Consider the following 72,089-nt stretch of genomic DNA (forward strand, 5'->3'; position numbering starts at 1 on the left):
ATTTAAGAAATAGTCTCTTTTCACTTTTCCATTACACTGTGTCTCCTTACTGACGTAACTCCTGGTTGTGCTTACTCCAAAATCTTTTGTCTTGAGACATTAAGTTCCTTGTGTAGGTTTTCTAATCTTTAATTGATCAGATTGAATCTGTAACCAAGTCATGAGTGCTTAAAGTCCTTCCGGAAAGGAAAACTTGGCAATGACCACAGATAAACTTTTGAAAAAGTAATTAACATCTGTTTAGTACTTTACAGTTTCTCATTTGAAAGGCATAGCAAGCTTTAGAGAAGGTCAGGCAATTAGTATTATCTTATTTTACCAATGATAAAATTGAAGCCTAGAATGCTTTTGTGGCCAAATGTCATAGTACTGACATGGCAGAGCCAGCACTAAATCCAGTTCTTCAGATGCTTGGGCCAGGGTTCATTCTAATATTTATTGCTCTTCATTTACTATTTTTCCCAATGATTAGACCTGCTTGCAAGTAACTGCAACATAAAACATTGTTAAGTATCAGGTACTTATCACCTCTACTGCAATATACCATGTTCTCAAGTAGACTGCTGGTCTATGCTTTTCTTTCTGAGAAGTTTCCATTTGGATCTGCATAGAAAATGCTCCCATTCCTTAACTTGAACTCACTTGGAAGCAATAATCTTTTAAATAAAATATTTGTTCAACATTATTTATTCAAAATTGTAATTTTTTTCATTATTTAATTTTTGTCTGACTTTTGTTCAGTTTCCATTGCGGATTCCCAAGCAGTTTATATACAGCTCAGAGCTTCTATTAAAAAATTCTTGTGTTTTAGGGCTCTAAGAACACTTGCTCTGGGTTTGGTTATAGCTTCAATTCAATCAATTAAAAGTAAGAAATCCACACTTCTGAGACTTGCTGCCTAAAGGCAGATGATTCTGGAATAAATAAAACTTTGGAATTCTTATCTCAATGAGGAGACTCACAGATTTTGTTCCTGTTATTGTTGCAGATTTTCAGCTTTCTATTTTATAACATAAGGAGCAGCTAAGTAAAACATGTTTTTATTTTCATTTTCAACTTGCATATATTAACAAATTAAAAGCAGACAGAGCTGCAAGAGTAGTTCAAGCTCTCTCTCCCTTCCCCCAACTGCGTTTTAGGAATTTACAGTAGGGCTACCAGATTTTTTTCCCTAGCAAATCTAGGGACACATATTTGCATATCTGTTTGCATGCATTTGAATTTTAATTTACATAAATTTGCATACTAAATGTAAAAGCTTCAACTACAAGTATATAAAGTAAAATAAAATTGATTAATTAGTGCAACCTACTATAGTTGTACCCAATCCCATTAATCTGGTTGTGCTGGAAGACTTGTAGTCAATAGTGGCCTGAAGGCTAGGGAGCCAGCTTTCCAGCTGTTCCTTAAAGTGGGGCCAGCTCCATAAACAACGCATAGCAGGAAATGGGAGGATCAGTGTCAAAACTGTTCCTGGAAGGAGACATGCACACACAGACACACACACATACACATAAAGGAAAAGTTTTATCTTTAGCTAACGATCAAATTGGAGTATGGTATTGAGCTGTGCATGGCCATAGATTTTGTCTTACCTGCCAGTTAACAGTGAACAAGTTAAAGCTTCTTCCAAGCCCACAGAAATCACTCACTCCACAGCCAGTCCATTCCCACCAAGGACACATGGGGAGAGCACCCACCACTAGCATCAACACCTTTGATCCACTGATCTCAGCCTTGTAAAACCTAACAATATGAAATTGCCTCTGGTAAGCCCCCTAAATACTTTCTGTAATTTTTTCCCCAAGTTCATTTCTGGTTTATTCCTTTTCTCATGCTACTCAATCTGCCATTCCTGTCCTCCTCATTCATCAACTTCAAGGCTTACCTTAAGTCTATCCACGTCCTAAAAAATCAATAAGAACAACAATAAAAATAACTATGACAAAAACCACTCTTCCCTATTTCAGTCCACAGGTCTCCTTTTTTTGAACCTCGATATCTACTCTCAATTTGATTCACCTGAGGCTTCAATGTGCTTGATGATAGCATCTGTCTCTTATGTGTATGGCTTATCTTCACACAGAGTTCCAAGGTTTTGTGGAATAAATACTAGACATCTGAAATCTTTTAAGTTTCCTTCATAATTATGTGGTTATACCAGAGGATCATTGTATTTGTTGGTTGAATATTTGCTATTCAAATAAGGAATGCTTTCTGACATAGTAGGCAGAATGAGATGGAGGCGAGACTGAAACATAGAGTCAGTAAATGTGGGTTCCTTATTGTAGGTGGGTTCTATTTTAAGTTTGCCTTTGGCTTGAATGACTATAACAGTTGGTTAAAGAGGCTGAAGTGTACTGAGCACTTATTCTGTGCTGTGCACTGAAATGAGTGGATTATAGGCAGTGTTTTATTTAATCCCCACACAACCTGATGGCAGTGACCATTGTAATCAACATTTTACAGATTGGAAAACTGAGACATTAGACAATTTGCCACCATTCAGTCCTACTTTGGGACCCACACCTAACAGGTCTGACACCAAACATTGTTTCAAATCACCAGATGGAAGTAGTCACTAAAATGTTTCTTGCTTAGGTTCTTCATCTGAAAATGCATGTAGCCGCTTCTACCTCACATACTATAGGACTCAAATGCAGTTATACAGAGGAAAAAAAATTGTAAACTATAAAAAGATACTAGTTATGTTTATAGTTATTATAGACAAAAAATATTTGTCTCCTAGTCCACTCTTTCATTTTCAGTTAAGATTTAATATCTTGAGAAAACTTGAAAATGATGACATCACCTTTACTTTGTTTTAAAAGAACTCTCCAAACTGGCCACTTGCCAGACAGATGAGAATACATTTGGATACCAGCAGAACACACAGCTGGGGTCACTCCCCCAGTTTCTCCAATTACAGAGCTTGCTGCAAGGAGCTGAATCAACCACGGAAAGCATCCCATCCCACAGTAGCGAGTAGATGCTAACTCTTCGGCCCTTGGCATTTAACCTTGTTGAATTATGAATGTGCTTCCAATCACACTGTTTGCCTTGGAGCTGATTAAGATGAATGTGGTACCTTTGGGGGAGTTAGATTTTTAAAGTGGACTAGGCAATTTTTAAAGCAAAGTTTATTGGGAAAGCCCGGGTTATCTCAAGATTTGCCAGATTATGGGGAATGGCACTGACTCTTGGAGGAGCCCATGGAGTGGTTCTCTGCAAACACTGTGGCTTTAATAGTCAATAAAAAGGGTTGGGCCAGGCTCAAGGTGGGTCCTGTAAAATCAAACAGCTGATAGGTTGGTTTTTCTGTCTCTTCATAGAAAGTGCTCCAGGGAAACTTGGGTCTCAGTTTTGTGTGAGATGAGACCTCTCCTTGAATGAGTATGAACATTATCTTCTTATCAGGGAGGATTATATTCTGTTCTGCCCAACAGGCAAGGATAATAAGGTGGTAAATTCAGAGATGGGTACTTAGTCATTCTCACTCTAGTGTACATATCAATCTGTGGGTGCTTCATGGAGAAAGAATGATGACACATGGAATTCCAGGTTAGGCCTTTTATCCACCTTGGTCCTCTCCACAGCTTGCTGAAGAAGCCAGAAACAGGCTATGAAATGGAGGTATTCCATGCACACTCAGACAGGAATTTACAGCTTTTTATGTCTTCTCAGGGCAGGTCACAGATTCTTTCTTACCTTTAAGATAAAAGAGAGATAATTTTAGGTTAAAAAAGGAACACTTTGTGTCTCTACTCTAACAGATCAGCAGCTGCTCTCACCTGTTTTTTATGGCTCAACAGGTAGATAAGAAACTGAGGTTACATAACTTCCTTAAGAATAATGACTTTCTTAAATCAGATAGTATGTTTGTATTATGAAAAATAATTTATAGAAAGTGATGAGGATTTCAGAGAACCTTCTATCACATTACCAAGGGAGATATATGAATGCAAATATGCAAATGAAAAGATGCTTAACATTATTAGTCATTAGGGAAATGCAAATTAAAACCATAATGAGATACCATTTTATAGTTATGAGAATAGCTATAATCAAAAAATAACAGTAAAAACATTGGTGAGGATATGGAGAAACAGGAACCCTTATATGTTATTATGCCATTATCTCCTACTGAGAGTGGTTTGTTTAGAATCTCTCTCTTCCTAAAAAAAAAGTATCATGTAGAACTTATCCTATGCATTATATTATGAAGAAGTGGTCAGTTAAATTCACTCCTTGAATTGAAAAGTATAAAATAATTAAATGGTAAGATCTTTCTGCTCCCTTCTAGTTCTAATTTTTCCTACAAGTAAAGAGAATGGAGGCGCAAACACAAAATGAAAATCGAAACGAGTTCTAATTCAATGGCTTTGGGTAACCCTAACCCTAACCCTAACCCTAACCCTAACCCTTCATACTTAAATTTTCAAGAGCAGGGAACTAAATTATAGGCCATAATGTTGCTAGACATGGTTCAAAATAGAAGCACATTAAAACACTCTGAAAAAACATTAAAGTGATTCACAAATATACGTTAGCATCATATGGCTAAAGAAAGTCATATTGCATATTCTTAATTTAATAACATAAATATAGAACACAGAACAGGCTGTATAGGTAGCATAAATTGGTTTAATTTTCTTCTTGCTATATTGGAAGGAGAAAATCCTGATTGCTTTAAAATTCTATAAGCTCTTGGTAGGCTGTCATTAAAAGTTACCCTTAAGTTAAGTGGTTATAAAAAATGATATAAAAACCACTCTAACCTAATCAAGCCACTTCAACATTTAGAGTAGTTTTTCAAAAGTGAAAACATTTTTGACATTTTTGATGAGTGTTTGGCCATTCAACATTTTTTAATGTTGAGAAAGAAAATGATTAGTTTAAGATTCTGCAGCCAATTGAAATGTTACTACCCCAACAAACTGGGATTAAAATACAGGTGGTACTCCTATTGAGGAAAAGCTAACATATGGAAATACAGGTTTACAGAGCAGACACATTAGAATATGATAACTTTCCTTGTAAAAAGTTCTTCCGCATAACAAAATGATTTTCCTCAGAAATTCCCATGAATATCAGGCTCCTTTAGTTCATTTAAAAATGACTCGATCTACACATCAATTTTCAGAAACGTATTCATTAAGGAAAGATGGGAATACCCACATAATATCACATACCCAGCTACACACAAATTCGCGGAATCTAGGACAGAGAAGGCAAAGGTACCCCACTCCAGTACTCTTGCCTGGAAAATCCCATGGACGGAGGAGCCTGGTAGGCTGCAGTCCATGGGGTCGCTAAGAGTCAGACATGACTGAGCGACTTCACTTTCACTTTTCACTTTCATGCATTGGAGAAGGAAATGGCAACCCACTCCAGTGTTCTTGCCTGGAGAATCCCAGGGACGGGGGTGCCTGGTGGGTTGCCATCTATGGGGTCACACAGAGTCGGACACAACTGAAGTGACTTAGCAGCAGCAGCAGCAGCAGCAGGACAGTATTTGGAGCATAGAGCAACCAATATGTAAATGTTTGATAGATAAATGAAAGAATGAATAAATGAATGGATCTTATATAACCGGAGATCTCAAGCCAAAAACTATCTATTAGAAGTCTTCTGAGTATTCAATAAACTTTTCAAACAGAAGGGTAGACTAGGAAGGAACTTTCTTTTAGAATCTTCAAGTAAATCACATCTTAGAGTGGATTCTCATTATTGAGTGAATAAATACATGAACAACCTAATGAACTGAGGTAACAGGCACATTTCTGTGATCAATTCTTTTGTTTGTTTTTATTTTTGATGAGTCATCTCTTTTTGAATATTGAGGTATAATTGACATATAATGGACTCAAGATGGATGGGTCATGGTGGAGAGTTCTGACAAAACAAGGTCCACTGGAGAAGGGAATGGCAAACCATTTCAGTATTCTTGCCTTGGGAACCCCATGAACAGTATGAAAAGGCAAATAGATAGAAGACTGAAAGATGAACTCCCCAGACAGGTAGGTGCCCACTATACTACTGGAAATCAGTGGAGAAATAACTCCAGAAAAAATGAAGAGATGCAGCCAAAGCAAAGACAACACCCAGTTGTGGATCAAACAGATGGCAAGAGAGAACATCGACATTTTAGGAATCAGCAAACTAAAATGGACGGGAATGGGTGAATTTAACTCAGATGACCATTATATCTACTACTGTGGGCAAAAATACCTTAGAAGAAATGGAGTAGTCATCTTGGTCAACAAGAGAGTCTGAAATGCAGTGCTTGGATGCAATCTCGAAAACGACAGAATGTTCTCTGCTTGTTTCCAAGGCAAACCATTCAATATCACAGTAATCCAAGTCTATTCTTTGGCCAGTAATGCTGAAGACGCTGAAGTGGAACAGTTCTATGAAGACCTACAAGATCTTTTAGAACTAACACCCCCAAAAAATGTCCTTTTCTTTATAGCGGACTGGAATGCAAAAGTAGGAAGTCAGTAAATACCTGGAGTAACAGGCAAATTGGGCCTTGGAGTACAGAATGAAGCAAGGCAAAGACTAATAGAGTTTTGCCAAGAGAATGCACTGGTCATAGCAAACACCCTCTTCCAACAATACAAGAGAAGACTCTACCTATGGACATCATCAGATGGTCAAAACCTAAATCAGATTGATTATATTCTTTGCAGCCAAAGATGGAGAAGCTCTATATAGTCAGCAAAAACAAGACAAGGAGCTGGCTGTGGCTCAGATCATGAATTCCTTATTGCCAAATTCAAACTTAAATTGAAGAAATTAGGGAAAACCACTAGACCAGTCAGGTATGACCTTAATCAAATCCCTTATGATTATACAGTAGAAGTGCAAAAGGATTTAAGGGATTAGATCTGTTAGACAGAGTGACTGAAGAACTATGGATGGAGATTTGTGACATTGTACAGGAGGCAGGGATCAAGACCATCTGCAAGAAAAAGAAATGCAAAAAGGCAAAACGGTTTTCTAAGGAGGCCTAACAAATAGCTATGAAAAGAAGAGACACACAAGCCAAAGGAGAAAAGGAAAAATATACCCATTTGAATGCAGAGTTCCAAAGAAGAGCAAGGAGAAATAAGAAAGCCTTCCTCAGCAATCAATGCAAAGAGATATAGGAAAACAATAGAATGAGGAAGACTAGAGAGTTCTTCAAGAAAATTAGAGATACCAAAGGAATATTTCATGCAAAGATGGGCACAATAAAGGACAGAAATGGTATGGACCTGACAGAAGCAGAAGATATTAAGGAGAGGTGGCAAAAAAACCACAGAACTATACAAAAAAGATCTGCATGACCCAGATAACCATGATGTTGTGATCACTAACCTGAGCCAGACATCCTGGAATGTGAAGTCAAGTGGGCCTTAGGAAACATCATTATGAACAAAGCTAATGGAGGCGATGGAATTCCAGTTGAGCTGTTTCAAATCCTAAAAGATAATGCTGTGAAAGTGGTGCACTCAATATGTCAGCAAATTGGAAAATTCAGCAGTGGCCACAGGACTGGGAAAGGTCAGTTTCATTCCAATCCCAAAGAAGGGCAATGCCTAAGAATGTTCAAATTACTGCACAATTGCACTCTTCTCACACGCTAGCAAAGTAATGCTCAAAATATTCCAAGCAAGACTCAACCGTACGTGAACCATGGACTTCCAGATATTCAAGTTGGATTTAGAGGAACTAGAGATCAAATTACCAACATCCATTGGATCACTGATAAAGCAAGAGAGTTCCAGTTAAACATCTACTTCTGCTTTATTGACTATGCAAAAAGCCTTTGACTGTGTGGATCATAACAAACTGTGAAAAATTCTTTAAGATGGGAATACCAGACCACCTTACCTGTCTCCTGAGAAATCTGTATGCACGTCAAGAAGCATGGAACTACAGACTATTTCCAAATCAGGAAAGGCGTACTTCAAGGCCATATATTGTCACCTTGCTTATTTAACTTATGTGCAGAGTGTATCTTGAGAAATGCTGGACTGGATGAAGCACAAGCTGGAATCAAGATTGCTGGGAGAAATATCAATAACCTCAGATATGCAGAAGACACCAACCTTAAGGCAGAAAGCAGAGAAGAACTAAAGAGCCTCTTGATGAAAGTTGAAAGAAGTTAGTGAAAAGGTTGGCTTAAAACTCAGCATTCAGAAAACTAAGATCATGGCATATGGTTCCATCACTTCATGGCAAATAGATGGGAAAATAATGGAAACAGTGAGAGACTTTATTTTGGAGGGGGCTCCAAAATCACTGCAGATGGTGATTGTCGCCATGAAATTAAAAGATGCTTGCTCCTTGGCAGTATGACCAACCTAGACAGCATATTAAAAAGCAGGGACATTACTTTTCCAACAAAGGTACATCTAGTCAAAGTTACGGTTTTTCCAGTAGACATGTATGGATGTGAGAGTTAGACTATAAAGAAAGCTGAGCACTGAATAACTATGGTTTTGAAGTGTAGTGTTGGAGAAAACTCTTGAGAGTCCCTTGGACTGCAAGGAGATCCAACCAGTCCATCCTAAAGGAAATTGGTCCTGAATATTCATTGGAAGTATTGATGCTGAAGCTGAAGCTCAAATAATTTGGCCACCTGATGTGAAGAACTGACTCATTGGAAAAGACCCTAGTGCTGGGAAAAATTGAAGTTGGGAGAAGAGGACAACTGAGGAAGAGATGGTTGGATGGCATCACCGACTTAATGGACATGAGTTTGAATAAACTCCGGGAGCTGGTGATGGACAGGGAGGCATGGGATGCCTCAGTCCATGGGGTTGCAAAGAGTCAGAAACGACTTAGTGACTGAACTGACATATAACACTATATTAGTTTCAGGTGTATGACATAATGATTTGATATTTGTGAATATTGCAAAATGATCACCACAATAAGTCTAGCTAACATCCACCACCATACACAGTTAAAAATTTGCTTTTCTTGTGATGAGAACTTTTAAGATCTACTTTCTTAGCAACTTTAAAATATGAAATACAATATTACTAACTATGGTCACCACACTGGTCCATGCTGATTATACATCCTCACCAATTCTTGTTTGAAAACAAATCAGTACTTGAAATGTGAAAAGAAAATAACCGTTATCAACAAAGTTTGTTGTTCTACAATCAGCAAACCAATTTTGAGGTTCTCCCAGCTGCTTTGCTTGATGCTGAACCTAAAGTATTCGGGCCATTACCTGGAGCATCGTTGTTCATTCTCTTATCCTCTATTACTACCACTGTAACAAAAGCCAGCTTTACAGCCCTTTCTTTTCCTTTTCCACCCCTCAGACATAATCAAACAAAACATCCCAAACTTCCCCCTTTCCTCCACAATTTTCAACTCAATTCTCCAGCCCACTGACCTTAAGCCACTGATGTCTAAAATCCTAGGTGAGGAAGTCCATTGAAGACTCACACAAAGTGGGACAGCTTACCACATGCAGAAGGTTCTTCAAGGGATGGCCTCCACCTGCACGTTAACCCCGCTTATTCCTCCTGCTGAGAGGCTTCTGCTGCTTCACCCTCGTGTATTGTCCCAGATTCCCCCAGCCCTTTGCAAGCTCCTTCTCTCCCTCTCCCCTGACTCTCTCACATGCTTCCAGAAATGCTTCTGTTTTCTCTATTTTTCAGTCAGCCCTTTCCTCTCTAACAACCAAAACCATCAGCTCACTCAAAAATAGGTTTTCAGTTCAATAAGGAGGAGGTCAGACAAAGGATAATAACTGAAGAGAAAATGCTTCATACAAGGGAGTTAATCAGCTGAGACTCTGCTCAGAGAAAGCTGAGCGGTGGAGGGACAGAGAGACCTGGGCTAGTGCTCTGCTCTCAAGGCGCTCCTGGGATGCTTCTCGCTGAAGACTGAGGCTCCAGAGGGCGTGTCTTGGCTCCATTAGGAGGGGTAGCTGGGACAGGCACCTAGAATCCACTTTCCCCTCAGAAGTCAGTTTCCCTTAAAAAGGTGGGGTTGGGCTGCCAAACCCGAGTTTACATGATCCACGCACAGTGAAAGCAAACTGGAACACTGGAGTATGGAGCAGAGAAAGGTCTACCGCAAGAGCCAGGTGAGGAGAGCCAGTAGCTCATGCTCAAAGTACCTACGCCCCTTAATTGGGTTTCAGGCAAATTTGCTGGGAGGGCTGCAGGGTGTGCTGACTCTCTTTTGATTGGTTGGTGGTGAGGTAATAGGGTGGTGTTTCAGGAATCTCAGTCATCAATTTTTTGGTTCCAGTCCCTCTGGGGTCCACATACTTGTGCTCAGCCTGAAGTTACCATCCTCCACCTGGGTGGGGGCTTAGTTCCTGGAGAAGAACTCAGAGATGTGTATCAGATGGTTCAGTCCATATCTCCTCCTTGAGGAGGAACCTGGCCACTGGTCCATGCTTGCACCGCTGTTACTTGACACCATTATTTTGTCTCTGGGATCCCTTTGTCCCCCATTTAGTAACTGCTTGAATCTACCCTTTGGAACTCAGGGAAGGTCTAGGAGACTGAAAGCCTTTTTCCTACAAACAAGAAATAAGGGACACAAAAAAGCTTTTGTACCCAGGAGGACCCCACAGGCCCCTGCTCAGTTTCAATTTCAGAGAAGTTTAATCATTCCATTAAGAAACCCCATATCTCATTAGTAGTCATTCTCCATACTGACCTTCTGCCTCTTTACCTGTTGGAAAATGTCTCTGTTAGGATATTGTATCAGCCAAGGTATGCATGTATGTATAAACCTATGTATGTATGTATACATCATGTGTGTGTGTGTGTGTGTGTGTGTGTGTATGGAAAGAGAGAAACAGAATGACAAATTTCTTTCCTGCTTGGGGGATCTCAGCCTTTGCTTCAAGGGCTTCAACTCTGGTTGAGGCCCATGCATATTATGGAGGGTAATACACTTTATTAAAATTTTACTGATTTAAATGTTAATCACATTTTTAAAAAAATCTCACAGAAACATGTAAACTGGGATTTGACCAAACAATTGAGCACCATAGCCCAGGCACGTTGACACATAAAATTAACCATTGAAAGTGAAAGTGTTGGTCTTCAGTCATGTCTGACTCTTTGTAACCCCATGGACTGTAGCCCGCCAGGCTCCTCTGTCTATGGATTTTTTCAGGCAAGAATACTAGAGTGGGTTGTCATTTCTTTCTCCAGGGGACCTTCCTGACCCAGGGATCAACCCTGGATCTCCAGCATTGCAGGCAGATTCTTTACCATTTGAGCCACCAGGGAAGCCCTAAATTAACCATTACAGATGTGGTAAAGGCTAAGGGAGAGATTAGGGGCTGTGTTTAATAAGTGAAGCATGACCTGCACAGACCACTCCTGCTTTCTCAACCCATTTCCTGAGACAACGATGTGTTTATGTGTCTGCTACTTCTTCTAGCCATTTCCACTTGGTACTAATATTGGCACTTGCTCAATTTTTTTTTCCCTTTTTTAAATTTTTTTTTATTTTTAAAGGCTAGTCAAGTGAAGCAGTGGGAGTGGAGAAGGAACAAAGAAATCTGTAAGTGGCTGTGATCCATTAATTATAAACACCACTGCACTCGGACTAGCCCTTGCTAGATTTTATTTTGGACATGGTAACACAATTGGAGAACTATGTAGAGTATGAGTAAAGCCAACCCAAAATGTAAAATAGTATTCACAGGGAGGGCCTCCAAGTCTCCGCATTCTTCTATTTTATTTCCTCTTCCCTTTGTCCTCCCTTACTCACAAAGTCCTGTTCACTTAGTCTCTGTCTATTCCTTAGGCAAATTTCAAACTGCAGCCAAGTCTACTCTTTTTAAATAGCCCTCCTGACTTTATCTCTTCCTTCTTCCATATAGCTCATATTCATTTGGATTTCTGGCAAAATCTTGGACTTATTCACAATATGAACAAGTATTTTACCAATACTACTTCTAAGGTCTCTTGCAGATCTAAAATTCACTATTTCTCTGCTTGGTATCAAGTGAATCTTGAGAGTTGAGTGTTTCCAGAATAAAAAATATGGGAGGGGGAGTTGGGAAATATAAGCCTGTTCAAGTGAAGACTGGTTAAAAGGGAAAATATTCACATGGATATAAAAGTTCTCCTGTGTTCTTTAAAAACAAACAACAAAATCAACTATACCAAAAAAATTCCATTAACATATGATCCAAACTACTGCTATTCTGTATAGCATAGCAAAAAGGTTTTCATGCACAGAAGGAATTTTAGTGCTTGCTCAATGAAATGAGTAAAAAATTTAGAAAAATGCTACTTGGAAATGATATTTTTTGTCAATATCTTAATAGAGAACATTTTTTAATGTCAGAGTTTTTTTGTTTTTTTTTTTCCTTCTCCTTTTATTTTTTTCTTTTGTTTTAAAGCTGAGCTTTAGGCCTTGTGAGTACAATATAGTAGATTCAAATCATTATTGACTGTTCAGAAAGAGCTGCACTTTAGCCAGGATGTAAGAGAAACAACTCCTTGGGGAGGCTTTATTTGATCTGAAAAAGTTGTATTATTATTACTATTATAAGAAAAATTGGAATACGATTTAATTGGGGATATAACAAACCATATGTGAAGTAACAGAATAAGAAACCAAAGTGAAAGACTGAATTTATTGAGAAAATGTCCTGTAAGCATAAAATATGATACAATTTTGAATTTTAAAAGATTGGAAATGGAAAAATCAGAGAAGATTTTAAATCTATAATGAAGAGTGTATAATGTTCTATCACTAATGCCAATAACTTAGATCACTTCTAATTTCCATCTGTTGTCAACTAATTTGCTTTCAGTATTTTGTGTAAACTCTGTATACACAGGTGCACATTTAAGCTCTCAAATAGTTATTTCAAGGTGCATAAACATGTGGGGCTTCCCTGGTGGTTCAGACAGTAAAGAATCTGCCTGTGATGCAAGAGACCCAGGGATCAAACCCAGGAAGGTCCCCTGGAGAAGGAAATGGCTACCCACTCCAGTATTCTTGTCTGGAGAATTTCATGGACAGAGAAGCCTGGCAGATCCATGGGGTTGCAAAGAGTTGGACATGACAGCAACTAACAACAATCTGTACATACTTCAAAGTAAAGCAAAACCCTACAGTCCTTCAGATATAAGAAATTGGATGTACAGTATCAGAAAGTTACCTTTGTTTTCTGCTTCATTTTCTGTGGAAAATGTTTACTCTGAAAAGATAGAACTACTTGATTCCTTTGCTAGTCATGCAGACATCCTTTAAGAGAGCCTAGCATGAGAAGATCAAGCGTAGGACATAGAGAGGAACACACATGTGGCCACTCTTTCTTTTTGCATTGGCTTAACATTTGAGCAGAAGATGAGATGGTTGGATGGCATCACCGACTCAATGGACGTGAGTTTGAGTAAGCCCTGGGAGTTGGTGAGGGACAGGGAGGCCTGGCGTGCTGTAGTCCATGGGGCCACAAAGAGTCGGACATGACTGAGCAGCTGAACTGAAATGACTGAACATTTGGTAACTAAGTGTTTGCTGGACCAGGCAGAGATAATGGGAAACACAGAGAAATTCTAACAAAAAGACTCTTATATGTTCCTCCCTATCTACACACCTAACTCATGTTATAGCTAGTTCACAGTGAGCACTCTGTTCCTAGAATAGGTCCTCTAACTACATTCTTTGAATGGCTAACTCATTGACTCAATATTCATTGACACAATAGCATTCACTGACACTTATTTTCTGGACAGAATGTTGGGCACATCCATACCTCTCACATTATTGAAATCTCAGAAATACACTGCAAGGCACACAGATGTAAGGAAGCAAAACACGCAGCCCCAAAATATCCCTTTGGAATGCAGATTATGTTAAGCTGAAATGATCAAGGCCCAAAAGACCCAGGAACTTTTGACCATACCCCTAACAGCCTAAAGATGTAGATAGAAGAACTTTTCCAGGAAGGGATCTATCACCACAGGTAATTCTGTGCTTTGCTTAGTTGCTCAGTCATGTACAACTCTTTGTGGCCCCACGGATTGTAGCCCACCAGGCTCCTCTGTCCATAGGAGTCTCCAGGCAAGAATACTGGAGTGGGTTGCCAGGTCCTCCCCCAGGTGATCTTCCCAACCTAGGGATTCAACCCCTCCCACATTGCAGATGGATTCCTTACCCTCTGAGCCACCGGGAAAGTCCACGGGTAATTATAGTACAAACTAGGTGTGTAGCCAGGGTCTTCCCCAGGTATGGGTGTTACTAAACCACGACTGAAGCAACTTAGCAGCAGCAACAGAAACAGCAGCAAACCTTAGCTTTTCTCTCATTAATCTGTTTCATGTCAATTTAATTCTTAAGGTTGGAGGTATGTGACATATTCTGATTCCCAACTATACCCATTGTAAAGAAATTATTTTGTTTTCCTTCATCACATAAAACTTCTGCCCCATTGAAACTATTAAACAGTCTACTCCTTTATTTAGGATACCTGAAGCTAACATACCTCCACCTTCCACAAAATCATCATATCTGGTTTGTGAAGTCTAGAATATATTCATCAGTTTCAGGGCTACTGTGGTCTGTCTTCCATGACATGAACATGCCTATGTAAGAAAATATTTTATAGATATTAGTCTCAGGATCCACTGTGAAAGGAAGTACTTGTACATCAGTATAATTTGTAAAGACTTGGAAATCACATTTATTTGTAGGAAAAAACAAATGCATCAAGGACTATTCTATTAGACCTACCTTCTCATAAGAACCAGGCATGTCTTCTCATCATGGCTGAAATTCCATTATGCTTGGTGAGTTTCTACAGATTTATACATTCTTTTTAATTCAAAGAAAGAGAAAAATCAACATCAATCATGGGACATTATGTAGCATAAGTACAGTTTATTTGGTAGACTAAGAACTCAGAAGACTGAGGCAGAGATAAAAAAGAGAGTAACATCATATTTTATAGTTACTTATATTCTAGTTGCCCTAGTCTGCTGAGGCCTCCTAGGTTTGCCCTCAAATTATGCTTAATTTTTGTTTTTGCTGTTTGATGCCACCCCTTGGTTTTAGACTAAGAGAAACTCATATGTTTAAAATTTCAATATTCAGTTTCTAGTTCATTGTCTAGGTCAGTCTTCAGTTTGTAAAGACAACCACAGAAATACAACTGATTGATTCAACAAAAGTGAATAAATGAGAGAATGGGAAACCAAGAAAGAGGAAAAGTGGCAATACTTGGTTTATTTCCATCAGAGTTGGAACTCATTTTCCCCGGTTCCTTTTGAAGCTTTTAGGAAACAATCACACAGGTGTATCCTAGCTGCAGAACTCATTCTGGAAGAGGTCGCAGGGGCTCCTATCTTAAGAGCATGAATGAATTCCTTTAGCATAAATGAGACTAAGATACGGAGGAGGGCAAGTCTGGCCACCACCAAGGCCACACCCTAGGTTAGTAGCCCAATCAGGGCAATGGTGTTTCCTTCTACCCAGGCCTCCTTGATTCCTTTTCACATGAAGCCCTCATACCTATTCTGGGGCCCAGTACTCAGAAAGCTAGGCCAGCAAGTCACTGTTTCTCAGTATTGAGGAAAAGCCCAGCATTCCTCCATAAAAGTGATGCCCTTGCACTCCACTTTCCTTCACTCTTCACCATCCACACACTCAAGGGGGAGGAATGCTTCCATTTTCTTGGACAATGCAAACACTACTTGTGAGTGGAAGAAATGCACCCTTGATCAGGTCACAGGGTCACAGCCTGGGGAGAACAGATCCCCTCCAGTGCTGCTTGTTGCCACTATGACCCTTCCTCCTGGGGAAGCACATCCAGGAGGCCGTTCTCACATCCAGGAGGCCATCATAAGCCTCACCCATCTGGGCTTTAAGGCAAGTACCCACCAGGGTGCCAATACAGATAGGCGTCAGGGGCTACAGGAGGCTGTGGTGGGGTAACAGAGATGGTGTGAGGTGGGAAGAGGAAGGGGAGGAGAGAAGGGGGTACCTGGGGAACCCCAGGTGAAGGGTAAGGGAGGACCATGATTGGCCACTGTCAGCCACACTCAACCCTCCCTCTAACACCATGAGCCAGGGCCTTCTAGAAATATCACAGACCTGCACAGGACAATAGAAGTAGAATCCAAGGTGGTTCTCAAACAAACTAAAAGATCAACTTGACTTCTAACAAAGAAAAGCTCAGCACCCTGTTACTCACTTTTAAGCTTTACTTTGACTTAGATTTCTTGTATCTGTTTCCAGCCTGTTTGTTCTTCATTACAATGAAACTTGGGCAAACAATCTACTTCACAACTTGCTTATCTTGCAAAATGGATGGAATAAAATAACCCAAAAGTGTTTGTTTGAATACACTTGGATTTATATTTTTGTCTCTGTTCTTTCCCTATTGATTTCTTGCTTCTTTAGATCTTTGTCCTGCCTGTCTTCCTCTCCTTTTTTCTTTTCTATCTTCCTTCATCTCTTTTTCCTTCTATTATTTCCTTCCAATTTTCCCTTCCTTCTCTTTTTTCTTTCTCCATCTCTTTCTATCTCTTGGTTATTGGATACCGGACATTGCGAGCTTCATATTTCACCTTTTGACTATGGGTAGGTATCCATGACTGGGCAATAGATGAAATAATATCATAAAGAAAATACTCTCAGGGCTTCTTTTATTTTTCATCTTCAGCTATCAACTCTATACCTAGGGACACATATGAGTTTAAAGAGGTTTTCACTAGGCTAGACAATAGAAATAAAGATGTTTTTTTCTGTAAAAAAAGTCTACAGCAAACTAATTGTGACGTTATTGTTACTTAGCTTTTTCATTCTCCTTATCAATAATATGAGTGTGCACACCTGTCACGTCACTGTTCCGACAAACTAGCATGGCCTCGCTCGAGGTTGCCCCTCAGCCTACCTCTGAGAGTGGTTGGGTGTAAAATAGACACACAAAAGTTCTTGATGCATTTTTCTTATTAATATTTTCCCATTCTCTTTTAAAATTATGTTAGAAGGGTTTTGTTTTGTTGTCTTTGGAGACAAACAGTACTATTCAAATATTTTGCCATCACTAACTGGCTGCAAGGAGGGAAGAAAAACAATGTATTCTTACATTCTTTCCTTTAATGAGTTAAATGTTACCAGCTCTCCAGGCAAAAGGAGAAGAGGATGATTGATTATATAGCATCACTGACTCAGTGGACATGAACCTGGGCAAATTCCAGGAGATAGTGCAAGACAGAGGAGTCTGGCATTCTATAGTTCATGGAGTTGCAAAGAGTTGGACATGAATCAGAAACTGAACAACAACAATGTATAATATAGAATAGCATATAATGTGAAATAATGTATAATAAGAAATAATGTATAATATAAAATAAATGCCATGACTCAAGGAATAGCTGTGAAAACCATAGCTCCAAACAATGCTGTCTATTTTCTTCTCAGTACAAGGTAGAATTTGAAGGGCAATGCTCCATGATGAATGGCAGAGGGAAGAGGAATAAGACAGCAGAGCTTCTCTCTGGGAAAGAAGCCATGAGAAAAAAGAAAAAAAAAAAAGACAAAACTCTTTAAAAGCAGTAGATCTTGTCCAGTCTCTGGAAATTTATTTATCAGCCTGCATGACTCAAAAGGAAATTTGACCAGAACTCTCCTTTCCCTTTTCTGTTCCGTGCAGTGGTCTTTGATCCTACCTTCAAATGCTGTACTAACATTTATTTTAATTAAATTTGTCCTCAAAGTCAGGCATTTCAAAAGAATGCAGCTGGCTGCTCTTGTCTGTCTCTAACTTCCTGGTGTAATCTCTCTCCTCTGTATTAAACGGGGTGACATTTTTCCCATGGGTCACTGAGAGAGTGCTAACTTTATTATTATTTTTTTTTAATTTTGGTTTTCTTTATTCTTCTTTTCAATATTCTGTTATGTCTGTGAGTGAAATTTTTATTTTAGACATTATGCTTTTCCTTTCTAGAATTTTAATGATTATTTTTAGTATTTTTATTTCTTTGCCAATATTTCCACATCTCTTTACTCATTTTCCTTTTCTTTGAAGATTTGAAAGGAAAAAAATTTTATTTAAGATTTTAACATATTTCTAATAATTGCTTTAAAATTTTTGTCTGCTAACAATAACAGCTGAATCATCTTGTAGTAGGTTGCTATTGATTGTTTTTTCTCTTTATTATGTCTAGTAATTTTTTTTTGTTTTATAGTAGACATTATAGCCGATAAATTATGGAGGCTTTTTCATTTTATATTATTTTTTTCTGAATGGAATTTATTTTGTCCTCTTATAACAATAAACTTTGTTTACTAAAACTCCAAAGTTTGTCTCTTAGTAATTCATGTCAGAAGCATTTTGCACTTTTTTTTTTTCCTCTTTCAGTATTCTTGATTTTGCTTTCTGCTAGCTAGGCCACCTGAAATATACCTTGCCTATAGTAGTATAAAAATTAAATGAGTTATCGCATAAAGTTTACATGAAACTTTTTTGACTGTCATCTTGGAGGCTTCCTCCTTTCTGGAATTTCTTCTCCACGCTCTAGCTGCTCTGGAAATTCAGAACTCTGTTCTGTGGCAGCAGTGTGTTGCTGATTTCCTTTTATCTTCTCTCACTGTGCTAAATATCTCTAATGTTTGATTTTGAGGCACAATATTCCTAGTAAAAGTATTTACTGTTAAAGTTCCAGTATTATCAAACTAAAATTCCTACATCTTTCACAGTTTCACATCAGTATTCCTTGAAGTTCGGTTTTCAGATGAACAAGACTGCTTACTTAAACCACTTTCAGTATCTAGAAAGAATAATCAAACCCTGCTTTCCTGTGGCTTTCCTTCCACTTTCTCATCCCTTACATTGTCTTTATTCCTGTAATAATTTTCTCTTCCCCCCCCACCTGATTCCATGCATTTTCTACATTTTGTTTCCTGCCTCTGCCTTTTTTTTTTTTTCCTAATTTACTTGTCTTTCTTTCTTGTTTTCTCATTTAAAGGATATATTTCTTTTGCATTTTGTTCATTAATGAGGTTATACCTTTTCTCACTTTATTGAAAAGTTATTTGTCATCAACTTCCTTTATTGAAGGTATCAGTCAGCTTTCCACAATAGCTAAAGTTCTACAATTCTGAACAGAAGGGCTAGAGGGAGTTTTGGGGAATTCCCTTTTTACAGCAAGGATTTTGAATTTGTGGTGGAATACTTTTTCTATTTACCATTATATGTGCTTCCTGTTACATGACAAGAAGAGAGCTAATCACTCTGTTTAACATTTCCTAACCCCCCTCCCCTCCACACACACGGAGAGAAAAGAACACAGGATGCTGCCTCAAAAAATTAGACCTGTACTGGGGAAGAACACCTCTTACACAAGGACTGCAAGCTTTTAAGTATCTATGTGACTTAGTTCCACACTTAGTTATGCCTCTGCTCAGATGAAATTATTCAGGGACACCTTCCTTGGCCAGCCTAACTAAAATAGAAAACCCAGGGCAATATGTTGCCTTCACTCTATATTTTCCTTCTTACTATCACTAGATGATTATCTATTTATTACTTGTTTATAATATTTGTTTCCATCTACTTGTTCATCTTCTGCAAAGTCTTATTTTCTAGAACTGCTTCATTGAATGTAAGGGCATTTAAAAAAACTGTTCAGCACTGAGTCTAGAACATGGTACCTAATGGACAACTGTTGAATAGAAACAAAATAGACTATGTGTCTCTAAGCCTAAACTGTCTTGTCACATGAAGTCTGTAATCTAATCCATTTCACCTACGAGCCACAGTTATTCAAATTTCTCCTCTGTTCAAAAAATTTGAATGACTATTTTACATTTCAGATTAGAAAGAAAGAAAGAAAGAAAGAAAGTGGTCACTCAGTCGTGTCTGACTCTTTGCAACCCCATGGACCAATGTAGCCCACCAGGCTCCTCCATCCATGGGATTCTCCAGGCAAAAATACTGGAGTGTGTTGCCATTTCCTTCTCCAGGGGATCTTCCTGACCCCGGGATCGAACCCAAGTCTCCCGCATTGCAGGCAGACACTTTAACCTCTGAGCCACCAGGAAAGCCCAAGCAAGTTTTCAGATTAGAAAAACTTGTAAATCCAATAACTATGATCTTTCAGTATATTTCAGCTCAACTTTTAAAAATATAAACCCTCTCTGTTTTCTGATTTATACCCTGCACTAGAATCACATTTGACCTTTTGGCTACCTATCTTGAAACATTTTCTTTTTGGTTTGTTTTTCACTCTCCCTATATCTGTGCAATTTCTTACTCACCATTTGAATTCTGTGTTACTTATGACTTGTTTAAATACCTATAGATATTTCTTTGATGTTCTCTCATGGCATAGACTACCTTTTGACTATTTTTTTGTTTTTTTTTTGTGCATTGTGCTATTCACCATTATACTCTGGTAGCCATGTCTTGCTCATCTTTCCATATCTACGGCATCTCAAAGAAAGAATATCTCAAAGCAAACATTTCATAAACAATACAATAAAGTTATTCCAAAGTGGATTACAATTCTTTTAATGATGGATAGGCTTAATTAGCATCATAGGTCTTGATCTGGACTCCTAAGAAAGTATAAATATTGGACTGATGGAGGCAGAGAATAACTGCCTTCTTACTAGGCAACAGGAACCCTATAGCTCAAGGCACAGAGAGAACATGGCATTTTTAAGGAACGCAAAGAGGTACACTGACCTAAGAACAATGCCAGGGATTATGTCTTGTTGCTACAGTTTCCTGGAAGCATAGACTAAAATAAAAAAGTTTAACTCTCATATATTCTGTCTCCACGCTCCTGAACTTGGGGGCTATTCATTTTTGTACTGAGACCCCTTTGACTGGAAGCATCAGACTGTATTGGAAAGGTGATAAAAGCTTTGGCATGCAGTTCTACCAAATAAGACCTTGCAGAAGATGAACAGAGGAAAGGAGCCTGGCAGCTATATAATTGAAAGGGAGGGAGGTGAATCAGACATTGTATGTCCTAAGGAATCACATACAGTGTAAGCAGTTCACTGATCTGTATCAACACATTAATGATTTATGTAGCTTTTAATTTACAACACAGACATATCTAAAATAATCAGGTAGAAGTAGGCATTAAAAATTCACTGCATGGGTCATAAAATGATTAGTTATTCAAGTGACTTCAGATTTGTATTTCATTAAGGAATAATTTTAATTTACTTTTAAACAGTTTATATACAGAGATTTAAGAACTCTTGCAAGACGATTATGCATACTCCAGCTTTTATGTATCCAATATATTTGAGACACTTGCATCTCCTTTTTTTCTCCTTGCAAGCAGTATTAATTTGTTTGAGAGCACACATCCAAAAAATATGGCTCAATAATTTAGCAAAATCAACTTTAATTTATAGAAAATGCTTGGCATTTCTTTCATTATTACTTCTATTATGTGCAGTTCATATGGATTTGGGACCAGAGGGGATCTCTTTCTGCTGCAAGTGTGAACCTAAGTTATCTAGTCATTTCTATATCTCCAGGTCACTCAAGGTAAATTCTCAAACTTTTATGTCACAGTTACCATCACAGTATCATGTAAGGTTATTTTTAAAATAAATCTTAGAAATTTTTTGCTCCAACTTTTTTGTTTATAGATTAAAAGTTGTCCTTAAATGGTGAAGTGATTTGTTTAAGTGCTCACAGGTGGATGGAACTCAAGTATCTTGTTTCCTAGCTGAGTATATGTCTCACCATATCTTGAGGTTCATTAGCTCCATCTTAGCTGTTGAAGTTATTTCTACTGTTTAAAAAGCCAACTTGCTGGTTCACTGGGAGTGTTTATTTTCTGCCTCCTTCCTGATCAAATACTGCAGCAATCTGTAAAAACATAACCAGGCTAGGGGCAGTTTAACTTGAAATTAATCTTATCTAGGCTATTAAGCACCTAGTTTCTCTGGCTTCTGCAATTCTATCACAATAAACATTTTGAGATGCTGCTATCAACTCCAAAAACTAACACAATTATATAAAAAGCTCAGCCATTATCAAACTTATCTGGAAGGAAATGTAGCTCATCATGTCGGCAGCATCTCTGTCCTCGGACTTTTTTTCTTACTTTGTTTCTTTTTTTTTCCCCCTAGTTCTTTATTCACTCCATACTCTACCCTGGATCTCCTTAGCTCTTGCCTTCAATGGACGGCTGTCATGTGGAACTTTATTGAGAGCCTTCTGAAGCTCATGATAAATCATGCTGCATGCATTGACACTGTCAACCTTGTCTATAACCTTCTCAAAGTCAAAGAAGTTTGGCAGATTTCTACTCTTGCCTAGATGAGGTTTTTCTCTATCTCTCTGTAGAAGATGATAAGTCTTGTACCTTACATGCTGAACAAAGTTTCTATTTTTGACACAAGTTATAAATGCCAAGTTAAATGATCCAGTGAACATTTACTTAAAATATGTAACTTGTGATACATAAGTTATCCATGCCAGGCTAATGTTCTCTTTCTTTGTCTGTCAACTCCACATATTACTTCTAAAATCTTCCGCCTCAGATTCCCATTTTTGTCCTTAAAAATTAAGGATAGCAAATGACAATTTAAACATTGAGTTATACATTAGCACATTCAGTGATGTGCCAAATATCCTAAAACCAGACTTGAAAGTCTCACAGCATTTACTGCTATCTCTCTACTTTCGCCATCTGGAGCTCATCATGCCGACTCCAGTGATCATTCTGTGAGGAGTTCTAGGGCTCTATTTAATGAAAGAAGATGCTAAAACTAACTTTTGTACAACCTTTTTGAAATGGTCTTTTTTTTTTTTATATATAAACTCCAATTTATGCAGTTTGTTTTTGTTCACTTAAAATTTATTGTAAGAGATTTTCTAATGATTATATTTCATCCCTTAATATCCCATGTTTTCCATTCTTTTTATAGCTTTTCTATAACCTCATAATCCATTTTATACTTGCACCATCAGTTATTAAACCAGCCTGCCACTGATGGATGTTGAGGTTTTTTCCATTTGGCAACACTTTTATTTTTGATATCAGGTCTGACTCTATCTCTTACTTCTCTGACTTCTGGAGGTTTCCCTTTGCAGGTGCTCACCCAGCTTAATTTTAGGATCCTCTATAATTCATACCCTGGCCTCCATCCCATCTCCAACCTGATATCAAATACCATAACCTGCTCTTCTCTACTAATGGCCACTTTATCCAATGAAACTTTATACTTTTTAACTCCTTTGATTTAACTCCTAAGCTATTCTTTGCCTGACACTCTTTTGGCATAACTGTCTTTTCCATGGAAAAGTTTCTTGTCATTCATTTAGCTGTCCTTGACACTGTGGTCTGTGTTCATTCTGCAGTCTCTGCACCCTTAATGCCCTATTGCAATCTGAGCTCCATGACTAGAGGGACTGGGTCTTAGCATCCAGGGGTCCTCAGAATGCTATCCTGAGTGCCTTGCACTTAGCGGGCACTCAGAGTATTTTTAGGTTGGAAGAACATTAAATTGATCTTGTATTCACATCCACTTAGATGATACATCTCTTTACTTTTTGTCTTTCACTGCATTGTGTGTGTTGTATACACTCACACACATGTGATATATGCACAAGCGTTTATATCTGTTGCATGCGTGTATGCTCAGTCACTCCATGGTGTCTGACTCTTTGGAACCCCTTGGACAATAGCCCACCAGACTTTCCTGTTCACAGGATTTTCTAGGCAAGAATACTGGGAGGAGTCGCCATTTCCTCCTCCAGGGGATCTTCCTGACCCAAGGATCTAACCCACGTTTCCTGCATGTCCTGTATTGGCAGGCAAATTCTTTACCACTCCACCACCTGGATTCTTTACCACTGCCTCACTGGGGAATCCCATTAAATGAGAGAGATCAAGCATTGGGGGTTGAGGAATGTATTTAGATGTTCCAGTTAATACAGTAAGTGCTGTCTGCTGATGTTGTATCCATTGTCTAGTTCTCATCTGTAATCTCATCAAGTGCAGCCGTCAGATTTTAAACTATTTTTTATTCAATTCTGAGACTATCCCAGTTTTCTACACATGATAATATTTAATAGATACCTGTTGATTGGTATTCTTGGGGATAATAATCAAAATACACAGTAGTCATAAGGGATGTTCAACCAATGAAAATAGATGTTGGTCATAAATATTCCATAAAGTTATACCTGTGCATACTGCCTTGATATCAGCCCTGGATATATCCTGTAAAGAAAAATAAAACCTATATGTGAATTAATTAGAATCCCAGAATATCCAGATTGCCAAAATAAATTTACATAGAAGAACACTTTTAATGTGATGGGAAGTGAAATTATTCTCACAAGTATTTATTAAAAATAATTGTATCCTGGGTTGGTTGGTCCAGGCATAGTCTAAATTCTTCCTGTTCATCTAATATGCATTTTCCTTCTGTTCTCTTTTTAACTAAAGAAATTGCATATGGAAGGAAATGACTAAATCTAAGGCAATATCAGAGAGATAATTTGACAGTTCTGAGTTGCTGGAATTACCCAAGCAGTTTCCCTGAAGCCTCTAGTCCTGGAACATACTAGAGATATGCTATTCTTACGAAGATTAAGGATTCCAGTTAAGAAAACTTGCTCTTATTTTCCAAAATTTCAGTGTTGGTATATCCTCATAATGGTAAACCAGGGAGGCCCTGTTGATTTTAGTTTCAAGCTGTAATTGAGACTTGTATTCTAACCAATGCAGTTCATTGTCAATGAACTAAATCCATGTGGAGGAACGAAAAACCAAAGCTGGGAGACTGAATACCAATGCAAATGCCAAAGAGTAAAAGAAGATTCTTTTTTTTTTTTTTTTCAGATGTATAAACAAGAAAGAAACAGTTCTAGATAGGAACCTGGCAAAAAGGACCAGGTGGGAACCTAGGTCATATCCCTGGGGCATCTTATATTCATCTCTATTTACAGTCTGTACTCCAAGGCCAAGAGAGATAATGCTGTAAAAGTGGTGCACTCAATATGCCAGCAAATTTGGGAAACTCAGCAGTGGCCACAGGACTGACTGGAAAAGGTCAGTGTTCATTCCAATCCCAAAGAAAGGCAATGCCAAAGAATGCTCAAACTACCACATAATTGCACCCATCTCACAAGCTAGTAAAGTAATGCTCAAAATTCTCCAAGCCAGGCTTCAGCAATACGTGAACCATGAACTCCCAGATGTTCAAGCTAGTTTTAGAAAAGGCAGAGGAACCAGAGATCAAATTGCTAACCTCCGCTGGATCATAGAAAAAGCAAGAGAGTTCCAGAAAAACATCTACTTCTGCTTTATTGACTATGCCAAAGCCTTTGACTGTGTGGATCACAATAAAGTGTGGAAAATTCTGAAAGAGATGGGAATACCAGGTCATTTGACCTGCCTCTTGAGAAACCTGTATGCAGGTCAGGAAGCAACAGTTAGAACTGGACATGGAACAACAGACTGGTTCCAAATAGGAAAAAGAGTATGTCAAGGCTGTATATTGTCACCCTGCTTATTTAACTTATATGCAGAGTACATCATGAGAAATGCTGGGCTTGAAGAAACGCAAGCTGGAATCAAGATTGCCTGGAGGAATATCAATAACCTCAGATATGTAGACGACACTGCCCTTATGGCAGAAAGTGAAGAGGAACTAAAAAACCTCTTGATGAAAGTGAAGGAGGAGAGTGAACAAGTTGGCTTAAAGCTCAACATTCAGAAAATTAGGATCATGGCATCTGGTCTCATCACTTCATGAGAAATAGATGGGGAAACAGTGGAAGCAGTGTCAGACTTTATTATTTTGGGCTCCAAAATCACTGAAGATGGTGATTGCTGCCATGAAATTAAAAGACGCTTACTCCTTGGAAGGAAAGTTATGACCAACCTAGATAGCATATTTAAAAGCAGAGACATTACTTTGACAACAAAGGTCTGTCTAGTCAAGGCTATGGTTTTTCCAGTAGGCATGTATGGACGTGAGAGTTGGACCATAAAGAAGGCTGAGTGCTGAAGAATTGATGCTTTTGAACTGGGTGTTGGGGAAGACTCTTGAGAGTCCCTTGGACTGCAAGGAGATCCAACCAGTCCATCCTAGAGGAAATCAGTCCTGGGTGTTCGTTGGAAGGACTGATGTTGAAGTTGAAACTCCAATACTTTGGCCACCTCATGTGAAGAGTTGATTCTTTGGAAAAGACCCTAATGCTGGGAAGGATTGGGGGCAGGAGGAGAAGGGGACGACAGAGGATGAGAGGGCTGGATGGCATTACCGACTCGATGGACATGGGTTTGGGTAAACTCCGGGAGTTAGTGATGGATGCTGTGGTCCATGGGGTCCCAAAGAGTCAGGCACGACTGAGCGGCTGAACTGAGCTGAGTGACTATTTACATTTGGATGCAGAGCTTCTAGGGGTGATCTGTATTCAAGGAAGACAGGAGACTTCAGTTATCTGAGTTCTAAAACAATAAATGTGTTCATCCTTTCTTTTTCTATTTACTTCATTGTGCATCCTTCAGGTCTTACCAAGCTCTAGGATGGTGCTGGGCAGGGGGTAATCAGTGAGAGCACTTCAGAGAATCTCTGCCCTCAACACTTTATTCAAGAGAGGAAGTGGGGGGACATGGATAAACATAAACAACCAGGTGAATTTTAGGTGATAATGAGTGCCAAGAAGAAAACAAATAGAGTAAGGTATAGAGAAAGAGGGGGCTTCCCTGGTGGTTCAGCAGTAAAAAATATGCCTACAATGCAGGAGCAGCAGGAGCTGTGGGTTCAATCCCTGGGTGGGAAAGATACCCTGGAGGAGGGCATAGCAACCCACTCCAGTATTCTTGCCTGGAGAATTCCATGGACAGGGGAGCCTGGTGGACTACAGTCCCAGGGGTTGCAAAGAGTTGGATACAGGTGAAGTGACTTAGCGTGCACATAGAGAAAGAGGCAGGGCTCAGGGAACTATTTCACTGAACACTATCCAAAGAGGTGACCATAGAGCTTAGGAAAGGAAGCCATGAAGCCATCTGGAGGAGGCTGTCCTAGGAAGAGGCAACAGCAAGTTTAAGAGCTTCCCCCTAGGAGGCAGCTGTCCTATCCATGGAATAGCAACAAATAAAGAGCAATATGATGAATTTACAGAGTGGGAATATAGCATGAGTCACAGAGTTAGGCAGAGGATGGAGTGGGGTCATTCCAAGTTTAAAAGGAAGCACAGTAATGTTTAAGCAAGGGGGTAGGGTGAAATGATGTAGGTCCTAAAATGATAGCTGGTCACTATGTGAGGAAAAGAGAGAGATGACCATGAACAGAAGTAGGGAAATGAGTTATAGAACTACTTCGTTAGTCTGGCTAGAGGTGATAGAGATGACATAGGGAGGAAGTGTGCAGAATTACTCTCTGATTCAGTGTATGTTCTAAGGGCAGAGTTGAGAGTACTTACTTGTTCATGTGTCAGATGTAAGGAAGGGAAGGGTTGTCATTTGTCTTTATGATTAAAACAACTGAATGAATAGTAGAAGATATTGGGAAGATCTCACTGAAGACAGAGTTAAATCAAGAGTGTGGCTAAGGACACATTAAGGCTGAAATGTCTTTTAGACACGTAATAGGAAGGCTAAAGTAGATGGAAGTGTGAGACTGAAGCTCAGGAAAAATGTTCAGACAATAAATATTTTTTATAACTAGTATATATAAGTATATATGTAAGTATATTATCTAGAGAATACAAAGTTATACTTTTGTATTGTTTTTTGTTACTATCTTTTTTCCACCTCAATTAGTATAACTTGTTCTGTTGCTTCACCTTCTTTTGGCCCTAATTTATCTGCATGCTTATTCAACAGCTTAAAAGTATTTATAGAATACATGTTTTGGAAATGATTAAGAAGTCCAATAAAATTCTATCTTTCTGTATTCTTATGTTCAAAATAATGATGAATGGTTGTTATCATTTTGGTCTCTAGGTTTTTAAAAGCCCTTGAGATCTTTGAGAGGTTTAAAGAGGAATCCTTTGAAGGCCAAGGTATTGAAAATTTTCAACCCTGGATGCATATTAACATCTTTGAGAAGTTCTTAAAAATTACTGATGCTGAGATTCCACTTAGAACTGACTAAATCAGAATTTGGGTGACTCCAATAGTTTGTATTCTATGAAAACAACCACTAGTTTAGAGGAACTGGGTTATCAGATAGCCAAATGAGACACACTTAATGTTTCTGTTTATGTTATATACTACAATAGATACTGTAAGAGACATATAATATACAACCCTTCTCATGAGAAAGACTCATACTATGGTTGCTAAAATAGAAACTATCAAATTACTTTATTGAGATAGAAGGTAAGACTAATATCTAACAATTATAAAAGTACTTATACATAGATAAAAGGAAATCTGAACAAAATTGTTGTGGAAATTTATATGCAGTTTCCCAAAATGCTGTTCCTGTGCAAAATCAATTAGAGAAACGTCTCTCTGGAAAAATATGTCACATTTGCTGGAATATCTTCTATGCTAATAAAGCTTCATCCAATTGGATGGTTTTATTTTTTAAGAAACAGTCATTTTAGAGATAAATCTGGAGAACTTAGGTAAAAAAAAATTTTTTTGAGGAGAGAGTGATTCTAATGTAGTAGAACAACTCTTTCTTTTGGATTATAGTACAGTTCTGAGTCCATTTTTATATAGGCTGTTTTTATTCAGTCGCTAAGTCATTGTTCAACTCTTTGCAACCCCATGGATAGCAGCATGCTAGGCTCCCAAATATTTAGAGGTACTAAATATATTTTAAGGATGGCAACATCTTTGGAATTCAGTATATGCTGACAAAAGTCTGTCTAGTCAGAACTATGATTTTTTCAGTAGTCATGTATGGATGTGAGAGTTGGATCATAAAGAAAGCTGAGCGCCAGAGAATTTAGGCTTTTGAATTGTGGTGTTGAAGAAGACTCTTGAGAGTCCCTTGGACTGCAAGGAGATCCAACCAGTCCATCCCAAAGGAAATCAGTCCTGAGTATTCATAGGAAGGACTGATGTTAAACCTGAAGCTTCAATACTTTGGCCACCTGATGCGAAGAACTGATTCTTTGGAAAAGACCCTGATGCCGGGAAAGATTGAAGGCAGGAGGAGAAGGGGAAGACAGAGGATGAGATGGTTGGATGAAATCACTGACTCGATGGACATGAGTTTGAGTAAGCTCTGAGAGTTGGTGATGAACAGGGAAGCCTGGTGTGCTGCAGCCCATGGGGTCACAAAGAGTCAACCACGACTGAGCTACTGAACTGATATGCCCCCATGATGTGGCTATTTTGGAAGACATTTGAATACAGTAGCGCTGATTTGAATCTTTAGAAATAATTAATGATAGAATTGTATATTTCAATATCATACTGATCTGTATTGAATAGCATCATCGGTTCAGGACATACTTCCAATTTTAAGACAGAAACAGATGAGAAAGAAGGCAATGCTGATCACATTGTTCTCTCTGGGCTTCCATAGCTGTCAGATGGGAAGGCATGGGCCTTTGGCGGCTTCATGGTCTTCGTCTTTGTGGTCTGGATTCTGACTCCTCTCCCTCATTGTTCTTCCTTCCAGAATCACGACCTTCAACAGATAAGCTAGACATGAATCAGATACCCCAGAGGGCCTTATCATTTGGAGAAGAGAGGCAAGTCCCTTGTGAAGCCTGAGATTATGAGCCTACTTCAATCCAGGATACTGGGTCCTGGATTCCAGGACAAATTCTTGGGTTTGAGTAATCAAAAAGATTCTGAGTTGGCAGACTGTAGGGACCTGGACATCATGGAGAAGAGATTGAAATAAAGAAGTTTCAGCTTTTATTTCAAGAGAATCTAAAATGGCCTGCCTAGAGCATTTCTATGGAGAAGGAAATGGCAACCCACTACAGTGTTCTTGCCTGGAGAATCCCAGGGATGGGGGAGCCTGGTGGGCTGCCGTCTATGGGGTCACACAGAGTTGGACATAACTGAAGTGACTTAGCAGCAGCAGCAGCAACAGAGCATTTCTATACCTTTTTAAAAGAAACACATATCTTATACTATGACACTTGGATATGGGGTGTTTCTTCGGAGAATCATCCAAAAAGTGATTTTCTTGCCCCTCCTTGTCATTTAGGGAACATATAGCACTTAAATATTTAGGACCCTTAAAGGCAGATCTTGTTTTAGAATTTCAAATTCTTCCTTTCTCTGAAAGGTTCAAATTCAAGCCCCTTTTCGAGAAAGGGCTTTGTGTCATCAAAAAGATGATGGTTTTAGAGAGTATGGTGCTGGCATTAAGATTCTCTTTGCTTTAGTATGTCCAATAAGTTTACATTTGCTTGATCAGAATGTTTTTTGGTCAAACTTTTTAGAGAGTTGACAATCAACATTAAAAAAAAAAAAAAAAAGTAACCTGGTTAATAGTAGCAGTAATCACAAATCATTGTCATTCCAAGTCACCTTTCTTATGATGGCTGGTCACTGAATCAGATGATTTTGGGGAACCGTTTTAGCTCTGGGAATCTATGAATGATGCTTTTGTAGTCTGTAGGAAAACAGTCCTACCTTGGCCTTTTTTATTTCCTTGAATTTGGTGGAAAGGTACTTCTCCGGCTATTGATAATTTTTAGTCAGTCACTGGCAACTTTGATTAGTGTTTTGTTTGTTTTTCACTTTCTCCTCATTTCTTTAGCCCCTAATATTACTTGGAATATATTACTTTTCCATTTTTTTTTCTAGTATTTGTTTCAGAGTTAGCATCACTGAAAGTAACTAGATACTATTAGTGATAATGATACAGCTTTTGGATTACCTTATGCTTCACATTTATGATCACAGTTTTCTATCTCCCAGATGTGTCTAGGAAAGTACACATGCTCATAGGTGTAGAAATGGTTAAAAAAAAGAGAGATGGAGAGAGGCATTCAGATGTGATGATTGTGTGTGCGTGAATGTACACATTCTTTCATGATTGCTATTTTACAAAAGAGGAAACAAGTCTAGAGAGGCTAAATAAGTTATCTAAGGTCATATAGTTAATATGTAGCAGAGATGATATTCAAACAAGTTTAATAGATTTTGAAATATTTGAAAAATGTAGATTATTATGTCTATTATTATTACTGTTGGATTTGTGGTAATTAATTTTAAGACCTTAAGAAGCATTTTATACTCTGTGATTTTTTTATGTAATTTAAATTATTACAAAAGAGACCATTAATGGGAATGAAGTTGGAGGGTGTTGATAGGAAGATTGGACACTCAGGGAAACATGCTTGAGCCTGTGGTTGAAGAAACCCAGGGATCAGCTGTTATGAATTAAGGAATATGGAGGGAGAAAAAGTTAACTGTGTCTTGAAATGGAATATACACACAGTGGATCAATTGTTGTTTAAAGAATCTTAGAACACTAAATTTGGAAGGGACTTTCCCAGTCATTGAAAAGACATAAGTGTTCAGACAGTGAGACATTTGGGTTACTAAGTATTGTATCAGGAGGCTTACTCAGGTAACCACTGGTAGGTACCAGCTAGGTAGGGGTATAAAGATGCTGACGTGTAGAGAGGGGCTCTTTGCATTTGTCATTTTAGCCCTAAAAGGATTTTAAGAGTTCTGTGAGTCCATTTTTTCATTAGCCAGATGAATTTACAGACCCAGGGGCTTAGTTGGGTGGCCATGGTCCCCAAGACAAAAACCCAGGTGCCCAGCTGCCCCGTCAATGCTCTTCCCAGATCCCCCCTCTTCTGCTTCCGGGTAGTGGAAATTCACCCTGGGAAGTGCTGCTGCTCCCGTCTGACTTTGGCATCACATCTGCCTGCTCAGACACGGTTTCCTCAAGCTTGGCGCTGAGAAGAGTGTGACTGTACACCTTCCTAGGGAGTGGGGGAAGACAGATGCGGTCTGAGGAGGCAGCTGGGAGTCCTTTCCCTCTCTGGCACCTGGGGAACCTACAAGGACGCAGTCCTGTGTCAGTAGAGTCTCACTTTCCACTTGCAAACTCAGAGCTCAGTGCTAATAACAGCCTGTGGTGAGACCTTTCCCCAGAGACTGTGATCTCCCGGGTGGCTGTTGCTTCTAAAACCGGCCCTCCGCTCTATTCTTCTTGAAGAGAAATCTCTTGGGAATATTCCGCTTAGAGGGACATTCAAGAACAGCAAGTAGCAATGGCTTCTTCATCTCAGAATGAAACTAACCTCAGTCCACCCTCAACAAAAGAGTATGAACAGCAAGAAGTGGCTCAGGAGAAGTTCTGTGTGTGGCCTTGCCACACACAGGAACTTAAATCATGCTGGCTTATCTTTTCCTTTGGATAGACACACAGGATTACATCTCTTAATATCTGGTAACTGTTTTGAGACGGGAGTGGATAATAATTCATTAGGGTGTAGAGGTTTTATGATTTTTCTTATTTAAACCCATAGAAATAAGACAGGCTTCAGGGAATAGTGTGATGTGGTGGCAAAGCACAGGAGTGAAAGATGTCATTTTTGTCAATCCTCACTATCTTTCCTCCTCATGATTGCACTGTTCTTTAGCTTTGTTATTTGTATGTTAGTTATCTCACTAGCCATGTGTTCTCCGGTTGGTAAAATAGAGATCATAACTAATAGTAATTGTTCAATTACTATTGAACTACAATTGAAGTAGTAGTTTTCAATTATGCACGTTCTGTGAGGTTACTTCTCAGTATCTTATTTAAAATCAGCAATGGGACTGATAGTATTATCCTCGTTCCTAAGTGAGAAGACTATACCCGAGAGAAATGAGATGAATTGCTTACTCTTGTGGCAGTCACTGGGGGCACTGGACCTTGATCTCTGGCCATCTGATGCTGGGGCCATCACCCTCTCAAATATACCAGTCATCATGGTCAAAGAGAGCCCCACCACTGGTCATTGCATCACACCCCAACTGGGGCCCTGACTTCCCTGACTGTCAAGAACATTGAGTAGGTGGGCATGACGCTGTCCAATGAAAGGATTAATGCACTCCCATCGAAAGTAGCTTTAAGATTCCAATTAGAAGTCACTCTCTCTTGCACTGAATTTGTCTCAGGAAATAGAGAAAAGAGAAGCTGCTTAGAAACATGGTTAAAACCCCAGGTTTGGCAGTCAAGCTGCCTGTGATTAAAAGATTGGGTCTGATGTTTTATAGCTGGTTCAGAATTGGGAAAGGAGATCATCAAGGCTGTATATTGTTACCCTGCTTATTTGACTTATATGCAGAGTGTTGTTGTTGTTTAGTCAACAAAAGCAACTTGAGCCACTTCCTTTCTTCTCCTGGCCCTTTGCCCTTGATTGTTCTTGTTGTTCACTCACTCAGTCATGTCTGACTCTTTGCGACCCACAGTTGGCCTGCAGCATGCCAGGCCTCTCTGTTCCTCACCATCTCCTGAAGTTTGCCCAAGTTCATGTCCATTGCATCAGTGATGTCATTCAGCCATCTCTCATCCTCTGATGCCCTCTTCTCCTTCTGCCCTCAATCTTTTTCCCGTATCACAGACTTTTCCAATGAGTCAGCTGTTCACAGCACATGACCAAAATTCTGTAATTTCAGCTTCAGCATCAGTCCTTCCAATGAGTACTCAGGGTTGATTTCCCTTAGGATTGACTGGTTTGATCTCCTTGCTGTCCAAGGGACTGCTGATAGTCTTCTCCAGCACCACAGTTCAAAGGCATTTATTCTTTGGTGCTCTGCCTTCCTTATGGACCATCTCTCACAGTCACACATGACCACCAGGAAGATCATAGCCTTGACTATATGGACTTCCGTTGGCAGAGTAATGTCTCTCCTTGTCCTTGATTGAGCACATGCAATGTCAACTTCCTCTATCCCACATGAAAAATTACTATCAAGTTTTATAGTGTCACTAATTCCACAGATCATGTGAGACCTAACTGAACCAGCATGAACACACCAAGAAGCCCGCATTACACGTACATCAAATCCCAGGTGAAGTGTCACGGACAAGAATCAGGAAATCTTTAGTAAATGAAATTCAGGGGACTTTCCCCTCCAAAATTGTCATTTTACACATGAGAAAAGTGAGAATCAGAGAGATTTAAATAAATTTGTCCAAAATCAGAGTTTCACTCATTGGTATTAATTGTCTCTAGAATTTCATTTCTGTATGCATTTCCCCACAAAGAAGAAAACAAGGAATCATTTTCCTTTCATAAAGAGAGAGAGAGAGAAAGACAGAAGCAAAGCAACAGAATTTATCTTTATGAAAGCAAATTCTGTAGATATTTTGCCAAAAAGGACACATAGTGAAAATGGATTAGTTCATTTGAGTGGTTTGTGGAAAATATATATTTCCCGAAGCAGGTGGTGCTATCAAAGTGAATAGGGAGAAAAATGTCGTGTATGAAAAATATTTTTTTCAAAATGCTATTTTTCAAGTAGAAAGGGAAATGACACAAAATCCTACCACTGACTCTGACAGCATATTCTAATGGGTTCTGGCTATATTTTAGAGAAACACGCACCCACATACAAACAGAAACAAACATTTTCAAAAAGGATATGTATAGAAAACCCTGGAGGTTTTACATTTGTTAGAAGGAAAAAAAAGAAAAGAAAGAAAGACAAACGGCCTGCCAGATAATGAGATGAGTGAGCAAGTAAGTCATTGGAAACTCACAAAATGCTCTTTTTGGAGACATTTCTAGCACTGTTGATACAGGCAGAGGGACATGGATAGAATAAGAAGCAAACCATTACCCATGGGCATTTTAGCAAAATTGCAGAATTCAGCACTTAAAAAAAATAACTCCATGGATTAATGTGCAAATTTATTTCCTTTTAGTGTATTTTTATCTTATTTTTCTAGTTTTTTTTTTTTTTTAACTACTAGTAATTCAATTTAACAAGCATTTACTTAGTTCTGGTCATGGAATGTGGTTTGAACCATAGTGGACATTAAAAGGCATTTGAAAAGACCAGAAACGATGGGAAAATGCACTCATTCAGTAGGAGAATTAGCCTATTCCATTATGTACTAAACTGTATGTCAGTCTCTGCTTTCCATAGAGACCATGTAATTCATCATCCTCACAGGGATACTTTTTTCATCTTTCTATTGAAAGATAATCTACATACCCCAAAGTGCATATATCATAATTATACAGCCTCATGCCATTTTCCTCTGTGCTCATGGAGTTACACTCTGTCTCTTGGAAGGGCCAGCCTACCTTTCTCTCCATCTGGACTGGGCGTTCCGTGTGACAAACACAGTAACATCAGTGCTTGCTGTCCACAGCCACGTAGAGAGCTGCTATTCACAGCGGGCCCTGGAGCACAGTCACCCAGAGCGGGGAGGTGAGATTTCAAGCTCAGAGGTGCCCTGTTCTAAGGTTCTGCTTCCTCCTCTGACCCTCACTCGCCTGGGCTTGCGGGCTTCAGGGGGCAGCTGCTCTTCATTTCTAAGCATCCTGAGGACTCACGTCTCAGCTCTCGAGTGTAGCTCCTCCTGATTTTGGCACATTCTCTAACAAATTTCCCCAATTCGTTTCATTTCTGCCTTACAATCTAGTATCTAATTAAATATCTACATTTTCTGGTCACTGTTGCTTTATAAGTAATTACTTAATACAGCCCCTAGCAAATTGCAAGTACTCAGTGATTGAAATCCCAACTTCCTTGCAGGGTTACACGGAAGTCTTTCTAAGAGGGCTTAGGTCATCTTCCTGACAAATTTGAGCAGGGTCTTGCTCTTTAGTCCTCACATGAGTGATGCATTGATGTCTGTGCAGTGTCTCAAGCTAGAACACTCAGAAACATCACAAATAATTTCACAAATCTCATGCTTAGTATTGGAGAAGGAAATGGAACCCCACTCCAGTACTCTTGCCTGGAAAATCCCATGGACGGAGGAGCCTGGTAGGCTGTAGTCCATGGGGTCACTAAAAGTTGGACACGACTGAGTGACTTCACTTTCACTTTTCACTTTCATGCATTGGAGAAGGAAATGGCAACCCATTCCAGTGTTCTTGCCTGGAGAATTCCAGGGACAGGGGAGCCTGGTGGGCTGCCGTCTATGGGGTCGCACAGAGTCGGACACGACTGAAATGACTTAGCAGCAGCAGCAGCATGCTTAGTATGCACTGAGGCACCATCTTGTTGGCTAAATATCCTAAATCTATAGTGATTATGTGTATTGCTCTTCATCTTGCTCACAGCACCGATTGTCTTGCTGTTCACACAGTTTGTTTAATCCAGGGTAGCAAGGCATGAGTTGAGATACTGGAAGGAGACTCAGGAGCCGTAGGAACTGCAGACGCGTTTATTCTCTGCTGGCTGGCATGGCAGCCATAACACAACCTCTCTCCTGGCTGACGCAGCAACTGTAGGAGCAGCCACAACCTCACCATAAAGTAGCCATAACATAGCCATGATATAACCTCATATAACATAACCATGATGCCATTCCAATATACACCCAATGCCAGGGCTTTCATGGTGAAGCTCTTATAGGCATACCCCACAGAGTAGCCTGCAAGCAGGCAAGTACCTCGTGGAGCACATACACAGTGCCTCAAATGACCTCAGTTGCCACATAGTCATTATTTAGAAAACATGGGCTGAGAGACCCGGAATGTGCTGTCTTGGCCAACCTGCTCTTTCCTGACACTATGTCTCCTCATCATCATAGTTAATATCCTCTTCTGGTTCAAACCATCAGTTCTTTTCCAGTTAATACGCTCTTCCCACCATGTGGAAGCCAAAGATGCCTTGTTAAAATGACAATGAAATTGATCCAAAGGCCTGTTTGAAACTACAAATGGTTCTTTTTTGGTGCCAATTCCACAGTATGAAATGCAAGGTCTTTTATGACACCTTACTCAGAATAAGCATTCCCAAATGCTTACCACATTGAGATCAGAAAAGAGAGCTAACTAACCTTGCTATATAACATCTTCCTTGTTTTAGTTGCTCAGTCATGTCAGACTCTGTGACCCCATGAACTGTGGTCCACAAGATTTCTCTGTCCATGGGATTATCCAGGCAAGAATACTGGAATGGGTTGCCATTCCCTTCTTCAGGGGATCGAACCAGGTCTCCTGCATTGTGGGTGGATTCTTTACCACTGAGCCATCAGTGAAGCCCAACATCTTCCTTGGGGAGGCAAAACTTCAGATTAAATAGCTTCCTCTCCCAGGTTTTACTTAGCAAGCAGAAACAGACTCAGTTTATGGCAATAAAGGCATTAATTAAGCAGAGTATGGGAAAATGTCAATGAGAATTGACAACTGAGACTTCTCACTTAAAATATTAAGTAAAAGTTGCTGTGCGCCTTTCTCCTCCACCCTCTCCTCTTTCTTGCTCCTCCACTATTTGATTAAATACACTAGAATGAAAACATCAATTCACTCTCGTTAGAGGGCAAGACATTGTGAATTAATGAAGTCAGATTTGTGGGCAGTTTGATTCAATTCTATTACTTTCAAGTACTTATGATAACTGGATCTTAATCTTTCTGACATAGAGATCATTAGTTTCATTTAGCACATATGATATTGATCAGCTAAAATGTCATTTGTAAGTAGCAAAATATATATTTATATATACACACATATATAAATGCATATACATATATATATATCTATATGCATTGTGTTTATAGTAAGTCTATATTTATCATTATTGGTTGAAGTAGTTTTTAAATATATGTGTGTTTGTGACTAGTTTGGATTTTCAGAGCTTATTAACTGTTAACATCTTATAGCTGATTAACTATTAAAATATTTTGTTCCTTTGTGCTTTTAATCATGTGCTTTATAACTCTCACTCCCCTATCTCTTGATAAAGAAATGAGATTTTTTTAAAATAAAATTTTAGTCCTATCTCTTGTCAATTCAGTGGGATCTGAATTAAAAGATTTTACTACATGGAGTATCAAGTTAAAATAGAGGTGATATTTGGTGCAGGAGACCTCTAATGTGAGCCAAATTTCCTTCTGAGCTCAACGATGAGAGTTTTGAAGCTGTGTGTTACTGGCTGAAAATCTTGAGAACAACAGTGATACAAGTTTCATTATCTGGTGTCATGCTTATAGCAGTGAGGCTTTTGGTTTTAAATGGTATTTATTGAAAGCTAACCAGACTGTGAACATTTAATTGAATATATCAATTTTCAGGAGACCAGAATTGTTGTGTTTGCTTAGAAGCTTGTTCCAGAGACTCCCCCCTACCCCAACACTAGAAATATGTAATAATTTTTTGTCTGAAAAAAAGCTTCAGGTAAAGCTGTAATTTGCTTCTGCAATCATATCAGTTACTCTGGCAAAATGCAACCCCAAATCTCACATGACAGTTTACAAATTAAAACCTGTAGAAATAATTAAAAAAGGAGATATGCAGAGGAGTGCTACGTGGAAATGTAAAGCTTCAGCAGCCAGCCCAGTTGAGTGATAACTAGACGTGAGGCACAAACTAATCGTACTTATCTAGTTCTCTACGTCTCATAGCGAAACTGTGAGCATGGAGCTTCTGTAGCAGGAAGGAAAAGGATGTTTATGCTGTCTTGCTCTCTTAAAGGTTCACAGAATGAAAGAGAACCAGTAAGAGAGAAAATATGACTGTGAAATGTTGGCATTTTGGCATTAACTAAATTGTTGTGGAACTTCTTTAACTTTTAAGTAGCTCCATACTCCTTTGCTTCTTTTGTATTCTACCCAATGACTGATTCAACAAAGAATTTTAGAGCAATTACCTGGTTGACTTCATTAGTAACTTATTCTTCACACTGGACTTTTAATTCTCCTGAGCCAGATTCTATACTGTTTTCTTTGTTATTTATTTGTTTGTTTTTCTACACAACAAGCGCATGCCTGGGCACATGATACAGATCCAATAATAATTTTAAAAAATTAAAGAATAAAGATAGATTTTTTTTTATCATAATGGTTTTCTAATACACTATTGCTCAGCTGCCTTTTATATTTTTTCTTTCCTGGCTTTCTTTCTTTCTTTTTTTTTTAAACAGATCTTTATGCAACAAATCCAGATACAACTCTTAGGGTATCCCAGTTAGATTTTTTCCATCCCAGGGGCCTGGACCCGAACTGGAATAACTGTCAGCAGCAACATTAATTGCCCCCCTTCTTGGCAGCCAGGGTGTGAAAATTGGTGTGGCAAAAGAGACTGAAATTTCTGTTCATCCCAAGAGGTAGCCGCCGGGGACCCGATGCAGCCCATTAGGGGGACAGCTGTGTGCAGGCAAGTTTCATATCTGTCTGAACAGCTCCTGAAGTCTGGGTAAATAAATACCTTAAATCCCTAGAGCCAGCAAACTTCTTCAGGATTTTCTCCTAATCTCGTGGAGGCTGATTGTGTCTGGGCCTAAGGCATTTTCTAATTGTGAGTAATTTACCTTTGGAAGCTCAGGAGCCTGCATCTCAGGGAGCGTGACCACTCAAGGATTCTGGAAGAGAATTGCTCATTTCCTCCTTAGTCCCTTTACAGGAACCCCTTCTGCTTCCTAGGAACTCTCTCTTTCCCTTTAGGAGAAGATAAATAATATCCATCCTGTAAGGGTCAAAGCACAAATCTCTTTTCAACCACCTGCTTCGACTAAGGACTTCTTCCTCTGAGATCCTGCTTCTCATATATCTCTTAGTACCTTCCGCTGCACTTGGAAAATGCCCTTTCTGTTTCCCAGTCTGCAATGTGTTCTTCCAGTTCAGAATTCATGTTTCTGTAGCACGTCTAGTGCAATACTAGATACACAGAGGGTGCTAGTGCATAGCATGACTGATTAGCTCTAGTCAATCTGCTTATGGCAAAAACCAGGAACAGGAACCCTGATCATGATGTCCTGCCCCCTGCCCCCATCTTCCTCCATCAGTTGTTTGCATTTTGTACATTTAACAGCTTTTCCCCTGTGCTGACTGCTAGACCTTTCTTACTAGAGTGGGCTTCCTGAATGCAGAGGCCTTGGTATCTGCCTCACAATGTAAAAGAAGATTCAAAGGGAAAGACCTGCTTAAGGAAGCCTTCCATGTTGAGAAAAAAACTTGCTCAGGATGTAGAAATATGACCATGACCAAGTCAGAAACTAATGATGATTTCAATCTGCATTTCCAACAACAGAGTGGTCCTTCAGGGGAAGGTGCATCTTGAAGATGCACATGAAGAATCAGGATGAAACTAATTTGAGAAGGTGGAGAAAGTATACCAGTCCTGAGTGGGGGTTCAGACTGCCTGAAACTTTCAAGTCTACAGTCTGCTGGAGACCTTGATTTTAAGGTCAGTGTGATGATTAAATTTATCTATCAATAGGACTAGACCATGTGAGCCCAAACATTTGGCCAAAGATTTTTCTGGGTGTTGTCTTATGAGGTTGTTTCTGGATGAGGTTAACATTTGAATAGGCAGACTGACTGAAGCAGATTGCCCTCCTTAATTTGGGTAGGTCTCATCCAGTCAAAGGAAGACTAGAATAGAGCAAAAAGACTGAATTAGAGGGAGCTTTGCCACCTGACTCATCAGCTGGGAAACTGGCCCCTTCTGGCCTTTGAACTCAGATTGAAACACTGGCATTTCTTGGGTCTCCAACTTGCCAGCCTTTGTACTAGAATGTCTATCATCAGTTCTCCTGGTTCTCAGGCCTTCAGACTTGAGCCAGTAGTACTATACCACCGGCTCTCCTGGATCTTCAACTTACTGACTGCCACAACCTGGAGGACTTGTCTGCCTCTATAATCATATGAACCAATTCCTTAAAATAAACTCTTTCCATATGTATGTTTGTGTGTATATATGAGTGTGTGTATGTATATATATATATATGTACATGGGGTTTCTCAGGTGGCACTAGTGGTAAAGAACCCACCTGCCAAGGAGGAGACCTAAGAAACATGGATTCAGTTCCTGGATGGGAAAGATCCCCTGGAGGAGGGTATGGCAACTCCAGCATTCTTGCCTGGAGAATTCCATGGACAGAAGGAGCCAGGTATGCTATAGTCCTTGGGGTCACAAAGAGTCAGACGGGACTGAAGTGACTTGGTACACATGTGTGCATATATGTATGTATGTATCTATCTACCCGTCTCTCTCTCTCTCTGTCTCTCTTTCTCTCTCTGTCTGTGTATATATATATATAAACACACACAGAGACAGAGAGAGAGAGAGATCCCACTGACTCTTTTTCTCTGGGCAATTCTGAATAATAGAATCAGCATTGTCTGTTTTATAAAGTGCTGCTCTCTGACAAGAGGGGATCAAGGCATGGGGAAGTTGGCTTTAACCCCAGCCCAGTCCATCAAACAATGCCTTCAGCCTTCCAATTGGACTCTCCGCTTCATTTGTTCTAAGAAGGAAAATAAGTTTTGTCTTTTTCCCCTCTGTTCTTACCAATCTGTCCTTTGTTATTTGGCAGGAGCTGGTAGCTTTTCTTGTGGTCTGACTGGATCTGGAAATAACATGGTTATTTTTGTTTAAACATAATAGCAAAGAAGAACTTGAGCTTATACGCAATTTAGCCTTATCAAGCCCAGACATATTTGTTTGTGTACAATCAGCATGCCTGAGTGATGTCAGGAGAGCTCTGAAAACAATATATTCTGAAGCCAGAGTTGTTAGTGGGTGGAACCTTCCCAAATAATAAGCATTGTGCACATGATTGGAACCAGAATGAGTTATTTAGTCCAATACAACCGGCTTTAGTCCATACAGCATGTCATACGACTCAGAAACAAAACAGGAAAAGGGAAATAAACGAAAGGGAATGGGCTAAACATGAAGGAAATTGTATATCTGTGAGCTATTTGGAGGCACTCAGTTAATAGTTGTTGAATGAATTATAACTTTTGGAATAAACGTAAGATTGCATTCACATAAGTATATACATACACATATCCAGGTATGCAGAAAAATGGCATATAAGAAATATTACAAATACATTCATATTGAGAGTTTGTGTTATTGATGAATTGCCCTGCACTGAGATGGTCAGGATGCCCAAAGACTCCTGTTAAATAGTCTCAGTCCTTCTCTCTTCTGGGATTGCCTTTCCTTTGTACTTCAGTGGCTGCCCAACACTCTTCATTCTACATGTGCTCCATCCCATCCACCCTCTGAGCTACTTCCAGTCAAATGGAGGCATGTCCAACATCCATGATGGGGGCAGAAAATTATCTCCAAACTCGTTCTCAAAGAGAAGACTACCTACATCCCCAAAACTGTATTTCTAGTAACACTGCTAGTTTTGTTCCAAGTCACTTTGCATTCATTTATTCCAAGGAAAATCAAGAACAGTGGCCACTAAAAACGAGTATGTGCTCTGAAAATGAAATGCTCTTTGCCTGTCTACAGTGTTGGAAAAATATTGTATTCTGCCACCTATGGCTTCCTGCCCCAACCTCTCACCTTTAAACATACTCCAGGGGTTGACAGCTACAGTTAAATGTATTGATGGATGTTTTAGCCAGCTTTTATACTTACTTTATATCTAGTCCATGAAAATGACATTTGCAAGTGATGAAAGAGAGTATTAAGAAACTAAAAATTTGGAAAGTTTGCTTCAAGTGACAAAGTTGTAAAGGTGAGTGTTCTTTCACTCTTTGGACTCATAATGTAACAAAATATAACCACCCAGACACTTTGCCTCAATTTTTGAATGATCTCTATCAGTACATTTTGAAATAGAATGTTAATTCTAAGGGGTTGCACCAAGCAATCTGATTTATCAGGTTTCAGTGGGTCCCTGGGTATCTGATTTTTGAACAAAATTATTTAGGACATTCTGATGAAAGAAATCTATGAAACATGCACTTTGAGCATAATCACAGCATGTTTGAATACTTTCTTCTATCCTGCTTTCACTTAGAGTTGATTCAGTAATTTCTCCTTAGATAAAATATAGAGAAGGAAATCTCAAAATTTCTAACCAAACGATCTTCGGATTTATTTTCAGACTCTAGTATCTAGTCCAAACTCTTCCTTTCCTAAAGGGTACTACGAGATATTCTCTTAACCAATTAGATTCTCAGTTTCTTTAATTATAAGACAATGACAGTATTTAGCTATTATAGTTCCCATATGACTCAGAGAAATAATGTTTGTTGAACTGCTTTGGCATTTGTAAATTGCTGAACAAAAGTAGGGGAGTGTTCTAGTTATGAATATGCACATTGATGATTTCAGCAAGGGGGCATTCAGAATACAATGGTGCTTATTATCTGATCAGCTGGTGTAGTAGGGGTAGATGGTAGAGGTGTGATGAAAACCTTTCTTAGGATTTCGAAGAAGGGAGAGAATAATGAGAAGTAGATTGTATGGGAGGACTTTGAAAAGGGACTGAGGTATAAGGTGGGCTTTCAGAAAAAAGGTGCTCTTACTGTAGGTAGAAAATGTCCATGGAGGTGATCCACATGGAAGAAAAAGAAAGAAAGGGCCCAGAGATGGGAACCAGTACCTCAGGAAATGTGGAAAGGGATGGTAAATAGCAAGAAATGTGGTTCGAATTTCAAGAAATCAGAAAGCTCTCTAATTTAATCCGTTACTTTGAATAGATAAAGGCCATACCAAATCTACAAAGTCTTGTCATTTGTTACACAGATAAACCAACTGCTAAAAGTTCTGATCAATAGGTAAAAATCTCTTCAGTAGCAGCATTTGCAGCAAAATAATAGACCATCCAAGGAAACCCTCCCATAAAGACTGAGGGAAGTATCACCCCATTAAAGTCATGGATTTATTAATCTATTGATACATTTTAAAGGTCTCTATTGTAAAATCAGTGAATATATAAATAGTTCTAACCTGAAAGAAAGGACAGATTTAAAGATTAAAAAAAAAGAAAAAAGCTGTCCTTGTTATTGAATTCACATACTCTTTTTCTAAAGTGTCACATTTTTTTTTCCTGCTAAATTCTTTTCAATATCTCTCAACTTTTTAAATACAGTTTCCTTCCAAAAAATGGGGAAAAAAATCTAGTCCAATATCTCAAACACATTTTGGACTTTATAGTACTTTACAGGAGAGCACAGAGGGATATTTTTCTCTACTTTGAGCATTATGATTTAATAGACTTTTTAAATAGAATGTCAGAAACAAAAGAATAATTTTAGTACAATGGCATGGGAACTAAATGTATGGATTGATCCTCAGATAGGCTATTTACTTTCCATCTCCCGCTCATGTACTTGCTAAGTGATTCATGTAAGTGGCTAGAGTGTTAGAGACCCAAGCTCCCTGCTTATCAAATTGAATGGAATTAGCCCTCTTGCCTCACCAGTTCTGATGGTGATAGGTAGGAAAGCACACTGATGATGATTCTGGAATATTAAAAAAAAGTAAATAAATTCTCAAGAGACAGCAAGTTTTTACTGACTGTTTGCTAGATGGAAGGTGCTAGTTCAAGGAGTGGAGTGGACCTGCAAAAGAAGTTGAAGATTTGGGGACTTGACAACTGCTTGCAAAATGCAAGATGAACTGTTTTTTTTCCTGAATCTTCTCACATGAATTCCCACTGAAAAACCAGGTTCTGAAAAGAGGTTTGGACATGAGGAGAGATCAGTAAGCTGGAGTTCGGAAATGCAGTCTCAAGTTTTGGATGTTTGAACCAGTCACTGTAGCTTTCCCCGCTTTGTTTTCCACATGGCAAAGTGATAAGCCATGTTGGAAGATATCCCAGCTACTATTATATGAAGTTTCAGAGTAAATTTAACATAGTGAGTGTGCTGGTCATTAAGCTACTGTCCCCCAGCTATCGAAGCATCTTCCTACTCTACAAGGTGGTACCTAAAGAGGGATATAAACGCTGGAAGAGGAAGAGACTCTTGCTTATATTTTTGTTTGTAGATGCTTCTTACTCTGGCAGCAATGTTTGATTTCAGTAGAACTTAATTTCAACTTGAAAAATGTTAGCTCCACTACCCAGACCAGTCCCACTGTTCCTCCTGAGAGGTTCCGCAGTTACCCAGAAGACCATGGCCCAGTTGTACAGGAGCCCTCTTTGCAGCTCTTGGGGCATCAGCTGGGTGGTATTCCCTCCTCAGATGTCTGTCAGGTCCTCCAATTGCTGATGTTCTAACAACTCCAAACTCTTTTCCTGGGGCTGAAGAGTGGAAGCTACTTCTTTAGTGTCTACTTCATATTACCTCAGTGGTCCCTTTTATCTTTTAAGTCCTCCAGTATTTATTTAACTAACTTCCTGTATTACATTCTACAGCTGAAACAACTGGTGTAAACATTTGACTTTCCTAATTGAAGCCTGATAAATTCAGTGGCAGAAGACAAATTGGAGCATTTACAATATTAAAAGTCTTTCCAAACTAGCCATGTTTCTTTCCTGGGACTCTGATATCCCATCTCTTTCACCCTGGTTAATCTTTCTGTTATTTGAACAGAAATCCTTTCTCTTCTAATCATCGAGATTCTCCATGGATCTTTGTCTTGGACATCTGTTTGTTGTATGCATTCTTGCAGTGCAAGACGCTTCATCTGTCTGCACCTTGGAATCAAGTCAGATAGTCTTATTTTGAAGCCTTCTGATAGGTTAAATCATAATCACTCTCAAATCAGGTCCCACATGAGGTTTAATCTCTTCTCTGCTTACTAGTGGTAGGGTTTGTGGATGAGAGCTGTTTTGCTGTGGGCTGACATTTGCAGGAGAAAGCAACCAAGTGGTCATTATGTCTACAGCCAGGAATTAATGTGCAAGCAGTCAGTGAACCTGTCTTACTCCAAAACAAAAGCTTTCTGAAATAATTGGTTTCTTGCTGCAGCCCTGCCACAACAGGTAGACAGGAAGGCATGTGGGAATTGGTAAGCTTGGGAACACAGACACTCCCTGCTAAGTGTGGCATTATTCATGTGCCCTGAACCTTCCATTCTGAATGTTGGGTGATAGTTCAGAAAGATAATGACCTCTGCCCAGGATCTGAATTCCTAGAGGACACGAAAAAGCAGCACTGGGACTTCATTATAAGTTGGTCCTCATGTAAGTTGCTGCAGCATGGAAATGGGAAAACCTTCTACAAAATTGACAGGGAGTTCAGTTCATAGCATGTTATCCAGATTGGAAACACACTCCAATTTGATTCGTTCATATAGCTGGTCTATCTGTGACTGAGCATAACATGGAAGACATATATCCTGAGTTATCTCAATGTCAATGTTATTTCCTATTAACTTTGTAAGCCATGATATGTCCTATCAATTTAATTATGATAATGCACTTTCAAGAGTCCCCTTTAGCCATTGGAGAGACAGAAACCATTTACCAGGTCATGTGTCCAAATATTAAATTCAAAGAAATTAACTGGTTAAATTATTTCCATCATTTAAGATTTCTTGATTATAAAAGTTGAGTAAGGGAAACAATACTAAGGTTTTGAAAGTTAAATCACAATTTAGACCTGATTGAACATTTGGAAATGGCAACCCATTTCAGTGTTCTTGCCTGGGGAGTCCCATGGACAGAGGAGCCTGGTATGCTACAGTCCATGGGGTCGCAAGAGTTGGACATGACTTACTGACTAAACCAGACCAGACCAGAAACATCTGGAATGAGCCAGACTTTATCAAATGGGCTCAGATTTAGCACATTGAATTTTTGAAGGAATTCCTTGGGGGGGAAAAAAAAAAGACTTTTGCTGCATTTGAAAGAAAATTTCTATAACACTGTACCACTTACTGCTCTGCAAGATAGTTTACTTCTGTTACACATCTTAAATATTCTAGCAGATTATAAACTCCTTGATAGCAGTGGCACTAGGAAGTAAAAGAACCAGGAGGTCATCATTTTCAGCCTCTCCTTATATGAGTATTTGACCCTCCACCTTCACTTAAATGTCATTCAAGCTCGGCTTGAACACTGTCCTGCTGTGGAATGAATTAATCAATAAAGCCAACCATTCAGGTGCTTTAATTTTGCTTTCAGAATTATAGCAACTAATCTCCTTGTTTGACTCAGTGGTGAAGGATTCGCCTGCTGATGCAAATATGGGTTCAATCCCTGGATGGGAAAGACCTGCTGGAGAAGGAAATGGCTACCCACTGCAGTATTCTTGCCTGGAAAATCCTATGCACAGAGGAGCCTGGGGGCTACAGTTCATGGGGTGGCAAAGCATAGCACATGATTTAGTGAATAAACAATAACAACAACAATCTCCTTGTTTATTACAAAATTTCATTTTAATGTTGTCGTGAAATATCCCAAACACCCTTCTTCAAAGCTGAACCTCCAGTCTTTTTCAGGTTCTTTAATATACTATGCCTGAAGATACTTTCATATCCTGATCAATTTCTTCTGGCTGATTTCCAGTTTGCTAGTGTCTATATTTAGTTATCACACCTTGAATTTAGTGTAACCCAATAATGCTACAAACAACGATGTGATTTATTAAGAACTGACCACGTTTTCATCAGTCTTCTTTCTAGTATACCATTTGCTTTCCCAAAGCATCAAGAATTAAAGTCCTTGGGTCCTTATTTTTAGAGATGAGGGACATGAACTTGAGCAAATGGCCCAAGTCCAATTACTAGCCAGAATAATGTGAAACCCAGAATCAAGTGACTCTGAAGCCCAGGCATGGTGCTGAAGCAAGGCAGGCTCTCTCTCCACCTCAATCCTTAAATTAATACATCTTCCTAAATAAATGAGTGTGTAGATAAAAGCAGTGACAGCAAAAACTACATCTTCAAAGCATGGGGATTATTTCCATGCTTCCCCTACTTTTGTCCTGGACATCTCCATTGAATGACAAGAATAGCTCGAACTCACCCATCCCCCTCCTTGCTCTGCCCTGGGTTCTCACAAAAGTGTTCATTTGTAGCTATATATTTGATCTTGCCACACCCCTTCCACACCTGCAGATTTTGTATTTAGTGTGACTCCAAACGTCTTCCCAGTGTTATGATCCTATAACTCCTACCAACTCTGCTAGAAGTATCATCACCCTTCCTGGATACCCTTTTAATATTTTTCTTTTTCTATCCCTGCCTGTGTCAAGCTATTTCCTAACTCAGGGTCTCAGAAGCTCTCTCCCTGCGTTTGTTATTCTTAGGTTCTTAACTGTCACCACTTCAACGAAGACTTTCTGGACAATTTCATCTAATTATTGTCTACATTTTTGTGCAACCTGCAGTCCTTTTTAATGATTTAATGGTTGATTTACTTTGGTTTTTGACTGTCTCATCTACCAGAATAGAAGTTTTAACAGGAGAGGGATTATGTTCGATTTTCCTTGTATGTTTATGGATACAAGGTTCTTTTTGAAGCTATTTGCTATATGGATAGATCCACCTTGACACATGCTTCATGACACAGATAAGCACAACGGTGTTGATCACTCACCTAGAGTCAGACATCATGCAATGTGAAGTCAAGTGGGCCTTAGGAAGCATCACTATGAACAAAGCTGGTAGGGGTGATGGAATTCCACTTGAGCTATTTCAAATCCTAAAAGATGATGATATGAAAGTGTTGCACTCAATATGCCAGCAAATTTGGAAAACTCGGCATTGGGCACAGGACTGGAAAATGTCAGTTTTCATTCCAATCCCAAAGAAGGGCAATGCCAAGAAATTGCACTCGTCTTACACACTAGCAAAGTAATGTTCAAAATTCTCCAAGCCAGGCTTCAATAGTATGTGAACTGTGAACTCCCAGTACATGAGCCATGAACCTCCAGATGTTCAAGATGGATTTAGAAAAGGCAGAGGAAACCAGAGATCAAATTGCCAGCATCTGTTGGATCATTGAAAAAGCAAGAGAGTTCCAGAAAAGCATCTACTTCTGCTTTATTGACTATGCCAAAGCCTTTGCCTGTGTGGATCACAACAAACTGTGGAAAACTCTTCAAGAGATGGGAATACCAGAACACCTTACCTGCCTCCTGAGAAATCTCAGGTCAAGTTCAAGAAGCAACAGTTAGAACTGGACATGGAACAAAAGACTGGTTCCAAATCAGGAAAGTTATATGCAGAGGGCATCTTGTAAAATGCTGGGCTGGATGAAGCACAAGCTGGAAGAATCAAGATTGCTGGGAGAATTATCAATAACCTCAGATATACAGATGACACCACCCTTATGGCAGAAAGTGAAAAAAGAACTAAAGAGCCTCTTGATGAAAGTGAAAGAGGAGAGTGAAAAAGTGGACTTAAAACTCAACATTCAGAAAATGAAGATCATGGCATCTGGTCCCATCACTTCATGGCAAATAGATGGGAAAACAATGGAAACAGTGAGAGACTTTATTTTGGGGGACTCCAAAATTACTTCAGATGGTGACTGCAGCAATGAAATTAAGATGCTTGCTCCTTGGAAGAAAATTTACGACCAACCTAGACAGCATATTAAAAAGCAGAGACATTACTTTGCTGACAAAGGTCCATCTAGTCAAAGCTATGGTTTTTCCAGTAGTCACGTATGGATGTGAGAGTTGGACTATGAAGAAAGCTGAGCACCAAAGAACCGATGCTTTTGAACTGTGTGTGATGGACAGGGACGCATGGTGTGGTACAGTCCATGGGGTCACAAAGAGTCAGACACAAGTGAGCGACTGAACTGAGCTGAACTTACCTTGAAGGAACTGCTGAAGTCTTGTTGTTGTTCAGTCACTCAGTCATGTTTGATTCTTTGTGACCCCTTGGAATGCAGCATGGCAGGCTTCCCTGTCCTTCACCATCTCCTGGAGTTTGCTCAAATGCATGCCTACTGAATCGGTGATACCATCCAACCTTTCAAACTCTATCCTCCCCTTGTTTTCCTGCCCTCAGTCTTTCCCAGTGTCAGGATGCTTTCCAAGTAGTCAGTTCTTCACATGAGGTGTCCAAGTACTGAAGTTTCAGCTAAGCATCAGTCCTTCCAATGAATATTCAAGGTTTATTTCCTTTAGGACTGACTGGTTTTATCTCCTTGTAGTCCAAGCGACTTTCAAGAGTCTTTTCCAGCACCACAGTTTGAAAGCATCAATTCTTTGGTGCTCAGCCTTCTTCATGATCCAGCTCTCACATCCCTACAGGACTAGTGCTAGCTTTGACTCTATGAACCTTCACTATCAAAGAGATGTCTCTGCTTTTTAATACAGTGTCTTCATTTGTCATAGCTTTTCCTCCAAGGAGCCCAATCTAGATTCCATTTGTTCTCCAAGAGAATATTGACTGTGGGGTATGCTCCGAACTTTTATCCCAGCCTTCTTTACCTTTTACATCACTGAGTACTGAAAGGTTGCTGTTGAACGATAAGACGCCGGGATTCTTGGCCTCCAGAGACGAATTCAATCCAGGGCCAGAGACGAGGCTGGATCGCTCAGAGCTTTTGTGTAATAAAGTTTTATTAAGGTATAAAGGAGATAGAGAAAGCTTCTGACATAGGCTTCAGAAGGGGGCGGAAAGAGTACCCCCCTCCTAGTCTTTAGCTGTAAGTTATATGTCACTCACAGTCTGTTAATGAAAGGAAAGGAATGTCTTAGAATTTAAAATGGCACCAGATAATTCATCCCTGGCCATAAAATGATTGACTTGAATCTTGTAGAAGGGCAGATTACCAACGAATAGTTTCATTTACATAGATTAGGGGAACAATATCTGAGTAAATAAGTTAGGCCATTTGTCGGAATTTATGTTAATTGGGGTACATTAACATCGCTTAAGACTACATTTAGGACATGGAAGCAACCTAGATGCCCATCAGCAGATGAATGGATAAGGAAGCTGTGGTACATATACACCATGGAATATTACTCAGCCATTAAAAAGAATTCATTTGAACCAGTCCTAATGAGATGGATGAAACTGGAGCCCCTTATACAGAGTGAAGTAAGCCAGAAAGATAAAGAACATTACAGCATACTAACACATATATATGGAATTTAGAAAGATGGTAATGACAACCCTATATGCAAAACAGAAAGAGACACAGAAGTACAGAACAGACTTTTGAACTCTGTGGGAGAAGGTGAGGGTGGGATGTTTCGAAAGGACAGCATGTGTATTATCTATGGTGAAACAGATCACCAGCCCAGGTGGGATGCATGAGACAAGTGCTCGGGCCTGGTGCACTGGGAAGACCCAGAAGAATCGGGTGGAGAGGGAGGTGGGAGGGGGGATCGGGATGGGGAATACGTGTAAATCTATGGCTGATACATATCAATGTATGACAAAACCCACTGAAAAAAATAAATTAATTAAAAAAAAAAAAAGACTACATTTACATAAGTAAAAGAAATGTATTGGTTAACTCAAGGTTTGAGAGTAGTTAGCTTCAGGTGAAACCAGGTGTCAAAGCAACACAGCATTTTAAGAGAAACCTCCTTTTAAATTTGTATAGAGAAGAAAAAAATATTTCGCTGGTTTGTTTCCTCCTGCCACTTAAGAGAGATAAAAATGTCTGGCACTTGCACCCTGTTTCCTCCGTTTGGAGACCCCTGGCCTTCCTGCCTGTTACCCTCTCAGTGCCTCATCCCCATGAGTTTTGTGTTGTGATGTCATTGTGGTGTCACTGGTCTCTTGGTACTTCCTCTGCTGTAGTCAGTGCCACCAAGGTGCTTACTCTTAGGAAAGGCAGGTCCCACAGAGCATTCCTGTCCCAGTGACTCACCACAACTTTGGGACCTACACTGAGGTCACTTTGCCCAAGGCCAGAACTCCTGCAAAGCTGAATACCCTCCACTAGAAAGGACTGGATTGTTCCCCACTGCTCTGAGCTGCTTTTCTTTCTTTTGTCTCCTCACTTCCTACCATTTCTATCCACCTGAACATTTTCTCCTGCACTCAGGTTGGTATCTTGAGAGTCTCTCTGTAGATCCAGTCTGGGTGAGGCAGATTCAACTTCTTTCCTTTTATTGGACTTTCTAAATAAATATACGTATTTTTAACATATCCATTTTAATTTCCTCATGAGTGTTAAAGGCAGTGACAAGTTAATTGCTAAGTAACAGGATTACATCTTAACAGGAGTTGTCTTCCCCAAATAGTGCCACAATCAAAAGTTTAATCATATGTAACTTCAATGTCAGTGGATGGAGACATTTTTGTCACTAAGAACTTTGATAAGCCAGGAATCCCATCTCAGGCTCACCACCTAATTTACTGATGCCCAGGACCACAAATGGCACTTCATTTTTTAATTTTACATGTAAAAAATAACACTGAGTCCTTAATTTTCTTAGAACATTACAAACATAAAAGAGTAATTGTGTACAGAGAATAACCAAATTATTTAGAACCTCTAGTAAATTAGCATTTCCTGGAATGAGCATTGAGCAAAAGATATCTTGAGAAGCATCTCAGTATATAACCTCTTAAGTTCAAGTCTTTTGATTGCAAAGAAAAGATTCATAATAATGGATGTGAGTTGGAGTACACTGTTGCATGCCCTGCCCTCTGACGAAGCCCTCCCTCTGATCTAGGGAGGGATCACTGACTTATTTGTGGGTGGGTCAAAAGGCAGACAAACAGCTATTCTTGATTCCAGGTCAAGCAAATTGCACTGTGAGCATCATCAAGTAAACTCTCTATGACCTGGAAAAATGTAAAATATATTCCCTATGTAAGCCAAATATGAGTGCAAATTGTTTCATTCATATGCAGGAAAAACATATCACTAACAGCTTTAATTAAGCATTGGAATAATTATATAAGGATTTATATAAACCTCAGGAAAGAGGTTGGTGTGTGTCTCTCTCTCCCTCTCTCTCTCTCAACAGATGACCTGAGTTAAGCCATGAGTTATCCTGACATTTCACTTACCTTTCCATTCATTTTCTTTGCCAGAAAGAGATTTGCCACACTTGCAGGCAACAAAGACAAAGCCATAGCATCCTCCTGTTTCTTGTAGCATCCCTGGGGGAAATGTGTGAAGATGGTCAAATGTTTGAACTTCTTGAACTGATGGGGAAAAGAAAGAAAGAAGTGCCTCTTTCAGATGCTGAGGATTGTATGAAGCCCTTTAACTATTATAATGTTGCACAGGATATTGAGGAAAGTAAGATGCATAAAATGCCACATTAAACAGGAGAGGATTAACATGTGCCAACAGGAAATCTAAAACCAATAACACTTAGACATTTTTTAAACATGTAGGAATGATTAACTTTTTTTTTCTTTTAACCTTAGGTATTTTATCAATACCTTGCACATCATTAGGGAATCAAACAATGCTTTGTGTGAAATGAACATTGTTCATATTTTTTACTGGAGAAAAATAGACAACAAATGCTTCACACATGTTCTTATTTTCAAAATCCTAAAAACTAAACAAAACAAAAAACTATGTGGGAGAAAGAAGTTTCAAATTCATACAAGTTTTCTAATTTACACAGGTATGAAATTCAAGCAGAATACTGATTCACTAACACATCATTAAAATTTGAATTTTTCCTTAAATGTTGTTACATTGGATCTCTTTGTTAGATCAAAATATGCCATGGTTCTACTTGAAGCTTAATAGCTTATTATACTGAAAACTAATATAACTTAACTGAATTGCAGCAACAATTACATAATAATTCCTTTTCATTTTGTGTATTTATGTTTTATTTCCATCTAATTCACAAGTTCCTGTCTTGTGTCAATCACTCATGGTGGTGGTGCCATTCCCTGTATGATATCTTTCGGGTATGCTACCTCTGTGTTAGAGATTTATTGATTTGCCCCATATCTTAGTACCAGGCTTAGTAATATAAATGTAAACAAAATTAGAAATTACCATCCATGAAGTTACTAATTGTTTGGAATTCCTAGAAATAGATATTAATGTTTTACTTATTTATCCATGACATATCAATAATGTGCTAATCATATGAAACATTAAAATGCAACCATTGATTTAAAGACATTACATTCAAATCGACAGACTTTTGCTGTTTGAATTATCCATTTTAACTTTTTAGTAGAGGAACTTGAGTTTGAGTTTTTCACACATCTCTCTCATCCTGGGTTTTGATCAAGTTTGAGTAAAAACTGAAGCACAGAGAACCGGACTCAAAAAGTGTTTATAATTCTTACAGGAAAAATCTAGTGTCTAAAATTGCAGATCATATTTTCAAAAATGTTTTTGCAAAATGTCCAAGGCAGCTGCTAGACCAAACAGAGAGAAGAGATGATAGAGTTGGAAATTTGTTTTTTTCCATTTCTTTTTAGAAAAACATGATGAAACTCAGTAACTTTTAAAATTAAAGGATACTTTTATTCTCTTAGGAGTCATGTTTTTAAGAAACATAGAAACAGTGGTATTACAATCAATATGATACCAGCTACTTCAAACAAACCATGAGACACTAGTGATGGAGGCCCTTCTAAGTCTTCTGGCTATCTAAATAGCCAGGGAGTATTAACAACACTTGAATGCTCTCAAGCAGTCTATAAATTTGAAATTTAGGAGATTTTGAGTTACTTACTATATTTACTGCATGAAAATTTCAAGTCTGTTCTGAAAGGAAACCAAGATTTCAGGCTAGCATGTGAAAATAAGAGCGAGTGAATTATTCATTTTATTTGATGATTGTGGTTGCAGAGAGGTTAATCAATACAATATTTATCTCATGGATTTCATTTTCCAGAGTAGTGGTTATGGTGAGTGAATAAACTGTAAAGTTCACTTAACATTAATCAAATAACCTTCAATCAGTCAACATTTACCAAGCAGCACTTTGCAAGACCAGGAGGGATACAAATGTACAGTAAACACCTTCCACATGGGGGATTCCCTGGCATTCTAGCGGTTAAGGTTTCACCTGCCAGTGCTCAGATTGTGGGTTTGATCTCTGGTCAGAGAGCTGAAATTCCACAGGCCTCACAGAAAAAAGACAAAATATAAAACAGAAAAGGTATTTTAACAATTTCAATAAAAACTTTAAAAAAAAATGGTCCACATTAAAAAAAAAAAAAAAAAAAGAAATCTTAAAAAGCAGCAACAACAACAACAAAAGCCAGTAACCTTACAGACAGGCCAGGAGAGGGTATTCCTGGGGCCATGGGGACAAGCCAATAAGCAGTTGGCTGTCACTTCCAGATTCTGCTCTGTATACTAGAGACCTTGGAATTCTCTTTACAAATGGTTCTGAGTGTATTCCTAGCAATTGCATGGGCTTTTCCACATGTTTGTTTTCAGAGGTTGGATAGTATATTGGGTGTGCAAACCCCTAGACATGAAGGGAAGCCAAGGGACATTTAAGGAGAAAGTGTCTAAGAGGTGAGGCCCACACACCTGAGGACTCCCTTACAGTACAACTAAACAAGGATGGCAAGAAAGGCAGGTGTGGTGAAAGCCAATGTGAAAAGTCACATTTTCTATATCTTCATGATCAAAAAGAGCTTTGAGGAGTCTGAGAATTTTAAATTCAACATAGCCTTCTGGGTTGTCATGAAGATACACTTGTCTAGGTAACATATAAAAATTAATTTTTAATTTATAAGTATAAAGAAATCAACCCTGAATATTCATTGGAAAGACCGATGCTGAAGTTCCAATACTTTGGCCATCTGATATGAAAAGTGGACTCTTTGGAAAAGACCCTGATGCGGGGAAACATTGAAGACAAAAGGAGAAGGTGGTATCAGAGGATGAAATGGTTAGATAGCGTCACCAACTCAATGGATATGAATTTGATCAAACTCTGAGAGATAGTGGAGGACAGAGAAAACTGATGTGCTGCAGTCCATGGGGTCAAAAGAGTCGGACACAACGTAGCAACTGACCAACAACAAAAGGATAGACAATATTAGGTCTGTGGAATTTGTCTTGATTAATAAAATGGTCAGGATGAGCCAAATGCATTGTCATTGTCTGCAAGAAGTTTACATTTAAGGAGATGAAATAAAACATATAAAATATTCATTATGCATATAAAGGAGCATAAAATCAGAACTCTTAAACCTAGACAATTACATACAACTTATTCTTATTTTCTCAGCATAGGTAAAGCATTTTTAAGGCTTCCCAGGTGGCCCTAGTGGTAAAGAACACCCCTGCCATTGCAGGAAACATAAGAGATGTGGGTTTGGTTCCTGGGTTGGGAAGATGCCCTGGAGGAGGGCATGGCAACCCACTCCAATATCCTTGCCTGCAGAATCCCATGGACAGAGGAGGCTGGAGGGCTACAGTCCATAGGGTTGCAAAGAGTTGGACATGACTGAAGCAATTTATCCTGCATGAATGCAAAGAATTATTAGCTTGGTTGTAGCTTTCTTAGGTACTGAAAGAATATTTTGTTCACAAGACCAGTTCCTCCTGGTTTACTTTTGAGGGTATTCTAGGATTAGTTAAACATAATGTCTTTAGAATATGCAGTGTTAAGTTTGTGTGTAGGTGTGTGTTTGTATTAACATAGAAATCTATGTTATTTCAGGAATTTTAAAAAGGATGGCTGGCAGGAAGGGGGCAGGGATTAAATATCTACAGTGACTATCTTGGCTAAGCATATTAAATATAAAAAGTGCATATCTGTTATTAGATTGTCCTAGTTTATCAGTATATATTTTAAAAAGTAATTAAACCTATTGAACTCAAAAAAGTAAGCTCTATAATTTTGAAATGACTCCATAGTGTGGTCAAACTACTTTTTGATATTAAAAGAAAAGAAGAAGAAATAATGAAATACCATTGAAATCTTATCTCTTGGATATAGTCACTGACCCACAGCAGGAGCAAATCTGATTTTCTACAGGTATCTCTTACAACAGGCTTTAATATGCAGGTCATGTGTTTACAATCTATGTTTACATGATAGAGAAGAATAGAATCAAAGGTAAGAGATTTTTGCCTTTAATTTTTTTTTCATTATAAAAAATGTATTTAAATTGAATGGGTCTAACATTCAACTATCTCCTAATGCCTTTTACCTAGTAGACCAGCTGTTCAGGCCTCTTAGGTAAATAACTAAATGTTTTTAAAAACCACACAAATACATATTTAATCAATAGACTGGAACAAATAGAACCTCAATGGGCTATTTGGAGCTTGGGACAATTGGAAGATTATTGAGCTGGTAGCCCACTGTGGCTCATGTTAACATTTTAGAGCAGGTTAAAAAATGCTAACCTGAACTCACTTTAATGAAAGTCCTTAATGTGCAAGATTAAAAAGTCATAATGGAACATTATTATAGAGGGGGCAACCTGGATTAAAAGTAGTTTGGGTAATGTTTGTTAAACATGCCTTATCACACATAAGGGAAAGAGAACTTAAGAAATTGGTTCAAAAGCAAAATAGAGTATTTTAAGATGTTTTTGAGCACACAGTTCCAATATTTGCAGATTTATTTGTATGTATTTATTCATTTATGTATTTGTTATTTACAAATACTTCAAAACAAATTTTGTGAAGCAGTGCATTTAAAATGTTTCTGAGAATCATAGAAGTTTGATTTCATGTTATAGATGACTCATTTTCTCATATTTTTGATCAGTTGTTAGTCTCTCAAGGAACAAGATAAGCTAGAGTAGGGTCTTTGTTCATGAAATTAGAAATAAACCCGTGTTTTAAATAGTCACTGGCGATTTTAATGTTTGAATTTTCTTAAATCATATTTGGTTGGCATGCCTTTGTACCTACCTCAAGAAGACCAGACACTTGGCATGCCTATTTCCATTTGTACTTCATTGGTGGTATAGTTGCAGCTACTTTTCTGGAATCATCTCAGGCCTTTCATCTATTCTGTGAAACATAGTATCATTAATATCAAAAGTAAAATCCTAAATACACATAGCCAGAAAGATGTAAACTGTAATCCATCATAGTATGATGGATGGTGGTGAGGCACTGAAAGGATCGCCATCATCTCTGCTGAGCTACAGAAGTTCCATCTTCCCCTTGGGATACACCTCTTACTCTAGATGACGGGCGGCCATCTTCCATATGGACAGACTGGTGGAGCAAGTGGCAATTTGGGTGATAAATATTTGAAAAGCTCCTTTTTGTCCACTGAAATGCTTTCAATGAGAGGTTCTATTTTCTGCACCCAGCTAGATAGTCATGTGTATCTACTGCCCTGCAAGTGCTTTGCTTCAGAAACTACTGTTCTAGAATTCTGTGGATAGATGAAACATATTAAAAAGGAATGGGAAACCCTACACGTTGATGAAGCTGCAAGGAAATACCAAGAATGCTTTAGATTAAGAAACTGGGAGGTTAAGGCTATTACTTCTCAATGACTTTCCATGATCATTTACTTCCTGGAGTACAGGAATAGCATGTTACCGACTGAACGGTGGCTCCGTGGTCTTTGAGAATGATGCCACCTGGAGATGAGCAGGAAATGGCCTGCATGGCTTTCACAGTGACACTGGCAAAGGAGACAAATGTTGAAGCCTCTTACAGGTGATCAAAGACCTATAAATAGTGCAACTTTTATTAAGTCACTTTTATTGAGCTCTTACTGTATGTAGGACTCAACCTAGAAAGAACATCCATTATCTCCATATAACTGAAGCTTTGATATACAGAGAATGGTGTCTTTGTTAAGACATTCATTTTTTGTAAAAAAAAAAAAAAAATTCCATTGTATATTTACAATTTTGAAAAGAAGTGTGCCAAGCACAGTGAAGTTATAAAGACAGATAAAATATATGCTTTTAAGTGAGGTGTATGAAGGGGGACATGATGGCCCAGAGCAGAGCTAAATCAGTTCTATATGCAACCCAGTTATCACAACCTCTCAAGATGGCAACTTCTACTTTATAAGGGGGTCACAGTGCACCAGGGTCCAGTGCTTAAACACTTGATGGTTCCAAGACTGTGGCAATTCAGGAGAAATGGGTATTTGACCTAAGGTCTAGTGAGAAAGCAACAAATATTTCATAAAACTTTTCAATGTCCCTATTCTCTATTACTCAATCACTCCAACAATGTGACTTTCTCTTAAAACTTGTCCTCCATCCCCTCTGAAAAGTTCCCTCTGTGGTAGGGAGGAACTCTCCTGTCCAGTATCTGCCCTTCGTCTGCTTGCCTCACTCAACCAAACAAGAACACATAAGTTCTATCTGTCAAAGGAGGGTGGTCTCCATTCTGAAACACAGAACCTAGGCTATCACTAAATGAAAAATTAATGTTGATTTGGAGAATTAATGCGAGCTTTAAAAATAGGTAGCTTTGTTCTAAAAGGTCTCTGAGCAAGTCTTTATAGTCTAATAGATACATTTTGCCTTTTATTCTCTCTCAGTGAGACCAGAACTTACAGAAGAGATTTCCAGTGTGATAATTGTGCCCCAGAGGAGTGCAAAGGCAGTATGTTCAAGCCAAAAAGAGTTGGACAGTTGAGTAATTACACAGAGAATTTGATCAAGGAAGACATCCAAATTGGATCATCGAGACACTAAATGTACCCATCCTCGGGCCTTGTATGCATTGGCAAATTAACTGAAAAACAGAAGTGATTGTCCAGATAATTCAGACTAAGTAATATTTTACACCAATTAAACCAAAGTGTTATTTGGCCAGTTTTCCTTGGTTTAGTTAATTTCATTCTCCCCTTCATTCAGGCAATGTAGACCTCTATTCACCTGTGTGATTGTCTCAGATCTCCATCATTTTTTTTTTTTTTTTCTTTTCCTCCTGGGGAGATGAAATCTAAGTTCTTATTTAGAAACCTAGAAAGGATAAGTCTAGAAAACAGAAGACTTTGTGTTGTTCAAACTTATACTTAAGATATGACTCATACACCCTCCTTCTGAGAGGCCAAGGACAATCTTAACCATCTAACCAGTTCCCAGCATAACTGCAAACTATACAGAGAGTGTTCAGAAAGCCTATGTCCAGCTACTGATGGGGAGTAACTGTGGTATTTATTCTGCCTTGCTCTCCTGCAGGGCTTTGTTCTTCTCCAGAAGTGCCTACAGTGGAAAGCACTGGCTAAAATTGTTTTGGCTGAGGTGATAATGCTTTAAAATGTCTTGAGATGTTAACCTACCTCAGAGTAGCCATCTTTCAACAAGAGTATCTCCCCTTCTGGGAAGTCTTTGAAAATCAGTGACTTTGTCTAAAGTTGTAAAACCAGTTGGTGTATTTGGCAGTAGTGACATGTTCATAGACATACACAGTTCCTTTGAATTCTATCACTAGTCTTCTACTTGTTCTGAATATGAATGGTGTTGATATTGCATGCAAAAAACAAACAAAAAACAGTCAAAATGTAAGGAATTGTGGTTCAATCCATTACTATGGAGATGCAATGTGCTTGTTGTAATCAACTGCTGGCCATAGTGGCAAAATTGTGGTAACAAAGAACAGTGGGTACATCAAGGATCATAAATAAAAGAGAAAAGATGTTTTCAATGTCTGTATCTATACACATTTTCTATGCTTAGTTAAAGGCTTTTGTGGCTGCTGTGTGGCAATGTCATCAATAATGAGTAAAACAAGATTAAATAATTTTAAGTAATATTTCTAACATATCCACTCATCAGCATGAAATGTTCTATGGCACTGACAACCCAGGACCCTCTGGAATATGTCAAACCTTTCATAAATGTTCCCCACAGGGAAATTTTGGACACTGGAATTTTTCCCGGTAGATACAGTGATTGAGAACCATGGTTACAATAACACTCAATTCAACTGAGTTTTTAAAACAAAGATTTGTCTAATTGTTTTGCCTCAGTCTTCATGTACTACCCAGTTCCTGAAGTTCTGTAAAGTCAGTATTGAAACAGAATAAGTTGTAGGATGCATCGATCTGTTTCTTGAGTTTTCTTTCTGCTTAAGAATATTTACTGTCTAGCATTTTTTTTTCTAAAGATAGCTATGAGAGGTACCTATGCATGCCATACATTAATTAGTTTATTCATGTATGCTTCAGTCAACATTAATGAAGGCCCTACTATGTGCCAACTTTGTGAGGTACAAAGACATAACATAAAATTGGATTACAAGTGTGGGCTAAGTGGGCTCCCTCATGGCTCAGAAGGTAAAGAATCTGCCTGCAATATGGGAGACCTGGGTTCAGTCACTGGTTGGGGAACATACCCTGGAGAAGAGAGTGGCAACCCACTCCATTATTCTTGCCTGGAGAATCCCCTGGACAGAGGGGCCTGGAGGGCTGCAATCCATGGGGTCACAAAGAGTTGGTAATGATTGAGAGAATAACACACTTGGATGGGCTAAGTGACAAATATATCACTTCAAATATTGGATTTATTTACAAGAATATTAATACTTACATCGAGCTTCTATTATGTATCTGAAAGTCATTCACTGAAAAGGCATTCTTTGTCTCAATGTTACATTCACACATCCAACTCTAGAACTGCACTATTTTTCAGCATGCAAACAACAAAAAGGGTGGACCTGACCTTCAGTGAACACTTGGAAGGTACTGAGTACATAGACACTAACATAATGAAAGGATTGCCAATAAGATGGTTGTATGTGCTAGATGCAATGATAAGTTAGAAGCATCTGACTTGGCCTGGGCATCAGAAAAACAAAGATAAATCTCAAGTGCTACCACCCAAAGAGCCATTATGAGATGTCAAGCCTTATGTGTGATCCTTGTCACTTGATGGCAAAAGATGGAGAAACAGTGGCAGACTATTTTTGGGGGGCTTCAAAATCACTGCAGATGGTGACTGCAGCCATCAAATTAAAAGAAGCTTACTCCTTGGAAGAAAAGTTGTGAGCAATGTAGACAGCATATTAAAAAGCAGATAAATTACTTTGCCAACAAAGGTCTGTCTGGTCAAGGCTATGGTTTTTCCAGTAGTGATGTATGGATGTGAGAGTTGGACTATAAAGAAAGCTGAGAGCCAAAGAATTGATGCTTTTGAACTCTGGTGTTGGAGAAGACTCTTGAGAGTCCCTTGGACTGCAAGGAGATCCAACCAGTCCATCCTAAATGAGATCAGTCCTGGGTGTCCATTGAAAGAACTGATGCTGAAGCTGAAACTCCAATACTTTGGCCACCTGATGCAAAGAACTGACTCATTGGAAAAGACCCTGTTGCTGGAAGGGATTGGGGGCAGGAGGAGAAGGGGACAACAGAGGATGAGATGGTTGGATGTCATCACCAACTCAGTGGACATGAGTTTGGGTGAACCCCGGGAGTTGGTGATGGACGGGGAGGCCTGGTGTGCTGCAGTTCATGGGGTCGCAGAGTCGAACACAACTAAGCAACTGAACTGAACTGAAATGTCACACATTATCCCTTATTTAAACTCCATTTTCTATAAGGTCAGTATCAATATTATACCGATATTATATATTAAAGATGATATTTATTATATTAATATATAATATTATATAATAAAGATATAGGAAATTGAGATGAAGAGTTGTTGCATATCTTGCTCAATATCCCATAAATGGGAATATTCAAATTTATACCTTTAAAACTCCAATGTTAAGCTTCCTGGAGGGATAAGTACAGGGTACATTGGTCAGAACATTGCCTTCTAATATCTTAGGTAAATCAGTCCACCTCTCTTTATCTCTATTTTCTTATATAATGAAAAAATGACACTATCTAAAATGTTTCTGGATGTCTTTCCCCCTAAAACATTGAGTAGAAACCAAACATATATGAGAAATCTATATGTCAAATTCCCAACAGCAGTGTATTATATGATAATTTTCCTATTACTATAAAACAGGATAATTTTGGCCTGTTAAATAAAAAAGTTGAATTAAGGTTGCATCAGCTTCAGGGGATATAATAAATTATATGCTTCCTTCATTTTGATAATGAGTGTTTATATATTTAAAATGCATATTTTAGTTACTCCTATTCTATTTACCAAACTAAAAAAAAAAAAAAAAAAGAATGTTTTTGCCTGGTGTTCTTTTCTCTTTTAACTCTTGACAAACTCTATTTATCTTCTCAACACAGATAAAAGAGACCACAAAGTATTCAAGTCATCCTTATGTTGGAGGAGATCTCTTGTTGGAAAAAGCAGTAATCTGCAGGTTATTTCAATAGTTAAAACGAGAACTAGCCAAATGTCTTTAAAACTATAAGCTATTGGTTTAGTGTCTTTTCATGGAGGCATCCATGTCAGAAGGACAATACCAATAATCAAGATTATGGAATGATTCATGATGGAGAGAGTTACTTCATAATATATGAGTAAATTAGCCTTGATGATCTTCAACTCAGTCAGTGCAATTGCTTAGTAGTGTTCGACTCTTTGCAACCCCATGAACTGCAGCACACCAGGCCTCCCTGTCCATCACCAACTCCCAGAGTCCACCCAAACTCATGCCCATTGAGTTGGTGATGACATCCAACCATCTCATCCTCTGTTGTCCCCTTCTCCTCCTGCCCCCAACCCTTCCAGCATCGGGCCTTTTCCAATGAGTCAGTTCTTTGCATCAGGTGGCCAAAGTATTGGAGTTTCAGTTTCAGCTTCAGTCCTTCCAATGAACACACAGGACTGATCTCATTTAGGATGGACTGGTTGGATCTCCTTGCAGTCCAAGGGACTTTCAAGAGTCTTCTCCAACACCATAGTTCAAAAGCATCAATTCTTTGGCTCTCAGCTTTCTTTATAGTCCAACTCTCACATCCATACATGACTACTGGAAAAACCATAGCCTTGACTAGATGGGCCTTTATTGACAAAGTAATTTCTCTGCTTTTTAATATGCTGTCTAGGTTTGTCATAACTTTCCTTCCAAGGAGTAAGCATCCTTTAATTTCATTTTGCATCTTTTAATATGATGATCTTAATAGTCTGACAAAGAGCAAACTAGTAGATACAAAATCTATGCCAATTAATACTATGGAACTCTTGGATGAAACCCTCCCCCACTCACTTTTGATTGAATAATTCAGTAAGGAAATAAATCTACTAAGAACATATGCAGAGGAAAGAATATGTCTTAGGCAAGAAAAAGAATGGGGTTTGCAACAAGCACCAAGTTGGAGGCAAACAGATTTGGAATTTAGTTCTACCTACATTACTGTTTTGGGGTAAGGTTTTTGGCAAACTTTTGAATCTCTATGAGTCACATTGCTCCTGAAACAGAAACCAAAAAAAAAAAAAAAGGAGCTGTTTTAAGAACATTGTTTATGATTGCACTTTCCAAAGACAACCCCAGATATTAAATGTTTTTATGATTTGTTCTCCATGTAATATTTTTGAGAAAAATGAGAAGCTGTCATTATATCCAGATTGGGAATGAGAGAGAGTAATATTTTTCCAATATCTTGTAGAAAAATAAGAGATAGGATCTTTACAAAAAAATTGATTTCTAACACTGAGTTCAGTTTTCTTGTTCTCATATTCTGACAGTCTTCACAATATTGATGGACATTCTGAAAAGATGAATACTACTAGAACTAAAAAAAGTTTGCCATTAATTAGTCTTTCTATAAACCATACTCCCTTTTATGAGTTATACTCTATTGATTTCTGGGTTCAATAAAGATTTGAAAGTTGTTGACATTTCAGATCTTCCAAAAAAAAAGAAACAGTTAGTAGCTGCAGAGGTATGAGGCCTACTCCTCTTCAAGCCCTTAAACTCTTCAAGTTAAGATAAAAATTGCTGGAATATGCTTTCAATTTTCTAGATGACGGGACTTTTAGTTTAAGTGAGAGCTAATGGATAACCTTCCAGAACAGCTAAACATGCCTTGCCTCATGTACAGAGGCAATTTAACCATCAGATTGTCCACAGAGAAGAATACATAAACATGTAGATGGAAACGTATGGTCAGCCTAAGGATATATTGGTGATAAAGCTTTTATGTTGTTGTTGCTTTTCATTTGAATGATGGTGAATTAGCCAGATGCTATCCTTGAGACACATGACATACTTCAGAGTGGTAGGTTACTGAGTATTTCGCTGGAAACTGTCACTCACAATAGATATTAAAATCAAGTGGTCAAGAGTCTGAATTCAGTTCTGTCGCTCAGGGATGTCTGATTCTTTGCAACCTCATGGACTGCAGAATGCCAGGCTTCCCTGTCCATCACCAACTCCCAGAGTTTACTCAAACTCATGTCCTTCCAGTCAGTGATCCCAACCAGCCATCTCATCCTCTGTCGTCCCCTTCTCCTCCCGCCTTCGGTCTTCTCCAGCATCAGGGTCTTTTCCATTGAGTCAGTTCTTCACATCATGTGGCCAAAGTATTGGAGTTTCAGCTTCAGCATCAGTCCTTCCAATGAATATTAGGGACTGATTTCCTTTAGGATTGACTGGTTGGATCTCCTTGCAGTCCAAGGGACTCTCAAGAGTCTTCTCCAACACCACAGTTCAAAAGCATCAATTCTTCGGCACTCAGCCTTCTTTATGGTCCAACTCTCACATCCATACATAACTACTGGAAAAAGCATAGCTTTGACTAGACGGATCTTTGTTGACAAAGTAATGTCTCTGCTTTTTAATGTGCTGTCTAGGTTGGTCATAACTTTTCTTCCAAGGAGCAAGCATCTTTTAATTTCATGGCTGCAGTCACCATCTGCATTGATTTTGGAGCCCCAGAAAATAAGGTCTCTCACTGCTTCCACTGTTTTCCCGTCCATTTGCCTTGAAGTGATGGGACCAGATGCCATGATCTTGGTTTTCTGAATGCTGAGTTTTAAGCCAACTTTTTCACTCTCCTCTTTCACTTTCATCAAGAGGCTCTTTAGTTCTTCTTCACTTTCCGCCATAAGGGTGGTATCATCTGCATATCTAAGGTTATTGATATTTCTCCCGGCAATCTTGATTCTGGCTTGTGATTTATCCAGCCCAGCATTTTGCACGATGTACTCTCTATATAGATTAAATAAGCAGGGTGACAATATAGAGCTTTAATGTACTCCTTTCCTGATTTGGAACCAGTCTGTTGTTCCATGCCCGGTTCTAACTGTTGCTTCTTGACCTACATATACAAATTTCTCAGGAGGCAGGTAAGGTGGCTACTGATTCCCTAATGTTCAGTAAATTCGGGATTCCCACTCTTATTCAAATTCTGCCTAAACACTTATTCATACCTTGAATTACATTGAGAGCAAAGCTTATTATTGTATTATAATGAAAACGTTATCATAGAAAAACATGCCCACAAGATTCAGTCAGATGTAGGGTTGAACTCTGGTCCAGGCTCTTGCTTCATGATTGTCTTTTAAGTTACTGACCTTCAATTTGAGGGCTTCCTAGTTGGCTCAGTGGTAAAGAATCTGTATGCCAATGCAGGAGACACAGGTTCAATCCCTGTGTTGGGAAAACCCCCTGGAGGAGAAAATGGCAAGCAACTCCAATATTCTTTCCTGAAAAATCCTGTGGACAGAGGAGCCTGGCAGGCTACAGTATATGGCAGCAAGAATTGGACAAAGAATCAGATATGACCTAGCGACTGAGTACACACACATGCACACAAGCTTCAATTTGCTTATCTACAAATAGCAGATGACAGCTTATTACAGACATTGAATTAATTCATATATATGGAAGTATCTGACATACAGTAGACACACTCACTGCATCCCATTTTCTTTAGTTGGTCTTCCCTGCAGTGCAGGAGACCTAGATTCAAACCCTGGGTTGGGAAAATCCCCTGGAGAAGGGAACAGCTACCCACTCCAGTATTCTAGCCTGGAGAATTCCATGGACTGTCCATGGAATTGCAATGAGTTGGGCATGACTGAGGGACTTTCAATTCACTATGCTGTTAAGGCTTTTCTTGCCACTGTTGCAAATTTTTCCTCAAAAAATGATGATCCTAAAGTAGGAAAAAAAAAAAAAAAAAGCAACTGCATATCAAACAGTTGCTTTTCATTTAATTCATAACTTGGAATTGTTTTTTAAATCCTATAAATAATGTTCTTTTGACTCCAATATACCATTTACCAGTGAATAGTAGGAATGATATATATGGTCATCCATGACGAGAGGTAATGGTAGAGATAACATGAAAGAAGGACCTATTGCTATGGGTTATTAGGTGAGTTTCCACAAATGAGTAACTTGAAACAAGTTTTCAAGATGGGAACTTTTGTGTTTATGTGTTCATGTTTTAATAAAACATAAAAATCGAAGCAAATATAACAACAGAATCATTAATTCATTCTGCTAAACAACTCTGATATAAAGACACCTACATATGTTTCCTTTTCCTTGTACCAATAGTGACCTCAGGCTCCAGGAGTTGGTGATGGACAGGGAAGCCTGGTATGCTACAGTCCATGGGGTCACAAAGAGTCGCACACAACTCAGCAACTGAACTGAACATACCCTAGCATGGGCTGAAGAGAAGCACAGAGATCAAAGTAAATCATAAAACCAAACTATAAGTAAGGTGAGAAGATAGCCCTCAGATTGGGAGAAAATAATAGCAAATGAAGAAACAGACAAAGGATTAATCTCAAAAATATACAAGCAACTCCTGAAGCTCAATTCCAGAAAAATAAATGACCCAATCAAAAAATGGGCCAAAGAACTAAACAGACATTTCTCCAAAGAAGACATACAGATGGCTAACAAACACATGAAAAGATGCTCAACATCACTCATTATTAGAGAAATGCAAATCAAAACCACAATGAGGTACCATTACACGCCAGTCAGGATGGCTGCTATCCAAAAGTCTACAAGCAATAAATGCTGGAGAGGGTGTGGAGAAAAGGGAACCCTCTTACACTGTTGGTGGGAATGCAAACTAGTACAGCCACTATGGAAAACAGTGTGGAGATTTCTTAAAAAACTGGAAATAGAACTGCCATATGACCCAGCAATCCCACTTCTGGGCATACACACTGAGGAAACCAGATCTGAAAGAGACACGTGCACCCCAATGTTCATCGCAGCACTGTTTATAATAGCCAGGACATGGAAGCAACCTAGATGCCCATCAGCAGATGAATGGATAAGGAAGCTGTGGTACATATACACCATGGAATATAACTCAGCCGTTAAAAAGAATTCATTTGAATCAGTTCTAATGAGATGGATGAAACTGGAGCCCATTATACAGAGTGAAGTAAGCCAGAAAGATAAAGAACATTACAGCATACTAACACATATATATGGAATTTAGAAAGATGGTAATGATAACCCTATATGCAAAACAGAAAAAGAGACACAGAAATACAGAACAGACTTTTGGACTCTGTGGGAGAAGGCGAGGGTGGGATGTTTCGAAAGAACAGAATGTGTGTTATCTATAGTGAAACAGATCACCAGCCCAGGTGGGATGCATGAGACAAGTGCTCGGGCCTGGTGAACTGGGAAGACCCAGAGGAATGGGGTGGAGAGGGAGGTGGGAGGGGGGGATCGGGATGGGGAATACATGTAACTCCATGGCTGATTCATGTCAATGTATGACAAAACCCACTGAAATGTTGTGAAGTAATTAGCCTCCAACTAATAAAAATAAATGAAAAGAAAAAAAAAAAAAAAACAAACCCATTTGTTAGTGTCTCTGTTCCTGTCAAATCTACTAACAGTCCATAGGCCATAGACCAAAGTAATTCACAGTATCTAACTCATCAACAACTACTGAAAAATATAGTCTGCTCACCTGATGAATGTGAAAGTCACTCAGTTGTGTCCAACTCTTTGTGACCCCATGGACTATACAGTTCATGGAATTCTTTAGTCCAGAATACTGGAACGGGTAGCCATTCCTTTCTCCAGGGATCTTCCCAACCCAGGGACTGAACCCAGGTCTCGCATATTGCAGGCAGATTCTTTACTGGCTGAGCCACCAGGGAAGCCCCAGCCTGGTAGGAGGTACAACACAATCACATGGCAAAGTGTGTAGATATTTAATTCTATAGCAGGGATTGAAGAATTTGAAACAACCCAGATAGTAAACCTGGAAATGTTTCTGTCCTATATCTTAAAAACAGACTATATAATATATACCACTTTATTATTTTTACAGTTTATATGCTTCAACATAGATATTTTAAAATGGGTCAAGGGCCATCAGTGCATTGCCATTCTGACTATAATCTAAAGGAATATATAATAAAATAATTCCTTTAGCATTATATGTCTCAGAATCCTCAATGATGTACTTCTGCAAGAAGAAAATCCCAGAAGGGAGAAAAAAAAAATTAGTGACTTCTTTAAAGTATGATTTTAGGTCTATCCTGACCTATAAAAAAATTATGGTACTGCCTATGTGACATAAATTGGAGGTAGAATGATGTAATGCTTTGCACCTCCTTTACTTCTACCATGAAGAATGATGACTTCTTGCAATTATATTTTGCACAGGAAAAAGTTCTGATTTCATAAACACCCAGATATTCAAAGTAACTGAGAATAAATTATTTCCTGATAATTGAAGCTTTGGGGGCAGTTAAGGGGGCTCCCCTGGTGTCTCAGATGACAAAGAATCTGTCTGTAATACAGGACACCTGGATTCAACCCCTGGGTTGGGAACATCCCCTGGAGAAGGAATGGCTGCCCACTCCAATATTCTTGCCTGGAGAATTCCATGGACAGAGAAGCTTGGTGAGCTACAGTCTATGGGTCGCAAAGAGTTAGATACAACTGAGTGACTAACACATACTCTCAAGGGTAACAAAGGGGCTTTGAAACATTGTGTATCCAGAAAGTTCAACCAGAGTAAGAATGAATAAGAGATATACATTAGAGACTTATTAGAAGGAACTGGTTTATGTCATTATGGGCACTGGCTAGGCAAGCTTCGGATTATTAGAGCAGGGGGTCAGGAAAGGCAGGCTAGAATTCTTAAGTGTGAACTAAATCTACAGACCACTGGCAAAATGTCTCCTTCTTTTCCAGGGAAATTCATTTCTGCACTTAAGGTTTTACAACTGATAGAATCAGTCCCACCCAGGTTATCTAGGACAGTCTCTCCTATTTAAAGTCAGCTGAGGATGAACTTAATTGTATCTTCAAAATACTTCCACAGCAACATCTAGATTAGTGTTTGATTGTGTAATGGGACTATAGTCCAGCTAAACTGATACATGAAACTGATCATGGCCCACTGTGACCCTAAGGGTGGAGAAAACAGACCCTAGATGGAGATGAGAGGGCTGTGAAAAACAAACTTTACTGACATCTGACCAGATCTGATTTCTAGATTTGGATTGAAATATAGAAGTCATTTGCTTGTGGCTTTTGTCACCATTCCTAAAGGCACTTTGTCATAATCAAACTGACAACCTGCTTCCTTAGAAGCTTGTGGGAAGAGTTTTTCAGAGATGTGCTTAATTGAAATCGCTCTTGGAGATTTTATCTCTGCTTTATAGTCTTAGGATTTGCTTTGTTTTCAAACTGGAGCAGAAGAGAGGATGAATGGCTGATATATTTGATGATACATAATCACATTAATACTTTATTACCACATTTGTCAATATATTAGTGCAATATGTTATCATATACATTATTAACTGTTGCTGCTAAATGTTTTATACTGATCTTTTACATTTTTTATTTCAATTGTGATAAATTTGGATCCAAGGGATCTTTTTTTCCTTTCAGAAAAAGAGAGAGTGAAATATTGCATTAAAGGAATTTAGGAGAATTTTTGAGACCAGTCCTGCAAACAAAGAATGTCAGTATTTTCCTCCCGTGGTCTTTTTACCTGCCCTTTCTTTGCTCAGGGGCTGCAGGTATTAAAACTTAAAAGTAGCAGACTGTCTCTACACATGAGAAACCCGATAATTCCCCATCTTTGGCAATATCTCTGTAGTTCATCGACAGAGGCTCCCACATTGTGTGATGGTTGTGGGGTGGCCTTCGATAAACCTGGATTAACAGCAGAGACGGCCTCTTCCAGTGAAGTATTATTTTTAAATGTTATCTCTTGAAGTTAGGCTTATGTTCTTAGCCATAATTATAGAGTGGTGCCATCATTCCCGAGCAGAGGCCAAAAATTAAGGCTTATGTGACACGTTCTACTATCTTGTTTAGTTTTTTTTTTTTTTTTTTCTTTTAGGGTGTTTAGAAGAGAAAGGCAATATTATAGAGTTGGGATTTCTTGAAGTGTGGTGACTTTCATACTTAAAAGATTAGCAAGAGAGTGACGATTTCATGTCATGAATTTCTTCTTGCTTGCCTCACAGAATATAAATTGCTTCCCACATCCCTGATACTAAATTTTACAGAATTGCTACATTCCTGAAAGTTTTTATGTAAACAAATATTCTACATACATGAGGTGACTTTGCTATCTAAAGAATGTCATGTGTCAATTTGTAAAACAAATGATTGCTCTTTAATCTGTTTTTATAAATTATGGTTTATAAATAATATTTTTGATTAATAAGAACTAATTAGCTTCTGTGATGCATATAAAAACTGGTCAGTATAAGGGTTAGGAGATCAGGAAATTTCTTCCACTATATATACATGTCTAAGTCACTCTTTATTCTAATCCTCACTACTTGCAATGTTAATTTACTATGTTGCTTGACTTCTGAGGAAACAAGTCTTAGAGCATCTCAGTATTCTCTCTCTATTTTCTCAGTTTTGAAATTCAGTAGCAGACTGGATAACCTCTAAATTCCTTTCCAGTTTTGATTTCTTTGGCTTACTTCTTCAAGGGTACTTTCCAATTCCATCCTAGCAAAATTCTGTGTTTTAAACTCATACACATCTCCATGTATAATGATCAAAATGATCATATATATTTTATTCCTGTCAATTCAATTTATTCACTTAACTCCCTTTTTGGGATCTTTTCATGAAAACTATCTTTACACCATTCATACCTACGGAACTCTCCCACTATTTCATAGTACAGAAACCTTCCAAAACCAGGCCAATGTGCCAATCCCACAACTGCATTTTCAGAGATGGGTTTTACTACTGTAGGGTACACTGATTAAACAAAGTCTAAAATATAATACACATTTCACATATATGCATTGTATGCATTGCATATAAACATATATTGCATTTATTATGTATGCAAATACATGCTACTTATGATGTAGCAAAATATATGTTCAGAGAGAAAGAGACAGATTGTATCTAATGAATCTGTTAAGTGAATTGAATTAGAGGAAATAGGTCCCTATGGAAGGATCACATGGGTCTTCATTGATCTTGCTGAGGTTAACAGGCATCAGAGGGCTCAGTCCACTCTTATCTCTATCACAGTTGTTGTTGCTTTTTTTTTTTTATTAACAAGAGGAAAGGGGACCTGAATAAAGTTTAACAAAGTTTATAAATGTCTATGCTTTATCAACACATTATTAAGACTTAAATTTCTTTTTATAGGTCCTATGACTATTTTCCCTAAATTTCTCTTTTATC

This window comes from Cervus canadensis, chromosome 23 (assembly GCF_019320065.1).
Source record: "Cervus canadensis isolate Bull #8, Minnesota chromosome 23, ASM1932006v1, whole genome shotgun sequence".
Taxonomy (NCBI): domain Eukaryota; kingdom Metazoa; phylum Chordata; class Mammalia; order Artiodactyla; family Cervidae; genus Cervus; species Cervus canadensis.